Source organism: Phascolarctos cinereus, unplaced genomic scaffold (genome assembly GCF_003287225.1).
Source record: "Phascolarctos cinereus isolate Bilbo 61053 unplaced genomic scaffold, phaCin_HiC Scaffold_4;HRSCAF=312, whole genome shotgun sequence".
Lineage (NCBI taxonomy): Eukaryota > Metazoa > Chordata > Mammalia > Diprotodontia > Phascolarctidae > Phascolarctos > Phascolarctos cinereus.
In genome coordinates this window covers 256,966,947-257,039,035 of record NW_027555847.1, presented here as the reverse complement: position 1 = coordinate 257,039,035, position 72,089 = coordinate 256,966,947, and the positions used below count along the sequence as shown (strand labels likewise).

Genomic DNA, 72,089 nt, shown 5'->3' with positions numbered 1-72,089 from the left:
ACAATAAAATCTCTTTGGAAATAAAGAATGTTGTTAGTTGAATATGAAGCAGATAAAATATGATTTCCAACATTCTTTTGTCTCTGATTTTTTTAAAGAGTTCTCTGTTCCAAAAAGTCTCAGAATTGGCAATTTTAAATAGAAACTATGTGCCCCAGCAACAGGAACACATACAACTTGCTAATTTGTTGTAGTTACATTTCATTAAAATATTTGCATAAGTGAGAACAGGACACCCCTTGCCAACATTGCTATGTGTTTCCCCATGTGTACATCATTATTAAAGAATGTTAAACAACAGAGCTACTTCAGGAGAAATACTTTTAAAATTGGATGAAGTTCTCCTAGAAGGAACCATCAATTATGCAGAGAACATTCTTTACTTTTAGTTTCTTTCTCTAAAACCATACTAATTATTGAAACACAAGGAATTGTGTTTACACCTTCAAAAGCACCATGGTTCGATAGATTATTACTCCAGGGGAAGTCTAAGTAGGCTTTATGTTCAACTTTTAGGATTTTGCTTATAAGATTTATAGAGTCATTCATAGAACTAAATTGTGACATGACAGCACCCAGGAAGTTTTGAATTTCTCAGGCTAGACTTGCAGGGTCCTAGTTAGATACTTTGAGAAATACAAGAACCCTCAGGAACATCCTTCCATTGAAAACTTTAATGTAAAGTATTGACATGCACACTGAAAATGGCTTTGAAATAATTTACAAAGAAAATCAAACTTACAAAACAATAGAAGTTTGGATTACAAAATAGGATATAGTTGGAGTACTTTTTGGGGGAGAGGATCAGTCTTTTTTCTCTACTTATCCTAAAAAGACAGAGAAAGAAGAAGGAAGGTGAAAGATCATGTTTCATATTCACTCTGCTTCACAGTCAAGCATAAGAAACCACTGCCAATCAGGCCTTTCTTCTAATCATGCTACTATAATACTATCTGTCTACTGTGGAAAATCATACAGACCACAGCATGAGGTGCCTAGTTATATTCCATTGCACTAAAAATTTTCTGCCCTGTTTTTCAGGCTGTCTGGCAATTGTCATAATCCCTCTTAACTGCAAGTTTTATCCTCAATTCTTTTTTTCCATAACATATTTTGTTAGCCATTTCCCAATAACATGTAAAAAATAGTTGCAACATTATTTTATTTTTAATTTTGAGTTCCAAATTGTCTCTTTCCCAGAAAACAAGCAAGATAATGTAATTGATACTTGTGAAGTCATCCAAAACATATTTCCACATTAACCATGTTACAAAAGAAAGTGAATACACACACATATTCACACACACCCCCCAAGAAAAGTAAAAGTAAAAAAAAAAAGGTGATTCAATGGCAGAGAGAATCCATCAGTTCTTTCTCTGAAGGCAGATAAAATTCATCATTTTTTTAGTTGTCTTGGATGATTATCTTGATTAAAATAACTATTTTTCCCCAGTTGATCATCCTTACAATGTTTATTTTTGCTTGATAAAATTTATTTATGTTAAATATAAATTTATTTATTTTTCAGTTTTCAACATTTACTTCCACAAGGTTTTGAGTTCCAAATTTTCACACCATCTTACCCCTCCCCCTACCCCAAGATGGCATGCATTCTGAATACCCCTTCCCTTGGTCTGCCCTCTCTTCTATCTCTCTCCCTTTCACTTATCCCTTTCCCCTACTATTTTCCTGTAGGGAAGGATAGACTTCTGTACCCCATTTCCTGTATTTCTTATTTCCCAGTTGCATGTGAAAACATTTTTTTAGATATGTGTTTTTAAAACTTTGGGCTCCAAATTTTCTCCCTTCCTCCCTCCCCACCCACCCTCATTGAAAAGGCAAGCAACTCAATATAGGTTATACATGTGCAGTTATGCAAAACACTTCCATAGTAGACATGTTGTGAAAAACTAACTCTATTTCCCTTAATCCTCTCCTCCCCCCCATTTATTCTATTCTTTCTTTTGACCCTCTACCTCCTCAGAACTGTTTGCTTCCGATCACCCCCTTTCCCAATGTGCCCACCTCTCTATCGTCCCCCTGCTCTGTTCTTCCCTTACCCTCCTATTATCCCATAGGGTAAGACAGACTTCCATACCCAATTGAATGTGTATGTTATTCCCTCCTCAAGTCAAATCCTATGAGAATAAGATTCAATCATTCCCTCTTACCTTCCCTTGTTTCCCCTCCACTGTCAGAGCTTTATTTTTTCTGTTTTTTTGTGAGATAATTTAACCCATTCTACCTTTCCCTTTCTTCTTCTCCTAGTATAATCCTCTCTAATCTCTTAATTTTATTCTCCAGATATGACCCCTTCATCTTCAACTCACCCTGTGCCACCTATCTATCTATCTATCTATCTATCTATCTATATCTATCCATCTATCTATCTATCCATACATATAATTTTTCCCCCTCCACCTACCCTAATACTGACAAAGGTCTTATAAGTTATAAATACCATCTTTCCATGCAGGAATGTAAACAGTTCAACCTTAAGTCTCTTATGATTTCTGTTTCCTGTTTACCTCTTCATGTTCCACTTGAGTCTTGTATTTGAATGTCAAATTTTCTATTCAGCTCTGGTCTTTTCATCAAGAGTGCTTGAAAGTCCTCTATTTCACTGAATGACCATTTTTCCCCCTGAAGGATTATACTCACTTTTGCTGGGTAGGTGATTCTTGCCTGTAATCCTATATTCTTTGACCTCTGGAATATTATATTACATGCCCTGCAGTCTCTTAATGTAGAAGCTGCTAAATCTTGTGTTATCATGATTGTGTTTCCACAATACTTGAATTGCTTCTTTCTGGCAGTTTGTAATATTTTCTCCTTGACCTGAGAATTCTGGAATTTGGCTACAATATTCCTAGGAGTTTTCCTTTGGGAATCTCTTTCAGAAGGTTTCTTTAAATATTTGGATTCTTTAAATATGTATTTGCCCTCTGGTTCTAGAATATCAGAGCAGTTTTCCATGACAAATTCTTGAAAGATGATGTCTAGGGTCTTTTCTTATCATGGCTTTCAGATAGTCCAATAATTTTTAAATTATCTCCCTCGGATTTATTTCCCAGGTCAGCTGTTTGTTGTTGTTGTTGCTGTTGTTGTTGTTGTTTTTTAATGAGATAGTCCACATTGTCTTCTCTTTTTTTCATTCTTTTGGTTTTGTTTTGCAATATCTTAATTTCTTATGAAGTCACTAGCTTCCATTTGCTCCATTCTAATGTTTAAGGAAGTATTGTCTTCAGTGAGCTTTTGGACTTCCTTTCCCATTTGACCAATTCTGCTTTTGAAGGCATTCTTCTCCTCATTGGCTTTTTGGACCTCCTGCTTCTCAAAATCCTTTTTGAAGTCTTTAATGGCCTGGGAGCGGTTCAAATTTTTCTTGGAGATGTTGAATGCAGTATCTTTGACTTTATTGTCTTCTTCTGGTTGTATCTTTTGATCTTCATTGCCATCAAAGAAAGATTCTATGGTCTGACTTTTTTTTATGCAGTTTGCTCATGTTCCCAGCCAACTACTTCAGTTTTAAACTCTTTGTTAAGGTAGGGGTCTGCTTCCAGTGTGGAGAATGTACTGTCAAAAGCTTTGGGGGTTTTGTGCAGCTGTTTTTAGAGATACTTCTAGGGATCTGTAAATTTTCAGTGTTTCCACGATGTTATGATCAAGGACAAGGTGTTTATTCCTTTCCTGCCCTGTGCTCTTGTCTGTGAGTGAACACAAGCACTCTTTTCTGTGTTGGTTCTAAAATATCAGGGCAGTTTTCCTTGATAATTTCTTGAAATGTGATGTCTAGGCTCTTTTTTTGATCATGCCTTTCAGATAGTCCAATAATTTTTAAATTCTCTCTCCTGGATCTATTTTCCAGGTCATTTGTTTTTCCAATGAGATATTTCACATTGTCTTCTATTTTTTTTTCATTCTTTTGCATTTGTTTTACAGTGTCTTGATTTCTCATAAAGCTTCCAATTGCTCCATTCTAATTTTTAAGGAAGCATTTTCTTCAGTAATCTTCTGGACTTCCTTTTCCATTTGGCCAATTTTTCCTTTTTAGGGCATTCTTCTCCTCATTGGCTGTTTGGACCTACTTTTCCATTTGGGTTAGGCTCTTTTTCAAGGTGTTATTTTATTCAGAATTTTTCTGGGTCTCCTTCAGCAAGGTGTTGAGTTGTTTTTCATGATTTTCTTGCATCACTCTCATTTTTCTTCCCAGTTTTTCCTCTACTTCTCTTACTTGCTTCTCAAAATCCGTTTTGAGCTCTTCCAAGGCCTGGGACTAATTTGTATTTTTTTTGGAGGCTTTGGATGTAGGAACTTTGACTTTGTTGTCTTCTTCTGGTTGTATATTTTGATCTTCTTTGTCACCAAAGTAAAATTATATAGTATGACTCTTTTTGTGCTGCTTGCTCATGATCCCAGCCAATTACTTGAGATTTAAACTCTTTGTTAAAGTAAGAGTCTGCTTCCAATGTGGAGAACATACTGTCCCAAGCTTCGGGGGTTTATATAGCTGTTTTCAGAGATACTTGTAGGGACCTGTAAATTTTCAGTTCTTGCAGGGTGGTATGATAAGGGGGTAGGTGTTTACTCCTCTCCTGGCCTGTGCTGCGGTCTATTAGTGACCACAAGCACTCCTTTCTGTACTGGAACTGTGAGGAAGGTTTTCTCTCCACAGCCACTACAAGCTCCACCATGCCAGCACTCCTCCTTGCCCCAGGACTGCTGTCCAGAACTGTGACCCAGATCCAAGCAAGGGCAAAGCAAGACATTCCTGCCTCAGTACTGGCAAAGAGATCCCTGCAATCCCCGTCTGATCAGCCACTTGATTCCCCCTCAATCTGTGGGCCAGAAGCTCCGGACTCAGCCCTGGTGCCTGAGCTCTGCACTCTGCGCTCTGCGCTTTGTGCTCTGGAACTGGCTTTGAGACCTAGCTCCTCTGTCACAGCAGAAACAGACTTTTCCCACTGACCTTCTAAGTTGTCTTTGGTGTTCATGGGTTGAGAGGTCTGGAATTCTCCACAGCTGCCCGTGATTCAGTCCTCTGAGGCCTGCTCCAGGTTTGCTGTGGCCTGGGCGCCCATGCCGCCCTGCACTCCTCTACCAGCCCTACACGATATACCTTTCTGATCAATCATCCAGATTGTCTTGGGCTGGAAATTTACTTCACTCTGTCTTTTTGTGGGTTCTGCTGCTTTAGAATTTGTTTAGAGCCATTTTTATAGGTATTTGGAGGGATTTGGGGGAGAGCTCAAGCAAATCACTGCTTTCACTCTGCCATCTTGGCTCCGCCTCTGTCCTTACAATCTTAATGGTACTATATACAATGTTCTAGTGGCTCTCCTCAGTTCACTTTACATTAGTTCATGTGAGATTTTCCAGTTTGTTTGTTTTTCTGAAGCCATCCTGCTAGGAATTTCTTGCAGCACAATAGCATTCCATCACAATTACATGCCAAGTCTTGTTCAGCCATTCCACAAATGATGGTCATCCTTTCAATTTTCAATTTTTTGCCACCACAAAAAAGCTGTATATTTTTGTACAAGCAAATCCTTTTCTCTTTTCTTTGATCTCTTTTAGGATATAGACCTAATAGGGTGGTTGCTGGGTCAAAAGGTATGCACAATTTTATAGCCCTTTGGGCATGGATCCAAATTGTTCTCCATAATGGTTGGACTAGCTCACAACCCCACCCATGTTGCATTAGTGTTCCTATTTTTCCACATACACTCCAGCATTTGCCATTTTCCTTTTGTCATGTTAGCCATTCTAATAAGTGTGTGAATAGCACTTTGGAGTTGTCTAAATTTGCATTTCTCTAATTAGTAGTGATTTAGAGCTTTTGAGAGTATGTGTGTGTGTGTGTGTGTGTGTGTGTGTGTATGAATACTGATAGTTTTGCTTTCTTCTGCTAAAAATTGCCTGTTCATATTCTTTGACCATTTATCAACTATGGAATAGCAATTTTTAAAAATATAAATTTGGTTCAGTACCCTATGTATTTGAGAAATGAGACCTTTACCAGAGAATCTTTCTCTAAAATTCTCCCTCCCCCGGTTTCTTGTTTTCCTGTTAATTTTGGCTACAGAAATTTTCTTCATGAAAAAGTTTTTTTAATATCATGTAATCAAAATTATCCATTTTGCTTGTGGCGATCCTCTCTATCTCTTGTTTAGTCATAAAACCTTCCCTTATTCAAAGATCTAAAAAGTACATGTTTCCATAGTCACCTAGTTTACTTATGAAATCACCCTTTATGTGTAATCATTTATCCATTTTGATCTAATCTCGGTATATGGTATGAGATGTTTCTGTTGAACTGCTTTCCAGTTTTCCCAGCAATTTTTGCCAAATATTGAGCTCTTGCCCCAGGAACTTCAACCTTTGGGTTTAACAAACATGAGACTAATATAGTCGTTTACTATTGTGTATTGTGTACTTAATTTATTCCACTGATCCACCACTTTATGTCTTAGCTAGTACCAGGTTACTTTCATGAAGTAGCAGGCTTTCTAATAATGTGAAATTAGATACTGTTAAACCATATTCCTTCATGATTTTTTAATTGAAGCTTTCGATATTCTTGATCTTTTGTTCTTCCACTTTTGTTTTATTATATTTTCTACCTTTATAAAATAATTCTTTAGAAGTAGATTCATGTGGCACTGATGATGTATTTTTTTAAATACCTCTTCCCCTAGTGTGCCCTCCATTCTATCCCCTCCACACCCTCCCACTTCTCTTATTCCCTTCCTCTTCTATTTTCCTATACAGCAGGACAGAATTCTATACCTCATTGCTGTATATCTTATTTCCCAGTTACATGTGAAAATAATTTTTAACATTTGTTTTTAAAACATTAGGTTGCAAATTTTCTCCCTTCTTCCCTCCCCACCCACCCTCATTGAGAAAGCAACCAACTCAATACAGGATGTACATGTGTAGTCATGCAAAACACTTCCATAGAAGTTATGTTGTAAAAAACTATGTTTCCCTCCATCCTATCCCACCTCCCATTTATTTTATTCTCTCTTTTGACCCTGTCCCTCCTCAGAAGTGTTTGCTTCTGATTACCCCCACTCCTAATCTGTCCTCCACTCTATCATTCCCCTGCTGACTTATCCCTTTCCCTACTCCCATTTTTTCTATAGGGTAAGACAGATTTTCATACCCAATTGAGTGTATATGTTATTCCTTCCTTAAGCAAAATCCAATGAGAACAAGATTCACTTATTCCCTCTCACCTTCCTCTATTTCCCCTCCACTATAAAGGCCTTTTCTTTTCTGTTTTATGTGACATAATTTACTGCATTCTACCTCTCCCTTCCTGCCACCCCTTAATTTTATTTTCCAGATATCACCCCTTCATCTTCAACTCACACTGTGCCCTCTATCTATCTACCTATCTGCCTATCTATCATCTATCTATCTATCTATCTATCTATCTATCTATCTATCTATCTATCTATATACATACATATAATTTGTCCCTCCAACTACCCTAATACTGACAAAAGTCTCATGAGTTACAAATATCATCTTTCCATGTAGGAATGTAAATAGTTCAATTTTAATGAGTGCCTTATGAATTTTCTTTCCTGTTTACCTCTTCATGTTTCTAAAGTCTCGGATTTGAAAGTCAAATATTCTGTTCAGCTCTGGTCTTTTCATCAAGAGTACTTGGAAGTCCTTTATTTGACTGGATGTCCATTTTTCCCTCTGAAGAATTACTCTGTTTTGCTGGGTAGGTGATTCTTTGCTGTAATCCTATCTACTTTGACCTCTGGAATTTTCTGAACCCTCTGATCCCTTAAGGTAGAAGCTTCTAAATCTTGTGTTATCCTGATTGTGTTTTCACAATATTTGAATTGTTTCTTTCTGGCTGCTTGCAATATTTTCTCCTTGACCTGGAAAATTTGAAATTTGGCTACAATATTCTTAGGAGGTTTCTTTTGGGGATGTCTTTCAGGAGGTGATCTGTGGATTCTTTAAATATGTATTTACCCTCTGGTTCTAGAATATCAGGGCAGTTTTCCATGATAAATTCTTGAAAGATGGTGTCTAGGGTCTTTTTTTATCATGGCTTTTAGATAGTCCAATAATTTTTAAATTATCTCCCTTGGATCTCATTTTCCAGGTCAGCTGCTTTTTGTTGTTGTTTTTGTTGGGGGTTTTTTAATGAGATAGTTCACATTGTCTTCTCTTTTTTTCATGCTTTTGGTTTTGTTTTACAATGTCTTGATTTCTCATGAAGTCATTAGCTTCCATTTGCTCCATTCTAGTGTTTAAGGAAGTATTGTCTTCAGTGACCTTTTGGACTTCCTTTTCCATTTGACTAATTCTGCCTTTGAAGGAATTCTTCTCTTCATTGGCTGTTTGGACCTCCTTTTCCATTTGGGTTAGGCTATCTTTCAAGGTGTTATTTTCTTCAGAATTTTTCTGGGTCTCCTTTAGCAAGCTGTTGATTTATTTTTCATGATTTTCTTGCATCACTCTCATTTCTCTCCCCAGTTTTTCCTCTACTTCTTTCACTTGCTTCTCAAAAGCCTTTCTGAACTCTTTTGTGGCCTGGGACTGGTTCATATTTTTCTTGGAAACATTGAATGTAGAATCTTTGACTTTATTGTCTTCTAGTTATATGTTTTGATCTTCTTTGTCATCAAAGAAAGATTCTATGGTCTGACTTTTTTTTTTTAATGCAGTTTGCTCATGTTCCCAGCCAACTACTTGAGTTTTAAACTCTTTGTTGGGGTAGGGGTCTGCTTCCAGTGTGGAGAATGTAGTGTCAAAAGCTGTGAGGGTTTTGTGTAGCTGTTTTCAGAGATACTTCTAGGGATCTGTAAATTTTCATTTTTTCCATGGTGCTATGATCAAGGACGAGGTGTTTATTCCTTTCTTGGTCTGTGCTATGGTCTGTGAGTGAACACAAACTTTTTTTCTGTGTGGAACTATGAGAAGGATTCCTTCTCTTCCACCACTACAAGTTCCACCAAGCCAGCACACCTCCTTTCTCTAGGATCAGCACCCAGAACTGTGACCCAGATCCAAGGACAGGCAAAGCAAGACATTCCTGCCTCGGCACCATCAAAGAGATCCCTACAATCCTCTCATCTGGTCAGCCACTGGATTCCCCCTCAGTCTGTGGGCCAGAAGCTCCAAAAGAGGCTGCTACCCTGCAGCTGCACTAGGACTGGGGCTGGGCCCAAGATTCTCTCTCACTGCTGTCACAGACTTTTCCTACTTACCTTCTAAGTTGTCTTTGCCATTTGTAGATTGAGGTGTCTGGAAACCACCACAGCTAACCATGATTCACTCTCCTGAGGCCTGCACCAGTTTTACTGAGGCCTGGTCTTTGCTTGAATGCACACACTGAACTGTACTCCTCTTCCAGTCCAGCACAATAGACCTTTCTAATCAACTATCCATCTTGGGCTGGAAATTTGTTTCACTCTATCTTCTTGTGGGTTTCTCTATCTTCTTGTGGGTTCCTCTACTCTAGAATTTGTTTAGATCCATTTTTACAGGTATTTGGAGGAGTTTGGGGGAGAGTTCAAGCAAGTCACAGCTTTTACTCCACTATCTTGGCTCCACCCCACACTAATGATGTAAATTAACTTAAGTTGAATTGTTACTTTTACTAGATTTGATCAGCCAACCCATGGGTAAATATTTCTCCAGTTTTTTAGATCTGTCTTTATTTGTGTCAAAAGAGTTATGTAATGTGTTCATATAGTCCCTAGATTTGTCTTAGCAGATAGATTCTCAAGTATTTTAATTTTTTTGCAGTTATTTTAAGTGACGTTTCTCTTTCTACCTCTTCCTTCCATGTTTTGCTGGTAATACATATAAATGCTGATGGTTTTTTCTGGGAACATTTCATACCTTAAAACTTTTTTACAAATTTAACTACTTTTTAGTTGATTCTCTATGATACTCTATATATACAATCATACTGTCTTCAAAGAGTGGTAGTTTTATTTCCTCATTGCCAATTTTTGTTTTCTTCATCTTTTCCTTTTCTTATTGCTATAATTAGTATTTCCTTTTTTTAATGTATTTTATTCTGAACTTACGAAATAAAACAAGCGTTTCCATAACATACTACATTAGAAAAAAAAAGATGATTATACATGAAACTCCTAATCTGTCACATACAACTTGCTATTCCTTTAAATTATATAATAAAATTGTCATAAAACTTCCTCTATTTTTTCCTTTTTTTTGTCCTCCTTCCCTCGAGGTGGCTACCATATGACATAAATGTGTGTGTGTGTGTATGTATGTATATATATACATATATATGTAAAAGCACTCTATACACACTTCTTTTTATCAGTTCTTTCTCTGAATAAGGATAGCATTTTCCTTCATATGTCCTTTGTAGTTAATTTGGGTGCTTATAATAGTTGTTCAGAGTTGTTCTTAAAAAATGTTATCGTTATTATATACAATATTCTCTTCGTTCTGATCATTTTGCTCTTTATTTTGTGCAAGTCTATGAATGTTTTTTCTAAGATCATCTAGCTAGTATTTCTAATAAAGTATTGAATAGTAGTGGTCATAATAGATACCCTTGCTTTACCCTGGATCTTATTGGGAAGGCTTCAAGATTATTCCTGCAGCAAATAATGTTTGCTCTTAGTTTTATTTATCTACAACTTATCATTTTAAGTAAATCTCTCAGATTAATATCTGTGCTGTCTGGTGTTTTTATTCAGAATGGGTGTTACGTTCATTCAAAAGCTTTTTCTGCACCTTTTACGATAATCATATATATATACACACACATACACACACACACACACACATATACATATATACATACACACACATACATATGTGTGTGTATGTATATATGTATGTATGTATGTATGTATGTATGTATAATAGTTTTCCTAATATTGAACCAGCTCTGCATTTCTGGTATAAGTCCCCTCTGGTCATAGTAAATGATTTTTTCTGCCATATTGCTGTAATTTTGTTGCTAGAATTTTACTTATTTTTGGCTTTGATATTCATTAAGGAAATTGGTCTACAGTTTTCATTCTGTTTTCTTATCCTCGGTTTAAGTATCAAAATAACATTTGTGTCATAAAAGGAATTTAGTAGGACTCCCTTTTTAGCTAATTTTCAAATAGTGCATAGACTATTGGTATTAATTCTTCCTTAAATATTTGATAGAATGTATTTGCAAATCTTCTTTTTTTCTGGGAATTTTTCTCATAGAGGATTCACTGATGACTTTAATTTCTCTTTCTAAGATAGGGTTATTTAAGTGTTCTATTTTCTCTTCTGTTAATCTGGCTAGTTTATGATTTTTATAAGTATTTTTCCATTTTACTTAGATTATTAGTTGTACTGGCATCTAGTTGTGCAAAATAACTCCTAATAACTATTTTAATTTTATCTTCATTGGTGGGGCATTCACCCTTTATTTTTGATATTTTTGGTATTTTTTGTAATCTAATGAACTAATAAGCCATCTTTTTCATTTTCCCCCCCTAAAACCAGTCCCAGCTTTATTTATTGGTTTGATGATCTGTTTTGTTATTGCTGTGGGGTTGTTGTTGTTGTTATATTTTCAATGTCATTATCAGGATTTCTATTTAGGTATGTTTATTTGAGGACATTTAATTTATTATTTTCTATTTTTTTCATACTTCATAACTAACTCATTAATTTTCACTTTCTCCCTTTTATTAATGCATGCTTTTAGAGATATAAAATTTCCCCAAAGTACTATTTTTTACTGTATCCCACAAATTTAGGTACGTTGTCTCATTTTTGTCATCATTAATAAAATTGCTGATTTGGTTTTTTGAGTTGTTCTTTGATCCATTTGTTCTTTACGATTAGATTATTTAGTTTCCAATTAATTATTGATTTATTATTATGTCACCCCTAGTCAGTGTAATTTTTACTGCATTATATCCTGAAAAGGGAAAATTTAATATTTCCTTTTTTCTGTATTTGGTTATAAGGGTTTTTGCAGCAATACGTGATCATTTTTTTGTGTGTGAAAGTACCATATACACCTGAGAAAAAAGTATATTCCTTTGTATTCTCATTCAGTTTTCTACAGAAGGCTATCATATCTAACTTTTGTGAGAATCTATTTATCTTCTTAGCTTCTTTTAACTTTTTTTATAATTAGATTTATTTAGCTCTGAGAGAAGAAACGTGAGGTCCTGTAGTATATTTTATAGTTGCCAAATAGCATCCAGTCCCTGTATCCAGAGCTAATGGAGGGGTCTCCTTTATTCTCTTTCTGAGCAGTTGCTTGGTCATTTCAGTCATGTCTGAATCTTTGTGACCCCATTTAGAGTTTTCTTGCCAGAGATACTGGAGTAGTCTGCCATTTCCTCATGAGGAACTGAAGTAAACAGGGTTAAGAGACTTGACCAGGGTCACATAACTAGTGTCTGAGTCTGGATTTGAATTCAAGAAGGTGAGTCTTTCTGATTCAAACCTAGCACTGTATCCACTATATCACCTAGCTGCCTACATTATCATAACAGTGCTAAATCATAGGTAATCATTATTGTGGCACCTTGGTATCTTAACTCTTTGGCTTCTTGGTGTATTTTTTTTTTTGTCTTTGACTTAAGAGCTTGATATTTGCACTATAATTTTCCTAGAAGTTTCCATCTGAGGGTTTCTTTTTGGTGGTAGCCAGTAGATTTTTTTTTTACATTTTATTTTACTTCTATTGTAATAATTTTAGACAATTTTAATTTAAGAGTTCCATAAACATGTCATCCAGAGTTTTTTTTTTTTGTCCTGATCATAATCTTTTGATTGTGTGATACTTTGAAGATTATCTTTCCTTGATCTGTTTTCTGGGTCACTTCTATTTCATAACGTGCCTCTTAATTTTTTCTTCTGTTGTTTAAAAAAAATTATTGATCATGTATCTGTGATGTTGAACTCAAGAATAAAAATGTGACATGGTGAGTAGGGTGGCAAGGTGGAAGGTGGAGAGGCCTAGGCTTCACGGATTGGCCATAAGACAAGGTTGGGCTGTTGTGGTAAGGACAAGTACATGGGTTATGATAGGGATGTTCTGATCATGACTGATGGAAGAATAGTCCCCTGCATTGCTAATTAGGTTTAAATTAGGAAGAGAAAAAGGAAGGCAGGAAGTAAGGCAGGAAGGCAGGAAGGCAGGCAGGCAGGCAGGAAGGAAGGAGGGAGGGAGGGAAGGAAGGAAGGAAGGAAGGAAGGAAGGAAGGAAGGAAGGAAGGAAGGAAGGAAGGGAGGGAGAGAAGGAAGGAAAGAAGGGAGGGAGGGAAGGAAGGAGAAAAGGAGGGAAGGAAGGAGTAAAGGTGGGAATGTGGAGAGAAGGAAGGAAATAAAGAAGGAAATATCAGGGATAGAGCAAGTAAAGAGAGAGGAGGAAGAGAAGGAAATGGGGAGGAAAGGAATAAAAGGAAGAAAGGAAAGAAAGAAGGAAGGAAGGAGAAAGAAGAGGGAAATAGCCCCGGGGGGGCAATGGAAGGCTTCAGCCCAGTTAAATATTCCTTCTTTCTCTTTCTTTGTCCACACAGGGAGAAACAGATTTATCCACTGCTCTACATTCTTTAACATCCTATTTTCTTTCTCTTGTCCTCTAATGAGGCTGGAGAAGAATACAACAGATGGTAGCCAAGTTTCTCTTCTATAGAGGTTCTAGCTGATGCCAGAATTTTTAGGATCTTTGTTACACACAGCACAAATATTCCAACACAGGATACAGACTCCAAGTCCAGAGCACCATCACTCACTGTACCATTAATACATTCAGTGTCACACAGAAAAAGAAATATAACAGCAAAAATAACCCAAAATGGAAACAGTTATGTTCTCCCTTCAATCTTCTTTTGATATGGCCCTAGAGACATGGTAAAGAAAAGGCTAGCATTGGAGTCAGGAAGATCCCCACACACTTACTAGTTGTGTGACCGTGGGTTACCTATAAAACCAGAAAAAATAACATCTACCTAGAAAGGGGAGGTCAGTTGTAAGGATAAAATGAGTTAACATATGCAAACTTAGAAGTGTTATATAAATGTTATCTATTGCTATTATTATTTATTTAAGGATTTCATTTTCATACTCTGTTGTAGTTATTTTTATTATTACTTAAGGGTTCCATTTTCATGCCCTATTATCTAAAAATTTTACATAAATTTTAACAAGCTTCTGCTTGGTCATGGTAAAAGTAATTTGAAAGAGAGAGAAGGGATTTTTCCTAATAAAAATGGTTGAAGCTTGGCTCGGGACTGGGATTCTTTCAGTAAGCCTTGGAGGCACCCATGTACCCTGAAGATATAATGAAAATGGGAGGAGCAGCCACAAAGTGAGAGAGCTTAGGCATCAGGGCATGCTAAGATTAGTCTCGCCTTGTGGTTTACCCTCTGACTGTTTATTGATGAGAAGCCCTGGAAAGGATGGAGCAAGCTCTCATACCAGAAGTTCAGATGGACATCCCATTCACCATGGTGTCAAAGGGGCACCTAAGTGGCTCAGGGGATAGTGAGCTGGGTCTGGAATCAGGAAGAGTTGACTTAAAAATCTGGTCTCATACTCTTGCTAGCTGTGTAATACTGACAAGTCACCTAATCTCTGTTTGCCTTATCTATTGCAAAAGAAAATGGCAAATAAAAAATATATTAATACCCTCAGGGAAATGTGTCATTAGAAAGAAAGTGGACTGGCAAGGTAGGAAAAATAAATACTGACAGATGACATAGTATGATATATACACTGTTATTTTAGCAGAGGTGGTAAACTCCTGTCCAAGGGTTGTAAGCCATACAACTAACGAGTATAGCCTGAATTAAATTAAAATACAATTTATAATTATTTAAGGAAATAATTAAAATTACACCACAACATTGAAAATGTTAATTTGTGGTTTTCTAAGTCAACATGCGGCTTCAAGAATTCTGATGTTACTGGTCTAGGCCTTATTTGTAGCAATTCATTTTTAACATTGATGTTTATAATTAAATAAATATATATATATATATATATATATATATATATATATATATATATATATATATATATATATATATATAGTATCACCTACTACTTCCTCCTCTTTGCCTCAAAGCTCTTCATTGCAACCAAATTAATTAAGCACTGGTTTACATTTAGTTTACATGTTTAATTTGTCGATTGATTCAATATAGCTATTTAGGTCTTCCACAATTATGTTAATTGGGAATTGGGATGAAAACCTTCATTTTTAAACTATATCCATCTTTGGCAAATCCTGACTATGCCCTGAATTAACTATATTTCAAGGAGTCATAGTTAAATAATCTTGGAATGTCTGAGTTGCTAACCAAAGAATCAGAAACATGTTTAATTTCATATAACATTAATTCTTTTCAGAAAGTAAATTTAATTTTTTTTAAAGTGTATGATAAAACATGTACTGAGCAGTTTCATGGTTCCTATTTTTCCAAAATGACAGCAGCTATGCTACTAAGACAGTGCATATGCTGCTCTAAATCCAGGTATTCTAGAAATAACAGTCTGATTTTCTGTAGTTCCAGATCACATTACTCCTATAAGTAAGCTAGAGAAAGTAGATTATACAAAGAAACACTATTTCTACTCAGAGTTTAACACTTTCTTTCATTTGTATCATTTATTAAATAAAAAATTTAAGCACTCTCAATCAAAGACACCATCCAGCATGGGGACATGGATTCAGGATCATCTTCGGAAGATTTAAGCCCCCACTCCTTGCACTTTTCCTGGTATCATGTTAACCATCATTGGTAGAGGCTTATGACTTCTTTTAACTTCAGTTACTTTATCTTTTCTAAAGACCACCCTGGAATAAAAATGCCTGATCCCTCCATGATATTCTGCTATTTTAATTCCACTGAGGTCTGAACTTCACCATCACACCTCTGGGCTGCTACTCTCTCTTCACTTCTTGTGGATTTTAGCTTTTCTACCAAAAGACTCACTACAACATTGTGTAAGAAGGGATGATACAAATGAATATATTGTTAAAGTATACTATTGAGTCGTGATATTTTTCTTTGTTGCCATACTCTAAGAAACCATAAATACCAGACCAGTTACTGACTAGCTTAGTTACTGAGCCACTGACAATATATATTTCATTGAAATTGAATTTTTAGATAAGGATTTGATCTATACATATTTTTACTGTAGGAAAGCAAATGAGAGAAGAATTTATCTTTTGAAGTGGCTTTCATTTTATGTCAAAATACTAAATCTCTGTGTAAATTGAACATCAAGAAGCCATGTTTATCTGTATAAAACACATTGCCCTCATATAGCCATTATTCTATATCTCATGACTTCATTCTTGTTTACAAAGGAGCCTGGTTGCTTGTTTCTCTCTATTAAGAGAAAATATTAAGAACTTAAATACTTCATTGAATTTTGAGACAGAGATTTTGGGCTAAAATTCCAGTTTTTCCATGTAATATCTCTGTGACCTTGGTTAATTCACTTCATTTCTTTATTGCAGGTTCCATCTCTGTAGCTTTTAGTATCCTTTTCATTTTGAATATTATCTTGTATATTTCCAATGATGGAGCCAAGATGGTAAAATAAAGGAACTATTCAGGTAAGCTCTCTCAGTGTTCCTCTCCAAATAACTTTAAAATAATGCATCATTTCAAATTCTGGAGAGGCAGAGACAGCAAACAGTAAGAGTGAGACATTCTTCCAGTCCAAGAAGACAAAGTAGGTTGAAAAGGGAGATTTGTGACATAATGGTGGAGGCTGGCCCAGAGACTGTGTGGACGAAACACCAGTGGCAGATTAGGTTGTAGCAAAAGAAGCAGTACCAGATTCAGGATATTTCAGGACAGAGGTAGTCAAAGTACCTGGCAACTAGTCAAAAAGAGATTATACAGGTCCTTTGTGCTAGCAATAGAGAAAGAAATGTATATATCAATTTGTTTAATAAATAGCAACGCACAACTTTAAAAAAAAATACTTGCAAGTAGATTATGGTAAAAAATATTACAAAGGTAATACACTGTGAAGAGTTGGGATTTAAATACAGGGCCTGATAATTTGTAAGTTGACTGAAAATATTGGAAGTGAAATAAAACATTTTATAGAGCTTTTTAGTTGAACTGAGAGAAAAACTAGTCAGAAAGTATTATTGAAAAACTGCATGATAAAAGTTTGGTCTCATTTGCAGAGGTTAGAGTCCACATTTATGTATATGATTTTTTAATATTCTTTGACATTTACATTTACCTAGCATCTAAAAATATTTAAAGATGGGTAAAAAGTATGGTAGCTTACATATCTGTAGCGGGACGGCTCTGGAGAGTTGGAGGGCTTATGCCAGCCTGGGTCTTACCCGTAGATTGTACTAAGCCCAACAGCTGTGAAACTCAGGATGTCGGCTCACCACCCCCCATGTTCTGTTTCTTGAGACCAGGGTGCAGGAAGGGAGGAAAAAGAAAGGGTACAGGACAAGATGCAGGAAAGTAACAGGCAAGGTGCAAGGAAATTAGGAAATCACTTAATTAGGTTTGTGCTTTTCATGGAAAATAATGTTACTATTGTTTGATCCAGTGCTATATAAGCCTGAGCCCTCAGATCAGTCAACAGAGTTTGTTCTTCACTGCTCCCACCTGGCCCGTAATTCTTTCCCTCTTCACAATCTGCCCGCATCAGACCACTGCCAAGGACACAGGCACTCGGGGCAGTTGACACCCAAAACAGGGACCTGAAAGGAAGGCTTCCCCCGCAGAGTGGCCCTGGACAAGGTGGGCTGTTTGGCCAACAGCCCTAGAAACGGAGCTCCAGTGGTCAAGAGAAGAGGGCTAAACAAGGTAGGGTGATAATTTTCCTATATAGTTTTTTATTTTAACCAGGTTAAGCCAGGATTAAAAAGAAACGAAACTGCCGCTTTTTGGCATCTCTAAACTTAAGAATCAGACTGCCACTTTTTGGTGTCTCCGATTTAAAGTGAAAGCAAACCGTGCAGGTGGAGAAAGTGAAAGCAAACCTCACAGGCAGGTAAAGTGAAAGTCAACTGTACAGGCGGCTAAAGTGAAAGTAAACCACAGAGGCAGACAAACTAGACTGTGGCTTTTCGGCCTCTCCAAAAGTGAAAGTAAACTTAAGAACTAGACTGCCGCTTTTCAGGCGTCTCCAATTTAAAGTGAAAGTAAACCACACCGGCTAAGTAGTGTCCTATAAGATAGTTAGCTAATATGGGGCAAAGCTTGTGGGCAGCACAGAGAGACAGAGAATATTATTTGAAAGTGTCTGAATACAGGGGACACAACTAGAATTTCAGCATGCAAATAACAACATCGTCATTCTTTAAATTGTCATTTCTATTGAGAACAAACCAAGTGCCATTCTGCTACTGAAATCTCTGCATAAGATACTTGTACTGTCCAACCACTGCATTTCAAGTCAGAGCTGAAATCAGTCCAGTGTATCACCAAGATTCAATCTGCTGACTATTTTGCTGGCCTATTCCAAGACTGTACTAATACCAACATTAATTACACTAGGAAATGGCAGTGCTCAGTCTTTGTGGTGTTGATATCTTGGAATTATTTTGTATAGAAAATATACTTAGAAAAGTGGTTACCATGCCACTGTCCTGTTCTTGTTAAAAAGTCCCACGCGTACAAGTAGAGTTTCCTCATGTACAAGAGTCCTTTTTTCAGGTGAATGTTAATTTTTCTTCAGATAACATTAAAACACAGCATGATTCTAGTAATTTTTAGTTGTTTAAATAGAATCTACCACTAGCTCTGGAAAGCCTTTTTTGATTTCCTGGGTGCAATTTTATGCAATATATATAAAAACTAAAGGGAGATTCACAAATATTCAGGATATTGGCAGCTGATCACATTTACAAAGTCAGTGTGTAAGTGAAGTTATTACTCCCTCCTTAATGCCTTATGGAGAAGAAGGAGCTGTGATGTGAAGCTACATTGTATTTCCCATTTCATATATGTCTCCCTATTTGATTTTATTCAAATTATAGTGCATTTTTTAAAAGTTGGCCTTAGGTGTGTGTCATTGTGGTATGCAAAGAGTTATGATGAATTCACATTAAATGTTAGAATTTGTAGTTGTTATGACATTAGAAATTTTTGTAGTTTTCAAGAGTCTCAAACAAAATTATATATTAACATTTTTTGTCAGCTGTCACATTTCCAAAAGATATTTTTTTTAAAAACAAAGATAAATGTGATATGGCAGATGAGCAGACTAACCAAAATCAGTGGTTAAGGGGATTTCATTTTAGATCCTTTTTAATAATCAAAGAAAATGGGACATTTGCCATATATAATGTATGTATGTATGTATGTGTGTATATATATGTGTATGTATGTATGTGTAATATATATATATGATTTATTGAAGTTAGAGCTAAAATAGCATACTTAATTTTTATAGCTTTTGTTAATACATGTCCTTTGCAACCTTCCATTCATTTCAGATCAGTTTGTAAGTCAAGAGTTCTATCCTATTCTACAAAAACAAAGCTTATATCATTTCATCTACAACCACCATCTAGGTAACTTAAAAATTACATTGGTATTCAAAAAAGAGTAAAATTACTTAAAAGACTAAGTTATATCAATAATTAGAAAACAAATTAACTTGTTTTCTTAATCAGGTGGGGAGGAAACTTCAGGGATAGGAGTAAATAAACTCTCTGCTTTAGAAATTTGACATGAGCAGTTTGTGTGTTAAACACAGTCTAATACACTGTATGTATACTAAAATTTCCATTAAAACATAGCTTGTAAATTTTCTGAATCAGCTCCTTAGTACCAGTAATAATATAGCTAAAATATTAATATATTTTACAGCATATAAAAGGCTATAACTTCTTAAGTCCTTTTTAATATATCTTTGATAGAACTTTTTGATTTAAAAAATTATTCATTCCTACTTTGTTAGAATATTAATAGCAACATTTTTAGGCTTTCATTTGTCCAGTGGTTCTTTGGGAGGATTTGCAAGCAAATTAAACAAGCGAAGTGGGAAAGGGAACATTTATTTCTCTTTGAATATTTAGAAATAGATTTTTACCCTTCCCCAACAAAACCCTCTTGAATTCAGTAAAATAACTAAAGAAATTCTTTTGCCTTGCTGCAGAGTTCTGCTGCCTAACTCCCCTCTTGTATTAGAAAATCCAGTATAAATTTGTCTTACCTTGGTCAGTAGTTAAAACAACATGTCAGAGTTGAAAATAATTTTTATTAACTAAACCATTATGGAATCTTTTTATTAACTACAGATAGGACATTTGATTATTTCTGTATTTTCTGCCAAGAAGTGTAGCCTTAAACACATTTTTATACATACCTGATTTCTCAGCTACTTAAACTTATGCTGTTCTAAACATTACTTAATCATATTTAGTTGGCTATTTTTCTACTGAACAATTACACAATGTGAGGGAGAATCTTATTCTAAAATTCCTTTATTTCATATCAATGTGTGATTCATGTTTTTTTAAGTGTAATTACAATGTATCTATCAGGGTATGTGCAAAAAAAAGGGGGGGAAAGATGAATATGATATGAAGACAAGCAGATATTTTGGATTAGTTACATATTTTAAGAAGGACATAAGTGATATCATCTATTGTTTTGCTTTAGTATCCCTGGCATTCCAAGACAGCTCAAGACTGAAAATGGTCCCACCTATACTAGCAGGAATTTTGCACAATTTTGTCTCACCTATAATATCACTCACTCTACTGGCATCCCATACAATCCTACTGGCCAAGTTGTTGTTGAAAGGTGCAACAAGGATATTAAAATCCTTCTTGATAAACAGAAAAAAGAGGGAATAGAAAATAGGGTAAGAAGGAGATTGGATCAGGTAATATATACCATAAATTTAAAAAGGAGATTGGATCAGGTAATATATACGATAAATTTTTTGACACTAGATGATCAGGGACATACTCCTGCACAAAAACATTTTGCATGATAAAAGAACAGGTTGTTAGAGGAGCAACCAGATGTCACAGGAATGTGAAAGGATCCAAAGATGGGTAATTGGATGGTCCAGTAAAATTACTAACCTGGGGTCAAGTAGGTTATGCTTCTGATTTTCCAGAACATGAAGTAGAACCGGTATGGTATCTGAGAGGAACATTCACACCTGTCAGCATACTGAATAGAGGGATGGAGACCCTGAGCATCAGAGGAAAAACCGGTTGGAGAGACAAGCGGAGGAGGAAGGCAAGACCGAGAAGACAAAGAGCCAATAATAAGATGTTGACTGTCCTTTTTGCAATGATGACTGTCGCAGGTGGCTCCAGGATGGAGTTATGATTACATTGGACTTACATGGGCTAAACCTGTAACTTGAAATGTGATTACCACTATACTTTTGTTTGTGTAACTCCTTATTTGCTTTCTCTTTCTTGACTTTGAAGATTCCTGATCAAGTATTGAATAAGCTCCAGGGTGCTTGGCATTCCGAAAATATAACATGTATGATATTGATCCTCAAGATATTGCTAATAAGCAACTTAACACTTTCCAGAATATTTCAAGTTTGCTGTTGCATTTCGTACCCTGGATAGTATTCTTGTTACTCTTGAGTTTTCTCCTGAGGCTCATCCCACATTCTCAAGCTAGAACAGGAAAAAGGGGGGAGATATGGAGGGCCAGCTCTGGGGAGTTGGAGGGCTTAGGCCAGCCCGGGTCTTACCTGTAGTTTGTACTAAGCCCAACAGCTGTGAAGCTCAGGATATCGGCTCACCACCACCCCTGTTCTGTCTCTTGAGAACAGAATGCAGGAAGGGAGGAAACGGAAAGGGGACAGGACAGGAAGCAGGAAAGAAAGTAACAGACAAGGTACAAGGAAGTAAGGAAATCACTTAGCTAGGTTTGTGCTTTTTATGGAAAATAATGTCACTATTGCTTGATCCAGTGCTATATAAGCCTGAGCCCTCAGATCAATAAACGGAGTTTGTCCTTCACTGCTCCCACCTGGCCCATGATTCTTTCCCTATTCACACTCTGCCAGCATCAGACCACGGCCATGGATGCAGGCGCTCATGGCACATGTGGACCAAAAAATGTTCACATTATTTTTAGGTAGGAATTTAATTTGAAGATTTCATATTAAACCATTACAAATTATGTCTGCCAACAAATATCCTTAAGCATAATATACACATTTAATCTCAAATTAATTTTCTATTCATCAATTAAGGAAACAAGCATAGAGAAATTAGATCACTTATTAAAGATCATATTGCAAATTGATGATCAGGAATTACTAATGTCTGGGAATGTCTAAGTAGAATTTGAACCACATTTTTTTTTCATGGCTACATGTAACCTTATTCAATGAGGACATCTATGCCACTTTTTAATTTAAAGTTCCTTAATGGAGTGGTGGATCAGTGGAATAGGTTAGGTATACAAGACGTAGTAGTCAATGACTTTGGTAACCTACTTTTTTGATAAATCCAAAGACTACAGCTTCTGGGATAAAAAAAAAACTCACTATTTGACAAAAAACTTCTGGGAAAACTGGAAAAGAGTGTGGTAGAAACTAGACATAGTTCAATATGTTATATCATATACCAAGATAAAGTCAAAATGGGTACATTATTTAGACATAAAGGGTGATACTATAAACAAATTAGGAGAGCAAGGAATAGTTTACCTGTTGTGTCTGTGGAGAATGGAAGAATTCATAACCAAACAAGAGATAGAGAACATTGTGAAATACAAGATGGATAATTTTGATTACATCCAATGAAAAACAAATTGCACAAGCAAAGCTAATGCAACCAAGATTAGAAGGGAAGCAGAACACTGGGAGACCAATTTTACAGCCAGTGTCTCTGATAAAGGCCTCATTTCTAAAACATATAGAGAACTGAGAAAATTTTTTTAAGAATACAAGCCATTCCCCAATTGATAAATGGTCAAAGGATACAAACAGGCTATTTTCAGAACAAGAAATTAAAGCAATCTGTAATCATAAGAAAAAATGCTCTAAATGACTATTGGTTAGAGAAATGCAAATCAAAACAACTCTGAGGTACCACATCACACCTATCAGATTGGCTAACATGACAAAATAAGAAAATGATAAATGTTGGAAAAGATATGGGAAAATTGGGAGACTAATGCACTGTTGGTGGAGTTGTGAATTAATCCAACCATTCTGGAAAGCAATCTGGAACTATGCCCAAAGTAGTATAAAACTGTGCATACCCTTTGACCCAGCAATATCACAACTAGGTCAGTATCCCAAAGAGATCATAAAAATGGGAAAAGAACCCACATGTACAAAAACATTTATAGGAGTTCTTTTTGTTATGGCCAAGAATTGGAAATTGAGATGATGTCCATCAATTAGGGAATGGCTGAGCAAGTTGTGGTATATCAATGTATTAGAATAGTATTGTTCCATAAGAAATGATGAGCAAGTGGACTTTAGAAAAACCTGGAAACACCTGCATGAACTGATGCTGAGGGAAGTGAGAATGTTGTATACTGCAATATTATCATTGTGTCATGATCAACTTTGATAGACTTATCTCTTCTGACCAATGTAAGAATATAAGACAATTCCAAAACACTCATGATGGAAAATGCTTTCCACATCCAGAGAAAGAACTATGAAGTTTGAGTGTAGATTGAAACACAGTATTTCCTCTTCTTTTTTTTTTGTTTCTTCTCTTTCGTGGTTTTTCCCTTTGGTTCCAATTCTTCTTTACAACATTAATAATCTGGAAATATGCTTAAATAAAACAAATATGTGAATGTAAAGACTTTTTGATAAAAAATAGAAAATATGAGCATTTCACATAAGCAAAATGTGGACATTTCAATATGTAAAGGACAAAAATAGAACTACATATTAAACTTTGAACTTAGGTAGTTTTTAATATTTATATTAATTATTATAAAATAGTAATATAACTGGCCTACTTTTCAATCCCATTCTAGAATTTTTTTTCTCTTTTCTCCCATCAGTTAAAAAAAATTTCATGAATGGTATTTTTTTTCCTTTTCTTGCAACACAATCACTACCCACCAATTCTACTCCAATACACCTTTCTCCCAAATCATAGAAAATTCCTGTGTAACAAATACATAGAGTGAAACAACACAAAGCCACATCCTAGTAGTAGTAGTACTCAAAAATGTACACCATTTTTTACTTTTAGCCCATTTCATCTCTGCCAAAAGTAGAGAATCATGGTTCATCATCTGTTTTCTGAAATCATGATGAGCAATTACATTGATTTCAGTACTCAAACCTTTTAAGTTTTCTTCCTTTGCTGACTTCTTTTCACTTAACATCATTTCATAGAGGCCTTTCCAGATTTTGCTTGCCTCTTGCTATAGGCAGTTAGGTGGTGCAGTGAACAGAGTATTGGGCCTGAAACCCAAAGATTTGAGTTGAAATATGACCTCAGACTTATCCTTTATGATGTAGGGCAAGTCACTTAACCTCTGTTTACATCAGTTTCCTCAACTGTAAAATAAAGATAGTAATAAGATTTCTTGTGAGGAACACATGAAACAGTATTTGTAAAAAAAATATTTAGTGTAATTCCTGGCAAAGATTAGAAGCTATGTAAATGCTTATTCCTTTCCCTTTTGTCCTTTTTTCACTTCTTATGATACAACAATATTCCATTACATTTATATAGCATAATTTAGTGTCATTTCTTTAGAATCTTGGTCCCTGCCCTGGGATTCTGGGCTATGATAAGTGAGTTTTTGTCTTATCTTTCCAGGACACAGGGTTTCGTATCTTTTCCATACTACACTCTGACCAACATCTTCATGTCTTTACTGACAGATTCTTAAGGTTTGCCCTAAGGAATTCAAGCACAAATAACTCAACTTCCCCCCCAACCTTGTTCCAAATAAGATAAGAACTACACTTCCCTTTCTCCTTTATATGCTGCCTTCCTCCATTTTAACATATGCTCCTTTACATTAGAGAACGTCTTGCTTTCTTTTATTTTCATCTCCAGATTACCTGGCACATGGTAAGTACTTAATAAATGCTGTATTTATCTAAATACTTATCATCTCATCATCATCACCATCATCATCATCATCATCTTCATCAATTATCTATTGATCTCCAGTATTTCCCTATGCTAGCTCTTAATTTTTTTAAAGATATCATTTGTTATATGAAGGAAAGATCCATTTATTTCTATGTTTTCTTAAAGTTTTTTTTACACAAAAGTACAATGCATTGTCATATTGTTATATTCTTTCAACATCTACTAATATAATCATGTGATTTTATTGGTGTTGTTATTAATGTGATCTCATATTGCTTTTAGTTTTCCTAATAATGAAACAACCCTGCATTTCAGTATAAATTCAAGCTGGGGTAGATTATGTAAAAAAGTGATTTTGTGGTTTATATTTTTTCTAAGATTTTTCATATCCATTATCATTTAAGATGTTCATGAAAATATTTCAAAGTAAGAAGGCAGGAATAATCCCTATTTTGCAGATAAGGAAATAGCAATGTAGCAATATTAAATGAGTAATTCACAATTGTCTAGTAACACAGTTATCGCTTTTGACTCAATTCACTGTTCTTCCTCTTAAACCATCTGACACGGGCTGGTATGGTGAGGGAAACTAAATTAGACATTATCATATATCTTTTAAATTAATAGACTCTATCTTAAGGATTAATTGTCTTTTTCCCACTATCATTCTTTTCCAAGAAGTCATCTTAATAGGAGTTTGGCAAAGTTCTTCATCTCTAGACCACATCAGGGCAAGAAAATAATCTGCACAGCAGGAGTAACAAGTCACAAAGACTTTGCATGAGTGCATTGGCACAGCTATGTTTTACAAATAAAATTCCAATTACTTTTATATTCTTTTCAGACAATATGCTTCCTCATATATGTATTCAGTTCACATTGGGACTGTGCTTTTAACTAGTCATAATTATTTAGTTTAAGTTATACTATTAAACTCAAAGATAAAACAGTATTTTAGTAGCATCTGCTGTCAACACTCTAGTTAAGGATCTGTCAGCAGGGGGTTATAATTGTAAAAAATTCCCTCTCTGTTGAAACAGCATACAAGGTAATTGCCCAGGAGCAATTTTCTTCTACTAAATAAATTTTGCTTATATCTATTTGGCCACTTTTACGGCACTTTTTGTTTGTTATTCCCTAACTCCAAAACAGGTTTAATATATAAAAAGAAAAATGCTTCCTACTGTTCACCTATGTGAGTATCGAGCAACTTGTTTTTGAAGTTTGATAGTTAGGATGGAAGAGGTAATAAAGAATAGTTACTTTTGACAGCCAGTTATTAGGACTCAGAATATGTATCCTTTTGCCATGTGGATAATGTAAAATATTCCATGATATTGTAAAAGTTATTTTAATTAGTAAAATTTCCATTGGCACAATGGAACTTTAACATCTGTCTTATAGATGACTGAAGACACCAAAAAGCATTCTAAAATAGAATACTTCTGGTATTTCTAAGCAATGGTTTTTATTATGCTATACATCTGAAGCTGTAAAAAAACATATTTAATTTTAATTATGGATCCATGCTTTTATGATAAAACAAAGAGATGATTGGAATCTGTAAAGTTTCCAAAAACACTTTCCTTCTAAGAAGTTTGCTTTGCTCCTTTCAGGATGTGAAGGCCTTAGCAGTAAAACCTTATGAAAGAAAAATTTGCCTAGTTGAAAAAATACTGAATTTAGAGCTAAGTGCCCTGAGTTTGCATTCTGGCCTCAAGATAAAAGAAGAAAAATATTCTAAGCAGCCCACAAGAAAGAACTTAAGTAGCAAGGAGCCATAATAGTGATTGAACCAAACATAGTAGTTGTCATTATGGAGGAGAGGGAGAATGGAATATGATACTTCAAGAGGCAAGAGATAAAGGTTTACAGCCAAGGATAATTTTTTCAAAAAAAAAATTAAGAAAAATTTTACAGGGGAAAAATGCACCTTTAATGGAATAGGTGGACTTATAAGTATTCCTGGTGAAAATGCCAAAATTGAGTAAACAGGTTGAAATAGAAATGTAAGCATCAAGAAAAATATAGAAAGGTGCACACATTTATTTAAAAGAGAATACATGAGGATGAATTTTTTTATACGTTAATGGAAAATACAAAACACTTTTCTTTTAGAATCCTAATATTTTTAAGAATAATAGTGAAAGGTGAAAATGACAGCTTGCGGAAATTTTGTTCTTTTTGAATGATCTTAGAAGTAATAAAAAAACAAGAAGGGAGAAAAAGGGAGACTGTATTGGGGGAGAAAGAATAAAAAGGGTAAGGAATCACTATTGTATAAGACACACACACATAGTCATGGAGGAAGGTGTGGGATTTCTGTCTCACGTGAATGTAGTAAATGAAAATTGAACACAATTACAATCCACAAATTCCCCCTCCCTTCCAACAAATTCAAGGATTTTTATCATATAAATACATTAAACTCAAAAGGGAAATAGAAGGAGGCAGGAGCAAGGGAGGTGAAAGAGAGACACCTAAGAGATGGGACAAAATAGGAAGATGATAGTCATAAGAAAAACTAGGGGGCAGCTAGGTGGTGCAGTGGATAGAGCATCAGCCCTGAAGTCAGGAGGACCTGAGTTCAAATCCGGCCTGAGACCAAACACTTGACATTTACTGGCTGTGTGACCCTGGGCAAGTCATTTAACCCCAATTGCCTAAAAGAAAAAAATACTAACAAATCTTGGAGGGAGAAATATGAAGAATCAGACAAAATAAAAGTTAAAAAAAAATAGGGGTCAGAGCCAGTAAAAGGGCAAAGGCAAGAGAACACCTACAGCAGAGAGAAAAGAAAGTATTTCACATAAATAATCACATTAGGCAAACTCTCTTTTTTTAAAGTTTCATTTATTTATGTTTTAAGATTCATTAATTTATGTATTTTTAGTTTTCAATATTCACTTCCACCAGATTTTGAGTCCCAAATTTTCTTCCCATCTCATCCCTCCCTCAAACCCAAGAGACCATGCATTCTGAATATCCTTTCCCCTAATCTGCCGTCCCTTCTATCTCCCCACCCCTTCTCTAATCCCCTTCGTCTTTATTTTCTTGTAGAGCAGGATAGATTTCTGTACACTATTGTCTGTGTATCTTATTTCCCAGTTAGATGTGAAAAAAAATTCAACATATGTTTTTAAAACTTTGGGTTCCAAATTTTCTCCCTTCTTCCCTTCCCACCCACCTTCATTGAAAAGGGAAGCAACTCAATACAGGTTATACTTCTGTGTAGTCATGCAAAACACTTCCATAGTAGTCATGTTGTGGAAAACTATATTCCCCTTCATACTATCTATAGGGCAAGTTAGATTTATCTACCTAACTGATTATGTTATTAGCTTTTTGAGCCAAATCTGATGAGAGCAAGGTTCAAACAAGGCTCATCTCCCTCCCTTCTTTCCCTCTGCTGTAATAGGTTTTTGTGTTGTTTCCTATAATGTAATTTACCCCTGTCTGCCTCCTCCTTTCTCAGTACATTTTCTTAGATCAGATTAATCCACTTATTTGGAGCCATTTAAGTCACTTGATTAGATTTTTTTTTATCATTATATCAAAGTCAATTTATATCCACCCCCTCTATGTATACTTCTTTAACATGATGCAATAACAATACAGTTCTCAAGAGTTACAAATGTCATTTCCCCTTGTAAGGATGTAAATAGTTTGCTCTTATTAACCACATATTGTATCTTTCTGTCCCATTTACCTTTTTATGTCTCTCTTGAGTCTTGTATTTGAAGATCAAATTTTCTTTTCAGCTCTGGTCTTCTTATCAGGGAGGTTTGGAAGTCCCCTATTTCATTGAATATCCATCTTTTCTCCTGAAAAATCATGCTCATTTTTCTCTGGGCAGTTGATCTTTGGTCATAATCCAAGCTCCTTTGACTTATAAAATATCATGCTGTGTGCCCTACGGTCTTTCAGTGTAAAAGCTGCAAGGTCCTGTGTAATCCTGACTGTGGTTCCACGATATTTATATTGTTTCTTTCTGGCTGCTTGCAATATTTTCTCTTTGATCTGGTAATTTTGGAATCTGGCTACTTTATTCCTTGGTGTTTTCAATTTTGGATCTCTTTCAGGAGGTGATTAGTGGATTCTTTCTATGGCTATTTTACCCTCTGGTTCTAGGACCTCAGGGCAGTTTTCCATCATGATTTCCTAAAAGATACTGTCCAGGCTCTTTTTTTCATCATGATTTTCAGGTAGAGCAATAATTTTTAATCTGTCTCTTCTGGATCGATTTTTCAGGTCAGTTGTTTTACTAATGAGGTATTTTTACGTTTTCATTTTTTTTAACTGATTCTTGCTCTCTCATAGAGTCATTAACTTCCAATTGCCCGATTCTAATTTTTAACAAATTGTTTCCTTCTATTAGATTTTGTATCTCCTTCCTCATTTGGCCAATTGTATTTTTTAGAATTTGTTTTCTTCAGTGTACTTTTTTTCCAGCTGGCCAATTGTATTTTTTAAGGACTCTTCTACCTCTCTCATTTGACTTTTAAAATCCTTCTTGAGCTCTTCTAAGAAGGCTTTTTCAGCTTCAAACCCGTTCATATTCCCTTTTAAGGTTCCAGATATGGGTTTGTTGGCAATGTTGTCCTTTTCAGAATTTCTGCCTTGATCTTCACTGTTCTCATAATATGAATCTATGGTACATTACTTTTTGCTCATGGTGTTTGACTATTCCCTGGCCTTTAAAGAGATTGAGCTCTCCTGCTGGGGAGTAGAGGGCACTGACTCAAGCTTCTTGTGTTAGGAGCCTAGGTCTTGGTCACTGGCTTTGTGTGCTGGGGCCTCCAATGCTGGCAATTGGAGGCTATAGGGTTCTGGCAGCTTACCTGGTGTTGGACTGGAATCAGCAAGGGTGGAACTCTAGGGCAGCTCTAAGTTGCCTGCTTTTCCTTTGCATTTGTTTTCTTCAGCTCCTTTCTGTTGGATGTTGTAGGTTGCTTATCCACCTGGGGCCTTTTGTAGCGCTGCTTCCTTTATTTTTGCTGAAGCACTGGGAGACACAATTGCTGTAGAATGCTGGGGCACCTGGTGGTTTTCTGAGCTGGTTTCCACCAGTTCCAGCACCCACACTGAGGCATTCAAAGGTCCAGGTGTTGGTTTTTGTCTGCTCCACCACCTGGGTTTCAGGATCTCCTCCTGGTGGGCCAAACTGGGGCTTTCCAGGGCAGAGCCAAAATGGCAGAGTAAAAGCAGTGAATTGCTTGAGCTCTCCCCCAAAGCCCTCCAAATACCTGTAAAAAATAATTCTAAACAAATTCTAAAGCAGCAGAACCCACAAAAAGACAGAGTGAAATAAATTTCCAGCCCAAGACAACCTGGATGGTTGAATGGAAAGGTATATTGCACCAAGGCTGGGAGAGGAATGCAGTTTGGCATGGGCATGCAGGCCTTAGTGAACCTGAAGCAGACCTCAGAAGACTGAATCATTGGCAACTGTGGTGGATTCCAGAATTCTCAACCCATGAATGCTAAACTCAACTTAGAAGGTCAGTAGGAAAAGTCTCTGTCTGCAGTGAGAGAGAGTGCAGGATCCCAGCCTTATTGTCCAGGTGTGACCCTGGGTTGGCGGTTGCCTTCTGAACTTCCGGCCCACAGACTGAGGGGGAATCAAGTGGCTGATCAGAGGGGGATTGCAAGGATCTCTTTGCTGGTGCAGGATTCTCTGGCTTTGCCTGTGCTTGCATCTGGGTCACAGTTTTGGGTGGTGGTCCTGGGGCAAGGAGGAATGCTGGCTTGGTGGAGTTTATAGTAGCTGTAGAGAGAAAATCCTCCTCACAATTCCAAGACAGAAAAGAGTGCTTGTAGTCACTCAAAGATGAGAGCACAGGCCAGGAAAGGAGTAAACATCTCGCTCTTGATCATAGCACCTTGGAAGAACTGAAAATTTTCAGGTCCCTAGAAGTATCTCTGAAAACAGCTGCACAAAACCCCTGAAGCATGGAACAGTACATTCTCCACCCAGGAAGCAGACCACTATCTTAACAAAGAGTTTATAACTCAAATAATTGGTTGGAATCATGAGAAAACAGTGCAAAAAGAATCAGACCATAGAATCTTTCTTTGGTAACAAAGATCAAAACATACAACCCGAAGAACACAACACAGTCAAAGTTCTTACATCCAAAGCCTCCAAGAAAAATATGAATTGGTCCCAGGCCATGGAACAGCTCAAAAAGGATTTTAAGAAGCAAGTAAGAAAAGTAGAGGAAAAACAGAGTGATGCAAGAAAATCATGAAGAACAAGTCAACAGATTGCTAAAGGAGACCCAAAAAAATACTGAAGAAAATAACACCTTAGAAAATATCTTAACTCAAATGACAAAAGAGGTCCAAAAAGCCAATGGGGAGAAGAATGCTTTCAAAAGCAAAATTGGCCAAATGGAAAAGGAAGTCCAAAAGCTTGCTGAAGAAAATACATCCTTAAAAGTTATAATGGGGCAGTTGGAAGCTAGTGACTCTATGAGAAATCAAGACACTGTAAAACAAATTCAAAAGAATGAAAAAATAGAAAAGAATGTGAAATATCTCATTTAAAAAACAAATGACCTGGAAAAGAGATCCAGGAGAGAGAATTTAAAAATTATTGGACTATCTGAAAGCCATGATCAAAAAAAGAGCCTAGAAATCTTCTTTCAAGAAATTATCAAGGAAAACTGCCCTGATATTTTAGAAGTAGAGGGCAAATTAGAAATTGAGAGAACCAATGATCACCTCCTGAAAGAGATCCCCAAAGGAAAACTCCTAGGAGTATTATAGCCAAATTCCAGAGTTCTCAGGTCACAGAGAAAATATTGCAAGCAACCAGAAAGAAAAAATTCAAGCACTGTGGAAACACAATCAGGATAAGATAAGATTTAGCAGCCTCTACATTAAGGGACCACAGGGCTTGGAATATAATATTCTGGAGTTCAGAGGAAATAGGATTGTAACCAACACCACGTGCCCAGAAAAACCGAGCACAATCCTTCGGGGGAAAAATGGACATTCAGTGAACTAGTGGACTTTCAAACATTCTTGATGAAAAGACCAGAGCTGAACAGAAAATTTGATTTTCAGATACAAAACTCAGGAGAAACATGAAGAGGTAAACAGGAAAGAGAAATCATAAAAGACTTATTAAGGTTGAACTGTTTACATTCTGCGTGGAAAGATGATATTTGTACCTCATGAGTCCTTTGGCAGTATTAGAATAGTTGGAAAGGAAAAATTATATGTATGGATAGATAGATAGGTAGATAGATAGATAGATAGATAGATAGATAGATAGATAGATAGATAGACAGACAGATAAATGGAAGGTGAAAGGTGAGTTGAAGGTGAAGGGGTGGTATCTGGAGAATAAAAGTAAGGGGTGAGAGAGGATGATACTGGGAGAAGGAGAAAGGGAAAAGTAGAATGGGGTAATTTATCTCACATAAAACAGATAAGAAAAGGCTTTTACAGTGGAGAAGAGATGGGGGGAAAGTGAGGGGGAATGTGTGAATCTTATTCTCATCAGATTTGTCTTAAGGAGAGAATACCATACACACTCAATTAGGTATGGAAATCTATCTTACCCTACAGAAAATGGAGGGGAGGAGGGGAAGGAGAAAAGGGAACAGGAAGATGATAGAGGGGAGGGCAGATTGGGGGAAGGAATAATCAGAAGCAAACACTTCTGAGGAGGGACAGTCAAAAGAGAAAACTAGAATAAATGGAGGGTGGGATAGAATGAAGGGAAATTTACTTAGTTTTTCACAACATGACTGCTACGGAAGTGTTTTGCATGACTACATGCGTATAACCTGTATTGAGTTACTTGCCTTCTCAATGAGGGTGGGTGGGGAGGAAAGAAGGGAGAAAATTTGGAATCCAAAATTTTAAAAATGAAAGTTAAAAAAAATTTGTTTTCACATGCAACTGGGAAATAAGATATAAAGGAAATGGGATGTAGAAATCTATCCTGCCCTACAGGAAAATTGAAGGGGAAAGGTATAAGACAAAGGGGTAGAGATAGAAGGGAGGGTAGATTAGGGGTATTCAGAATGCATGCCATCTTGGGATGGTGAGAGGGATGAGATGAAGAGAAAATTTGGAACTCAATCTTGTGGATGTGAATGTTGAATACTAAAAACAAATTAATTAGTTTTTTTAAAAAATTAAAATAAATGAAGTCGGGCTTTCTGCTAGCTTGTTGGGATGCCTCCTGTTCTGTACTGCTCCCCTTCCCCCAGGCCAAAAGGAACCTTTCCCATTAGTCCCTCAATCTACTTGGGCTACTGGACTGTCTTTTTTTGGATCCTCATTCAGATATTGTTTACAAACAAAATAGTATATCACTTAGACTCTATATGAAAATATACATATATTAGTAGTACCTTCAAATGTGAGCAGGGTAAGAAGAATCAATGGATGACACAAGTCACTTAAAAGGCCATCCAGGACAAATTCCCTCCTTCTAGAGGCTGCATACTTTTTTTTTTTTAGTTTGGGTCAGTGACCCTGTGCCATGTGATCAAGCTATGGGTTACTAAAAAGACAAAATTTAACATAAAATAAGCCCTAAATGTAACCAGGGACAATTCCAGAAGAAAACTGTGTTTTGCCTGGTCCTGTCCATGAAACTTATTGAGTTTTATAAATACTCTAGGATTCAGAGATTGGAAGTTGAGTTGGGGAAATCTATTACAAAAACCTAGATTCATAGTTGTTGGTTTTTTTATCAGATTGATTTATTTTAGGTTTTTTTTTTTTTGGTCTCTAGTGTCCCATGAGTCCCCTTGTTGTGGTTACAGTACTGGCACAGGGGTAATGAAGAAATGGAAGAGAAAGAGGTGCAGCAGTCCACAAGGCACTAGATCAATTTATAGCTCAATTTCTATCTCAACAGAATCCATGTATCCTAAATATAGCCTCATTAATTTCTGGGACATTATCCATAACATTTTTAAATGAAAGTATTAAAAAGTGCCATTGATTATGCTCCTACTCAAAGTCTATGGATTAATTAAACAAATATTTAATGTGCATCTACTCTATGAAATGGTATGTGAGGCACTATATCCAGAATACTGTAACTGAGTGGCACTCTATCAATATGTACCCTCAATTATAGCTTAGATTCAATTTATATAGAATTAATTAATCAAGAATAAATCATGCTAAATGTTTTGACATAGGCAACAACTGGAAAGATTTTGGTCTCTGAGATGCAAATATCAAATGAAAATTTCTACTGAGATATGCAGCCAAGAAGCTAGAAAGCTAATTTGTACTCCATAGATGGGTAAACCACATCATGGTTTTGCCCTCTTTTACTGAGACTGTACTTACAGTGTAGTTTGGGGCAGTGAATATGCCCATTGCCCAAATTAAATCATATTATTTAGAGCCATGGCAAAGGTAATTAGTGAGATAAGATTTAGATAACTAAATATGTGCTATTTTACCAACCAAGGGCAACTGTGATCATCCTTAAAATATGTGAAGGGCATCAAAATCAAGAAGAAAAAATAATTATGTAGCAAATAGTATATAATAATTACCTAATACAGAGGAATATGCTAGAAGTAATGGGAAGTAATTAAAATGGAGAAAAATATAAGGTGATTATCAAGACAACATTACTAGCACCAAGGTGAGGGAAGTGATATCATTAAGGATACTTTAAAAATAGCATACAAAAAAAATGGAGCAATTTCTCACTGGAAGGAAGATGGATAAAATGATCTACTAGGGCTTGTCCATCTACAATTTTTAATTTCCCTCTGTTTCCCCAAGTTCACAGGCACTTATTAAGCAACACATTCATCTTCACTTAATTAACAAAGTCAGCTGCAGTTGATCATGGACATTCTTATAAATTTTTATTTCTAGTATACTAAAAGGGAAGTAATGAGAGACAGTTAAAGAAAAATGAGATAAACAACTCTAAGTACTGCTTATTATACAGTTGGATTTTGTAAAAAATAAAACATACTCACATAAGAAAGCCAAATTAATAGTATAAAATTGGAAAACAGTTAAAACTAATTTAAGATTATGCTTGAAATTAGCCACCTACTGTAGTACAGTAAGAGCTACAATAGTAATGCAATAGGAAACAAATTCCATTTTATCAATAGCTAAGGATATACATAGTTAGTAGATACATGGTTAACAAATATCATCAACACACCAAAAATAATTTGGAAGAAGGATACTTTTTTTTCTTCTTTTGAGAGACAACATAGTATAGAGTATAAGGAGTTGGCCTCCCAGCCATGAACCTGGATTCAAATCTCTCTTCTCAAATATACTAACAGTGTAATACTGAGCAAATTTTTTTTTAAATTATTAACATTCTAGGCAACCCTAAGAAGGTACTGACCTCCACTGATATAGAAAATTTCCTCTGCTGGGAGTTACCCGTACAAATTAAACCAATGAGAAAAAGCAGGGGGCAGAGGTATCAAGGCAGACAACATCTTAGGAATCATTAGGAGGACTGATAGCAGAACAACTCCAATATCATGTCATTGTCTTTTGAGAGTACTCAGCTCCTCACCAGGGAAAAAAGCTACCTCCAGTCAATCACCGCAAAGAGAAAAAGAAAGAGATGGGGTCAAGTAGATCCGAAATCCATTTTGGACTACCAGATGATAGAAGCGTAAGTCAGGGATTGTTGCAGGGGATTTGAATAAAATGCAACAGGAACTTATGTTAAAAACATTTAAAAAACATAAGAATAAATGGGCTCTTCCTTAATAACATTAATTGTATCAATCTAAAGCCAAGACCTAGCATTATTTCATGAGCTATGTTAGAAATCTCTCCAAAAGGATGAGTTGTAAACCAAGGACATGCACTGTCACCACTTTTATTTGGTATAGTTCTAATATGGCTAGCTAAAGCAGAAACACAAGATAAAGAAATGTAAGGGACAATCAAAGGGAAGAGGACACAAATTTTTTTTTCACATAATTAAACAGTTTTGAAAATCCTAGAATTTTTTGCACGGAGCCAAGATGGCAGAGTGAAAGCAGTAACTTGCTTGAGCTCTCCCCCAAACCCCTCCAAATACTCATAAAAAAATGGCTCTAAACAAATTCTGAAGCAGCAGAACCCACAAAAGGACAGAGTGAAACAAATTTCCAGCCCAAGACAACCTGGATGATTGATCAGAAAGTTGTAACGTGCCGGGCTGGAAGCACAGCGCAGTGCAGCGCAGCGTGGGTGTGCAGGCTGCAGCAAACCTGGAGCAGGCCTCAGAGGACTGAATTGCAGGCAGCTGTGGAGGTTTCCAGACTCCTCAATTCACAAATGCCAAAGACAACTTAGAAGGTCAGTGGGAAAAGTCTGTTTCTGTCGGTGGTCAGAAAGGAAAGCGGAGTCTCAGCCCCATTCTCCAAGAGCCTGGTGCGGGGGGGGGGGCAGCTGCTTCCTGAGTTTCCTGCCCACAGACTGAGGGGAAATCCAGTGGCTGATCAGAGAGGGACTGCAGGGATCTCTTTGCCAGTGCTGAGGAAGGAATCTCTTGCTTTGCCTGTGCATGGATCTGGGTCACAGTTCTGAGAGGCAGTGTTGGGGTGAGGAGGAGTGCTGGCATGGTGGAGCTTGTAGTGGCTGTGGAGAGAAACCCCTCTTCACAGTTACAGAATAGAAAGGAATACTTGTGGTCACAGGCCAGGAAAGGAGTAAACACCTCGCCCCTTATTATACCACCTTGGAAGAACTGAAAATTTACAGGTCCCTACAAGTATCTCTGAAAACAGCTACAAAACCCCTGAAGCTTGGGACAGTACACTCTCCACATTGGAAGCAGACTCTTACCTTAACAAAGAGTTTAAAACTCAAGTAATTGGCTGGGATCATGAGCAAGCAGGCAAAAAGAGTCAGACTATATTATCTTACTTTGGTGAAAAAAGATCAAAATATACAACCAGAAGAAGACAACAAAAGCAAAGCTCCTACATCCAAAGCCTCCAAGAAAAATATGAATCAGTCCCAGGCCTTGGAAGAGCTCAAAAGGGATTTTGAGAAGCAAGTAAGGGAAGTAGAGGAAAAACTGGGAAGAGAAATGAGAGTGATGCAAGAAAATCATGAAAAACAAGTCAACAGCTTGCTAAAGGAGACCCAAAAAAATACTGAAGAAAATAACACCTTAAAAAATAGCCTAACCCAAATGGCAAAAGAGATCCAAAAAGCCAATGAGAAGAAATGCCCTAAAAAGAAAAATTGGCCAAATGGAAAAGGAAGTCCAAAAGATTACTGAAGAAAATACTTCCTTAAAAATTAGAATAGAGCAATTGGAAGTGACTTTATGAGAAATCAAGACATTGTAAAACAAATCCAAAAGAATGAAAAATTAGAAAACAATGTGAAATATCTCATTGGAAAAACAACTGACCTGGAAAATAGATCCAGGAGAGAGAATTTAAAAATTATTGGACTATCTGAAAGCCATGATCAAAAAAAGAGCCTAGACATCATCTTTCAAGAAATTATCAAGGAAAACTGCCCTGATATTTTAGAACCAGAGGGCAAAATAGAAATTGAAAGAATCCACAGATCTCCTCCTGAAAGAGATCCCCAAAGGAAAACTCCTAGGAATATTGTAGCCAAATTCCAGAGTTCCCAGGTCAAGGAGAAAATATTACAAGCTGCCAGAAGGAAACAATTCAAGTACTGTGGAAACACAATCAGGATAACACAAGATTTAGCAGCTTCTACATTAAAGGACTGCAGGGCATGGAATATAATATTCTGGAGGGCAAAGGAGATAGGATTACAACCAAGAATCACCTACCCAGCAAAACTGAGTATAATCCTTCAGGGGAAAAAATGGTCATTCAGTGAAATAGAGGACTTTCAAGCATTCCTGATGAAAAGACCAGAGCTAAACAGAAAATTTGACTTTCAAATACAGGACTCCAGTGGAACATGAAGAGGTAAACAGGAAAGAGAAATCATAAGAGACTTATTAAGATTGAACTGTTTACATTCCTGCATGGAAAGATGATATTTGTAACTCATGAGAACTTTGTCAGTATTAGGGTAGTTGAAGGAAAAAAATATATATGTATGTATATATAGATAGATAGAGGGCACAGGGTGAGTTGAAGATTAAGGGGTCATATCTGGAGAATAAAATTAAGGGATGAGAGAGGATGATACTCAGAGAAGAAAGGGAGAGGTAGAATGGGGTAAATTATCTCACAAAAAAAAAAACAGAAAAGTCTCTCACAGTGGAGGGGAAACAGGGGAAGGTGAGAGGGAATGAGAATCTTATTCTCATAGGATTTGGCTTAAGGAGAGAATAACATACACATTCAATTGGGTATGGAAATCTGTCTTACCCTACAGGAAAATAGGGGGAGAAGGGGACAAGAGAGCAGGGGGGGTGATAGAGAGGAGGGCAGATTGGGAAAGAGGGTAATCAGAAGCAAATACTTCTGAGGAGGGACAGGGTCAAAAGAAAGAATAGAATAAATGGGAGGGCAGGATAGGATTAAGGGAAATAGAGTTAATTTTTTACAACATGTCTACTAAGGAAGTGTTTTGCATAACTGCACATGTATAACTTATATTGAGTTGCTTGCCTTTTCAATGAGGGTGGGGGGGAGGGAGGAAGGGAGAAAATTTGGAACTCAAAGTTTTAAAAACACATGTTTTAAAAAAATGTTTTCACATGCAACTGGGAAATAAGAAATACAGGAAATGGGGTACAGAAGTCTATCCTGCTCTACAGGAAAATAGAAGGGGAAGGGATAAGGAGGGAGGGGAGAGATAGAAGAGAAGACAGACCAGGGGAAGGGTATTCAGAATGCACCATCTTGGGGTGGGGGGAGGGGTGAGAAATTTGGAACTCAAAAACTTGTGGAAGTGAATATTGAAAAGTAAAAATAAATAAATTTATATTAAAAAAAAAGAAAATCCTAGAATTTTAATAAACATGGGTGAAATATTAAAAACTTTAGTAAAATAAATTATGTAAAATAAATCTACAAGATGACCAGCCAACAGAACCAAACAGAAGGAGATAAAATAATATTCCATTAAAATAGTTGCAGAATATATATCTGGGAGCCTAATATACTAAGATACACATGAGACTTAATTTTTTTAAGTTTGAAACAATTTTTGTGTACATAAATGAATATTTACATTATTGTAGATCTATTTAATGGAACAGTTTAAGTAGATAAGACCCTGAAGAAACTAAACACAGTAACATAGTATTTGATAAAATCAAAGACATGTGGTACAAGAGTAAAGACTTATTATTTAAGAAAAACAATTAAAAATGAAAAGAAATCTTACTATATCTATATCTATATCTATATCTATATCTATATCTATATCTATATCTATATATCTATATCTATATCTATATCTATCTATCTAATCTATATATATATATATATTATATATATATATATCACTCTGTAGTCCACAATTAAAGTCATATGGAAATATGACCTAAACATACAGTCATAAACAAATTAGAAAAGAAAGAGAAAAGATAGTTTTCACATCCATGATTAGAATGAAAGTTTCTGACTGGAACATAAAGATTATTATGAGAGATAAAACTGATAATTCATATATAATCAAAAACTTTCATTACCACAAAGTCAATTTAGTTAGAATTTTGAAGAAGACAAGTCAACTAGGACTAAAATATTTGTAGCAAATTTCTCTGTTAAATGATATTTTAGATATATGAGGGACTTTTTCAAATAATTCAGAAATCATTCCTGATAGATAAATGATAAAATAAATTCATAATTTTCAAAAGAATAAATTAAGTTCATCAATATCCATATTAAAAACCTGTGAAAAATCACTAATAATAAAAACAATATGAATTAAATTAGCCTTCATATTCTATCTCATACCCACAACTTTTGCAAATATGAAAATAACTGGAAATGACAGTTGGTAGGGCTGTGGGAGGTGCAGCATATAAATTTACTATTTGTGTCTGAGAATCTATCCATTCATTTTGGAAAGCAATTAGTACCAGACCCCTAAACACTCTAAATTGTACGTTGCCTTTACCTCAGTGATACTGCTATGTGTAAATGCCTCAAAGAAGTCAAATACATTAGGAGAGAATTCATATGTACGTGGATATTTACAGCAATACTTTGGTTGTTGTTGTTATGAAAAGAACAAAGTGTATGCCCATCACTTGGGAAGTGACTATACAAATTATTATATGTGAAATAATTGAATATATTACACCATAAAAAAATTCAGAGAATCTTAGATGATTTGTATGCATTGATTGAGGGAGAATAAAGTAATCAGAATGAGATTTATATAACATAACAAAATAAAATAACTTTGAAAGACTTAAGTGCTCAATTCAGTGAGCAATTATTACTTTGTTAGTGATGTAGAAATATGCTTCCCACTTCTAAGCAGAGCAGTGATGGACTAGCAGTGCAAAATTAAGCATACATTTTCAGACATGCCCAATATATAGATGTATTCTATTTGACTCACTTCATTTGTTACAAGGTGAGGCTTCTCTTTGAGGAAAGGGGATAAATGCTGGAGGAGTCATTAGGTAATGACAATGATACATATAAAAGAAGAAAAAGGAGAGACAAGAAGAGCCCCACCAGCTTGAAGCAGCAACTGAATCCATCCTCTGATGAGGGATATTGGGATTGTAGTGTCTGTACCTTTTGAAGCAGCACTGAGGCTTTCAAATGCATGATGTGTGATGTGAGGAAGGGCACTTCCACTAGGAGGCTCTGCAGTGTTCTGGGGCTTGATGTAATCAGCACAGTGTCATCCACAAACAGGAACATCTGGAGGACCTCACTATCTACAGATCCACATATTTTGAAGTTTTTGTGAATACCTCGAGGACCATGGAACCATTGAAGGGGATAGCCATCAAGAAGATTCTGATGCTGTACACATTGGTGAGACAGTGTGGATCTGTGAGGAAAAAGACCCAATAGAATAGCTCAAGTTGCTGTTTTAGGTTTCATGTAGCCCTGGGTAGAATCTGTCTTTATTTGGGGTTGGGTTTCCTGCATTCATCTGAAGACTTCTATACACACTCTTCTTCCAAGCCACTGAACGACCTCATGGATATAATTGCTGAACTGTCTGATCTTTGAAAGGTTATGAATTATGGAGAGGTCCTTTAATTCAGGAGATGGGCAAATGTCCCTACTTTCAAAAAGGGAAGAAGGAAACCTTGACCTGTCTCCCAGTTGGTTGCACAGCAAGTTACCCAGCAATTTGTGCTCCTCTGCCCACAATCAAAGAAAGAGAAAAAAAGATCAATTAGCAAAGGGAAAAAGAGAAAAAGAAACAACTAGCAAAAAGAACAGTCATAAGAAAATCAGGCTAGGATTGAAAAATGTGGATCAGAGTAGCACTCAGCATTTGGAAATGACCACTGGAGATCTGACAGTCATTATTACAGACTTTAAGGAGAAAACCAAGTCATCACCTATATCTGATGCTGCTACTGCAGATCATCATAATCAGACTGGTTCTAGCTCTGATAATACAGAGATAGGAATATCCAGGTTATCTTCACCCAGAGGAGAAACCTCATCATTAAATGGAGAGTCTCATCAAAGTTTACTTTTTTTTTCCAATTTCTTTAGTCACTTCTCTGTAAAATGCAAATACAAATATTTTAGCCAACACATGCCACATTTTCATGACAAACATTTATGCTCAGCCTACAACACGTTTTACATAAAATGTAAGTGCATTAGGATTAATAATTTTGTTGCAATCCACACTAAAGACCATATTTCCAGAATTAGCATTTTGATATCCAAAGTTAAAAGTGCCATGAAAATGTGGTAGAGCATTCGTTATGCAGCGTTATTGGCAATCTTTTTCACTTTTAGTGAATTCTAACACTGAAAACTTGATTTCAATACTATTGGCATCTCCTGAATTAAAATTTTTGTAACATAGTTAAAAAGAAGAAGAAAATAAAGAAAGAAATACAAAATATACCCAAGCATTTGGAATTAGAAACTGCAGTAAGGAATTTATGAATGATCATGGATATTTTTATATTAAAGTACAATCAGGAAATTGAAACATCTTAAAGAAATAGAAAAAATAACCATATAGAATCACCAGTAAACTAAGTCATAGAGTAAGTTAAGAGAGGTTTAAATTCACTTTTCCTCATTTCTTAAAGGTATAGTCATTCAGAAGTCACAGTCTCAGTTATCTGTTCCATAAAATGGAGGCTTGGTCCAGAAATTCAGTTGCTGTTCTTAATTCCCAGTCCCAAGTACATTTGTACACTGCAAGTCTTCTTCAGGAACCTGATTGTCATTGTCTGTCACTGTTTCTCCTCTCCAACTGTCTTCATCTTTGCCTCGGTAACTACTTCTCAACTCTATCACATATTGGCACAAAAGATCTCACTGTCAAAGCTAACACCCATCCTCCCACCTATCTCTACCCTCAGCTCAGACCTTGCTATAGAGTCAGAGCAAGAAGTGAATGTCCCTTAGGAATACAAGTCTCATAATTAATTTGGGATTTCAGATCTTTATGCTGTGGAGAATTCTCAGTCTATCTATATACACAATTACATATAAAATAAGTGAATTCTACTAATTCACTTCCATGTATCCTTCCAATTTTAAAAACCATGATCCAATTATCCTATAAGAAAAAAAAATTAAACATGTCAAACATCTAGTTAATGGTAAAACCAACATTAGATTTGAATTCTTGTTTGCCAAATTACATTGTTAAGTACTTTGCCTATCATGATTTTCTCTAACAAACTCAAAAGGAAAAAAAAAATTAATTACTGTTGGGACTCATATTATTCTTGTCTCCTTACCCACCCAACCTCCTGCCACATTTTTTTCACCTTGAGAGTATATGATGATTCAATAGAAATATGTTCCCTGACTTCCCCTGTTGTTCAGCCCATGACAATTCTCATGGTTACTCTGCTTCCAAATTTTCCACTTTTTAGGACCTAGAGATGCTTTAATAAAATGTTTGATATAAATTAAGAAGCTTTTTCCTCGACCTCTGCTTCTATTTAAAAAAAGTCAAAATCCTTTTGAAAACTACACCCAAGCTGAAGGGACTCTTTTTGGTCAGCATCTATTCAAATCCACAGTTTATGAGGCTCTGTTTACTTTGTCCTTTTACCAGCATAAACCAGATCATATGTTATTTCAAAACAAAATTTATTTCTTTAAGCATAATAGCAAGATAAATACTGAAATGATGTTCCCACCATAAGTACAAGGACACAGTTTCAAGACTGTTATACCGCCAGTGGGAAAGGGAGCACTTCTCTTCCTACAATTCAGGTATTTTAAGAAGAATCCCATCTAGCACATCTCACTAAGGCTTCCCTTTGCTGCTCCACTACAGGGATACTGAATTTTTCTCATTTGTCAGATATATCTACTTTTATTTTTTCTATTTCCTTATTCTTGGCTGAATTGTTTCTACTAGGTTGTCCTCCCCTGAACTCCTCATGTCATTCCCACCTAAAAACATCCATAGCTCATTGGGGAGATATTTTATGACTGGGGTTGTCATTCTAGTTCTTTTGGAAATCTTACCATCAACCTCATTTATTGGGCACAACAGAGGTGTTGTAATGCAGGGATGGGGAACTTATGGCCCCAAGGTCATATGTGGTCCCTAAGTGTGGCTCTTTGACTGAATCCAAACCTCACAGAATAAATCCCTTTAATAAAAAGATTTGTTCCATAAAACTTGGACCAGTCAATAGGCAGCACCCAAGGACCTAGAAGACAACATGTGGCTTCAAGGCCACATGTTTCCCACCCTTGTTTTGAGATCTGTTGTTTTGACAAAATCTTTCCTCTTCATTATGAGCTCTCTCAAATCTGCTTGATATTTAGGTTAGGGCAAAATAATGTATTTTAGTTCCCACTATGCCCTTAAAAGTTAGTGCCAAAGAAATATAAATTATCTTGGAGATAGAATGCTCTCCCTCCTCCACTCTGACTACGGATTTCCTGGCTTTCTTTAAGTCCCAACTGCAGACCAAAAAATTTCTAAGACTATTTCTCTTAAACATAATATATTTTGAATGCATCAGATGTTTTAAGCCCCATGATGGAAGTGTTTTCCTTTTTTTTTTACCATCTCTATTTGCATCATTACACTCTTTTTTTCATTGGTTTTATATCGGCTATTGCTTGTCCTTACTGTCTCCAACTTTGATATAATGTTAATAACCTCAATAATTGCAGCTGAAGTGAGGGATATCTTTCTAGATGGAGGACTTGATTATCTTTTTTTTTATCAAAAAGCAAATTAAAGTGTAATGAAAGCTGATATCAATACAAAAAAAATTCCTAGATTAGAATGCAAAAGCCACAGCTTCTAGTTCCCATTCTGATACTACTATGCTGTTTGACCCTGGGAAAGTTACATAATATCACTTCTAAATGAAAAATTTAGATTATATCTAAGGACTCTTATAATACTATTGTTCTATTACTTTTCTTGAAATATAGCAAGAAATTGGAACAGGAAAGAAAATATCATAAACGTTTGACAAGAAATTAAAGTTTGGTACCCTTAAAATCCTCAACATTGGGAAGGTAGGTGGCCACAGCGGATAGAATGCTAAGCCTAGAGTCAGGAAGACTCATCTTCCTGAGTTCAAATCTGGCCTCAGATCCTTATTAGCTGTGTGACCCAAGGCAAGTCACTTAACCTTCTTTGCCTCAGTTCCTCATCTCTAAAATGAGCTGGAGAAAGAAATGGCAAACCACTCCAATATCTCTACCAAGAAAACTCCAAATGTAGTCACAAAGAGTTGTACTTGACATAATCATTTGGATTTCTATATATTACTAACAAAGCCCAACAGCAAGAGATAGAAAGAGAAATCCCATTTAAAGTTACTGTAGACATTATAAAGTATTTAGGAGTCTACCTAAGGAAACAAACCCAGAAAGTATATGAACAAAATTACAAAACACTTTTCACACAAATAAAGTCAGATCTAAATAATTGGAAAAACATCAATTGCTCATGGGTAGGCCAAGCTAATATGATAAAAATGACAATTCTACCTAAGCTAATTCACTTATTCAGTGCCATACCAATCAAGCTACCAAAATATTACTTTATAGAGCTAGAAAACATAATAACAAGATTCATTTGGAAGAACAAAAGGTCCAGGATATTAAGGGAACTAATGAAAAGAAACGCAGGGAAGGTGGTCTAGCCACACCAGATCTTAAATTGTATTATAAGGCAGCAATTATCAAAACTACTTGGTACCGGCTAAGAAATAGAGTGGTGGATCAGTAGAATAGCTTAGGTATGCAAGACACAGTAGTCACTGACTATAGTAATCTACCATTTGATAAACCCAAAGACCCCAGCTTTTGGGATAAGAACTCACTATTTGACAAAAACTGCTGAGAAAACTGGGAAAGAGTATGGCAGAAACTAGGCATAGACCAAAATCTTACACCATATACCAAAATGAAGGCAAAATAGGTTCATAATTTTGATATAAAGGATGATACTATAAGCAAACTGGGAGAGCAATGAATGGTTTTTTTATCTGTCAGATTTATGGAGAACAGAAGAATTCATGACCAAACAGAAGATAGAGAACACTACAAAATACAAAACGGATAATTTTGATTACATTAAATTGAAAAGGTTTTGCACAAACAAAGCCAATGCAACCAAGATTAGGAGAGAAGTAAAAAACTGGTAAAGAATTTTTACAACCAGTGTCTCTGATAAGGGCCTCACTTCTAAAATATATATAGAATTAAGTCAAATTTATAAGAGTACAAGTCATTCTCCAACTGATAAATGGTCAAAGGATATGAACAGGAAATTCTCAGATGAAGAAATTAAAGCCATCTATAGTCATATGAAAATAATGCTCTAAATCACTATTGATTAGAGAAATGGTAATCAAGACAACTGTGAGGTACCACATCACGCCTATCATATTGACCAACATGACCAAATGGAAAAATGATAACTTTTGGAGATGTGGGAAAATTGGGACACTAATGCATTGTTGGTGGAATTGTGAAATGATCCAACCATTTTGGAAAGCAATTTGGAACTATGACCAAAGGGCTATAAAAATGTGCATACCCTTTGACTCAGCAATATCACTTCTAGGTCTGTATCCCAAAGACATCATACAAATGGAAAAAGGACCCACATGTACAAAAATATTTATAGCAGCTCTTTTTGTGGTGGCAAAGAATTTGAAATTGAGGGGATGCCCATCAATTGGGGAACAGCTAAACAAGTTGTGGTGTGAATGTGATGGAATACTATCATGCTATAATAAATGATGAGCAGGCAGACTTCAGAAAAACCTGAAAAGACTTGTATGGACTGATGCTGAGTGAAGTGAGTAGAACCAGAACATTGCAGATAGTAACAGCCATGCTGTGATATGACTAACTTTGACAGATTCAGCCTTTCTCAGCAATGCAAGGATCTAAGATATCCCCAAGTGCCTCATGATGGCAAATGCTATCCACATCCAAAGAAAGAGCTGTGGAGTTTGAATGTAGATCGAAGCATACTACTTGCTATTTTTTTCTTCTGTTTTGTTTTGTTTCCTCTTTCTGGTGGTTCTTCCAATTGGTTCTAATTCTTCCTTACAATATCACTAATGTGAAAGTATGTTTAGTAAGAACGTATATTTATAGCCTATATCAGATTGCACCATTCAAAGAAAAGAAGAGTTGTATATGACCAAAATGACTGAACAACAACAATAAATACTTTATCTATCTCTAACCTATCTTAATAGGTTTATTGACTATTTTTATCCTTCATAAACCCTACATTCAGCTAAATTAGCACTCTTTCTGTCATTTATACATAATATTTCATTTTTTACCTCCATGACTTTTCACGGATACCCCTTGCCCAAAACAACATACCACTTCACAGCTACTCTGTAGAATCTTTAGAATCAAAATTTAGCTAAAACCCTGTTTGAATAGGAAATATATCCTGATCAGCCCTTACCCAGATACTAATGACCTTCTTACCCAAATGTTTCTTCCAGAATGCTTTGTATCTAAAATTTATGTATTTTGTGCTTGTGTTCATGATTGTGTCATTGACAGAATTTAACCTCATTGATGACAAGGACTATTTTTGTCATTGTTATCTCCAGTGCCTTGGAAGTTCCCTGGAATGATGGAAATAATTATTAAATGTGTGTTGTTGAATGATTTAATCTCACCTATTGTGACCTGATTTCCTAAGTTCTTCATATGAAAAAAAAATGTCATTGGAAGACTGAGGAAAGTATTAAGTTATTCATCCAAAGGTTTTTTTTTAAAGCAGTAGATTTCATCTTTTGTGAACATCCTAAAATATGAAGTACAAAATGCAATAAAAACTTTAAGAGACACATTTTTACAAGAAAGGCACTAAATCACAATGTTGTTATTCACAAAGTTAGATCTTATTATAACTTCTTATATAATACCCCAAAGCTATGCTTTATTTCCAATTAATGATTGCTGTCTTTGATTCACACCTCATTTTTATGATTATGATTATGTATAAAAATTGTCTGGTAATTTTTACTACATTGCCAAGAAAAAAAGTCTTAATTACATTAAAACCAATAATTTTAAAAATACTCAATCATTTTCTGCTAGTTTTTCCAGGGCATTTTAAACTACAATATCTTACTAAGAGAGAGGTATGTAGTATTATGTGATCATTTTACGTGGCTCGTATGTAAGTTAAATACATTACATAACTGTTACGGAACTTAATAGACAATTGTCCAGAGGACATTAATAAAAGCACTCTGCAAGGACAGTTTTCCAAATGGTTTTCAGCGCAGTTTTCATCTTTCAAGTAAAAATTAACATGAGTACATGAACCTACTCCCTATTTGCCTCAGGTATTCTCTGCAAGATTCTAGCTCCAGCTAAGAACTGAGAAAAGACAAGGAGAATGCAAAAGTTCTAAGCTTATTTAGAACAATGAAATAAAAACTGACTCCAGATATGGTGAGGGAGATCTATAAAGTTACCATCTACATTTGCAGAGACCAGTTTCTGCATTGAGAATTTCCCACATGAAAACATTTCCCAAATCAAAAGTCTGGTCAGATAGTAAGAGTAGGAGGAGTAGTAGTAGTAGTGGTAGTAATAGTAGTAGTAGTAGTAGTGGTAGTAGTAGTAGTAGTAGCAGCAGTAGTACTGGTAGTAGTAGCAGCAGCAGTAGTAATAGTAGTGGCAGCAGCAGCAGCAGCTTAATGCTTTAAGGTTTGCAAAGCACACTACACATAATATCTCATTTGATATTTACAACTATGAGAGATAGGTGCTATTATTATTCCTACTTAACAGATGAGGAAAACTGAAGTTTATGGAAACCAAGTGCCTTGTCCAGGTTACAAATCTAAATAAGTGTCTGAGGAAACATTTGAAATAAATACAAATATGAAGAACCAAAACAACTATATAGTAATGAAGATAAGGCCATTGGACAGCTTTTCTAGACTTTCTATAGAAAGTGCCTCTCCAAATATACTTAATTTTATTTGAAAAATTTAATTTTCTCTATAAAAAATCATAACCTTTAACATTTATGGCAAATAAATTTTTATTTCAAAATCAGTCCCTGAAGCTAATTGAAAATAAAAAGAGTCAATGAATAAAATGGAAGAACTATCATATTGCTGGGGGAGTTCAACAAAATTTTGACATAGTATGCCAACATATTCCACACAGTTTACAAAAATATGTGAAATCCTCTGGATTGGGCTGATTGATAGGGATTTTTCTTCAGAGACTTTGTTTTCAAACCTCCTTGCCCTTTATTTATTTATTTATTTATTTATTTTGCATTTCAAGGCCTTAAGAGTAGCTGCCAGGTTATACTTAGACTAACCACTGTGGACACTAAGTGAAAAGGTCCACTAAGAAGAATAGTTACAGAACAGTACCTTTGCCTTGAAGGTCTTCTATCTCTGACCTCTCTCTCCCTCCCACATCCACACAGCTGGACATATGTGGATGCCTCTTTCCTATCAAGCATTCCTTACATCACCCACAATCAAATGCGAGAGTATTACAGATTACCCCCCAGTTGACATTCCCCAGGTAGCCCTTTTCACTTTCTAAATACTAAAAGAATATACTCAAATACATCTGCAAACAGTTTCAGAGATACAGAACACAACCTTTCCATGTCTACCTATGCTAAGCATCTCTCATCCATATCCTCCCCAAACATTAGCCAAAATGGGCCTACACAATGTACACTTCCTTCATTTTTTCCAACATACCATGGGTATCAGCAGAACATTTTGGCTGTTGACCTTTCATCTTCTGATCTCACCAGACCAATCCATCTTCTCCTTCTGTCAGAAAATTCCTTGATAACATGCTTATTCCATTGTTTCTTTGGTGTTCCTCATTGGGTATACATTGCCATCCAAGTAAGCCCGTAAAGCTACAAAAAAAAAATTACATTAATAAACCAATAAGTATAGTGAGATCTCAGAATCTTTATATCTTTCAGTCAATTGTGAGATGGTTGATTCTTGAATTTTATTTACAAAAACCTGCTTGTTTCTTATATTGTCAATTTGTGTATAGATGACCCTCATTAAATTCAGATAGAAAGGTTAAAATGCCTTTAGATTAATTGTTCTTGATAGTTTACCAGTCATGTTGTTATTTGCATTTTTGTTATTAGTAACATTTGAGTTTTTCACATCAATTATCTTCTCCTTCTTCAGATAACTTGCACATTAATCCTTTCATTCCTTCACTGTTGAAGGCTTGCACTGATGAGTTTGAGGATATGGGTCATGTTGGGATGTTCCTGTTCCTGTCCATTATCTAAGAGCTGTCTAGGTCAGAACATAGGCTCTCCGACCTCTTCCAGGCACTGTCTGTCCCTTGAGAGGATGAAGGATTTTCAGTAAACCTTGAAAGATAATCAGAAAGTGAGGAGATGACTCCGGGGGGAAAACCCCTCCAGTTACTGTTACGATGAGAAAAATTAATTGTTGATACTTGGCTTTTTCCACTCTGGGTTCTGTTCTGTTCCCATGAATGGGGTATAACAACCCTAACCCTCAGATCAATAACAGACCTTGTTCATAACTTGTTACCCCTGGTCCACATGATTTCTCTCTCTCTCTCTCTCTCTCTCTCTCTCTCTCTCTCTCTCTCTCTCTCTCTCTCTCTCTTTCTCTCTCTCTCCCCTCTTTCTTCCTTTCACTTTTTCCTCTCTTTTTAGCCTCACCGGAGATTAAACATCATAGTGGATGCAGGAGTCATCTACACTTCACAATTGTATTGCCTTCAGTACAGATGTCCTCTCTATATCATCCAGTTGTTTTTCAGCCATGTCTCTCTAGAGCTTCATGACCCCATTTTGGTTTTCCTTGGCAAATTTTAGAATATTTTGTCATTTCCTTCTCTGGTGATTCTACAGATGGGAAAACAGTTAAGTTGCTTGCTCAGAGTCACACATCTAGTAAGTATCTTAGGTCATATTTGAATTTAATAAAATGAATCTCCAGGCCTAGTACTCTATCCACTGTACCACCTAGATTGTCTATAGACAATACAATCCAGCTGCTTTTCCTGTCTTTATTTTCTTAACATCATGTCGACCTTCTCAGTAAGCACCTCAAAGACTGTGATGCTAAGTCCAAAAGTGAAGATTGCATTATCCTTGAGGGGAGAAAACACTTTTTGAAAATGTGTTTCACTAATCTTTTCCACTTTACTCTGTAGTCTTCCCTCTATTGTGATTCTTTTGGATTGCTTTGCTTAATTTAAAGTTGGTCAAACTTTCTTTAGACTGAATTAACCTCCAGTGATTTATGAGATGATACTGTTCATAATTTTCCATCAACTTTCTTAATAAGATTTTATAAATGAGTTTGTATTATAATAACTTTTGTCATTAACAGTTATCTCTGTTAGCTAAGAAAGTAAAACATTTACTAACTTTAGTGCTTTCTGGCCCCTTTTGGTCTCATTTTTATAGCAAGTAATTTACACTTGGTTTAGCTTCTGAATGAAATTATTACAATCGGTGTGATTATCATTCCTGTTGTCAACTAAAGTAGTGTTTTGTAGAAGCTTTATGTCTTTTGGAAGCTGTATGAAAAAATTATTCTGAATTTCTGGTTATACAAGAGATTTTCCAAAATAAAAAGTATATTCCCTCTTTCAAGTAACAGATAAGACTAAGTTGTATAATTATGATATGAAAATCAATACATTCCAATGGATGAGGTCAGCACTTAATGAGACTAGTTCCTGATGAGTTATATGGAAATAAAACAAAATAAAACCCCAGGGTCATAACACGTTATTAACTAAACAAAATTCCACACCTTCACTATCAGTTTCCAAATTGTTGAAACACAACTCTGGCAAGCATTCTTCAAAGAACATATGATCTTAGATGTTCATGCTTTCTCCAATATTGTAGTTTATAATCCATTTTTGCCTTCATATTTTATGTAGATTTTCATGTCTTCCCACAAATCCACAAATAGTCTATTCAACATACTGAGGGCCTTTCTCTAGGCCTCTTGATAATATGGGGATGCCAGTGGAGCAATGGATTGTCTGCAGTTTATCCTTCACTCTCACTATATAATTGACCCACCTTATTTTCTCGTCATACTTCTCTTTGATGATGTCATAAAAGCATAAAGGCTAGCTCTCTTGTACAGTTTATCCATCATAATATATAGGGACAGCTATGTGATAGAGTGGGTAGAACACTAGTCCTAAAGTCAGAAAGACCAGAATTCAAATATGATCTCAGACATTCCTAGCTGTATGACCCTGAGCAAGTCATTTAACTCCTGCTTTCATAAAACTGGAGAAGGAAATGGCAAACTCCAGTATCTTTGCTAAGAAAAACTTGTGTACAACTGGTTCCAACATTGCTGGACAACAAATATATTAAAACCAACCCATACCCACCATATGTCTTTCCACTGAGTTTTATGTGACCTATAACTTTAATTCTCCCAAAAGTGGGTCATATTGTGACTTATAACCATATAATATCATCAGAAGAATATATAATCACAAAAAGCACTGTAAGATTTCCAAAACAATAATATGTGCTCCCCTTCTACCCTTCGATCCAGGGCCTATTTCATTTCTAACTCCCAAGGAATCCTATAATTCTTACATATATGTTAGACATCTTGTAGGAGAGCTATTGGGGAAGACTTTTGATCCACCAAATCAAATGCCTTTCTAAAAAAATCAACAAGCAATAAGAATAATAACAATAAGGTTTTATATTCTCTACACTTCTCAATAAGCTATATGCAAAGACCTTGAATGCTAAGCCTATAATGTAGGAAAGTATATGAAGATTATTTAAAAAATCATTTTTCTGGAGATGGGACAGTAGACAGATAGGTCATTATTCATATTCCCTCACACACTTTTTAAATAACAAACTCTTGTTTTTGCCCAAACCTTTGACATCTTTTCTTTTTGCAGACAATTGGAAAATTGGAATTCCTAAACACCTTAATTTTTTTTTTTTGCTTCCACTCAGATCTTTTCAGTTGCACTGGTATTGGTTGTTTCTGGTCTACCAGTAATTTCATAATATTCCTTAACATGTTCTTCACTTTCTCTCTCTTTCTGAATATATATGTGTCTGTACACACATCTATCTATCTATCTATCTATCTATCTATCTATCTATCTATCTATACATAGACATGTGTGCATATGTTGTAATTATATTTATATGCAATTACAAATATGTGTGTGTGTGTATACACACACACACACACACACACACATATATATATATATATATATATATATATATATAAAGACCTTTCATGTTTAAGAACCTTTTCACTCTCTGATGTAATATATCTATAATAACATAGTGTAAATTGCATTCCCTAACCTCTAGAGACTTCTTCACTTGAGACAAGATGTGTTTTGATCTCTACATCTATTCCTTACTAAGAAAAATATAAATTTGTTGAGTTGCTATAGAAAGAGGGAGTGTTGCATCTTTATTAATCTTTCTAAAGATAAAGTTCATGAGGTTGGGTCAACAGGATGACTAATGCTTGATCTCTATTCCTCCTTTACAAATCCCCTGTTTCTGTTCCATTATTGTTACCCTGATTTCAGAATATTTTTCAAATATCCTTCCATTGGGTAGTTCCTATGCAGTTGTCCTTTGAGCATATTAGTGTGCTTCTCTATTGGCTAGGTCACATCAACTTCATAATAATAATGCACAGTGGATAGAGTACAGGCCTGAAGTCAGGAAGACTCATCTTCTCGAATTTAAATCTGGCCTCAAACTCTTACTAGTTAGATGACTCTGGGGAAGTCATTTAGTCTATTTCCCTCAGTTCCCTCATGTATAAATTAAGCTGGAAAAGTAAATGGCAAACCATGACAGTATATCTGTCAAATGAGATTACAAAGAGTTGGACATGACTGAAAAATGACAGAACAACTACCATTCTGATAACTAACTGGTAATACCAAAATTTCTTTATAATTCTGTGACACTTTTAAGAAGAGCAGACTGTTATTCAGTACATATAAGAGAAGATGAAGTAGAGAAAAAGACTGCGACACTTGTAAGAATTAAGCTTTATCTTAACCACATAATTTTGAAGGGCAGCAAAAGTAATTAAAACTGTATTAACCAAGAGTATATGTAAAACTGTGCTAGGTTACAAATAATTTTGACTACTCTTTCTCCAGTTGCTTATTAATTCACTCATAAATGTCTTCTTATCTCAGAGATTTCAGCACCAAGGAATTTGGCATGCATCAAGCAGTGTATTGTGGTTATAATTAAAATTTGTTTCCTGACACAGAAAATGAAGTTTCTTAAAGCAAGTTTGAAAAAAAAAGCTGTCAGAGATGAAATAAGAAAATACTCAAGATCAGAAAATCTTCAATTAAGATGCAAGCTTTGCAGCCTTAGGAAGATCAAACCATAGCCAATCTACTTTAAGATAAATGACTTATCATGAGAATCCATTCGTTTTTCACAGCAGTGTAACTTAATTATAGCAAATTTGTTTGTGAATGGGTAACAATATAGACGTTAATTTATAATGAGTGCACAAATGAGTGTTCCCAGAACAGAATAAAAAAAAATGGAACAAGATATGTTCTTCTCTTCCTTTGCCATTTGTATTTCAACTGACTTTTATTTCACTTGCTGCCAGGATCTGGGTAGAATATTAAAAATCCAATCCAATAAACATTTATGTACCAGGCACCATGCTAAGCACAGAGGATAAAATTAATAAAAAGAAAACAATCTGTACCTTCAATAAGCTTATAATCTAAAAGAGGAGACAACACACAAAAGGAGACAGGAAAATCAGGATACTCACTTGGGGGCATCTTGTTCCATGGAGTTCAAACCAGGCAGGGCAGCAGAAACAAAGTAGAATGCATCGAGTACAGTTTCTGCACTCTGTAAAGGAAGGCATTGGGAAGAGTTTGGTGTTCCTTCCTGTAGTCCTTAAATAAGGAGAGAATAGAGACTGAGAAAAGAACTGTCAATCAAGATGAATTAGAAGCATGGTGATGAGTTTAGAAGTGAAAGTCGACATAAGATTGGAGTTTAGTGATTACTGAATGGGAATGTTAATGACTTTACACATTTTTCTGCAACATACAACATGTTTAAAAACTTGATTTCACACTAAGGCATTAAATATTCATAAATAAATGTGGAAATACAGAAATACTAAATTTATCATGTAGATCAGAATTCAATTATGATAGAGGGAACCATGAATAAAGAAGGCAGATCTTAATTGAGACTAAATAATTTTATCCTGAATCATTAGTGGGTCAAAGAAAAAGTCATACAAAATAAAGAAAATGAGTCAATTTGTCAAATTTTCTTGGATGTAGTTAAAACAAAGCTTAGAAAAATATATTTTTCAGCTGGATTAGAAAATTTCACAACTCATACAGCAATTTTAATGGTTATAACATTGAAAGCTCAAAGACTGATTGGTGGCTGCATTCTATTTTCTTGCTACCCTGTTGCTGCCAATTTAAATAGTATATTCTGTGCCACAAGTGCAGTGTCTCTTCAGATGCACTGTCAACTTTACCTGAAATCATGCCTGATTCTTAAGATCTGGGAACTCAATGGGAAATGTAGTTCCTACTTGGACAGTCTTCCATTTCATAGGTAGGCAAGGCTTTTCAAATCCTTTGTCTACACTGTGGCAGGTGGTTGAATCTTTTGAGTCCGTACAACAATGCATATATTTGAGATAAACACTGAAGGAAAAGGGGTTGGACAGAATTGAATAGGAGGAAGAAAGTGGGCTAGATTATGTTTACAAAACTATACAGTGCATTTAATGACACAGTCTAAAGATATCTTTTTATTCAACACAAATGATGCTCTATTTTTGATGATCTTAAACCATTATAATATTTAAGCATTGAATGTTGTGGTTGACCCAAAGAGAAAATGAGAAATGTACCTTGAATGTTAGTAAGCTACAATATATACACAATGACCTATGCTCAAGAATTGACATCAAGAATGCCACTGAGGAAAAATATTGTTAGAGAAGAGGTTGTGTTTGTTATGTAAGCCAATTGAAAAATTGCAGATAGACAGACTGAGTATTCTACTGGTCGCATAAAAATGGAAAAGGGGTATAGAGAAAGTTTCCAGCCTGGTATATGAATTTTTTTGAACACATAAGGAGAGACATGAACAAAGAATAGCACATGCTAAGAAAGAATAGATGGTTGTGATCTGTACCTATAAGAGGATTATCTCCATTGCTGAGATCACAGGTCCATTGAAATATTGATCAGAAGATATAGATATAGATATACACATACACAAACACACACACATGCACATGCACACACACATACACACAGAGAAATTTTCCCAAATCAGACTAACATATCTGTTTTTAATTACACTGATTAGGGTTGCTGGAAAGATCATTAAAGTGAGCAACAGCCTTTGTTTAACTAATTGGAATAAACACACATAAAAAAGGAAAAAAAAATTTAAAACCACATCATGCTCTTTTTGGATTATTCTTGTCATATGTGTCAAATGATAAACATATTTTATTCATTAAGAATATGATTAAGCTGTAATCATTTATGCGAAGGTGGTGAGAAGTGAGTATTGCACTACTGAAATCCAATCTTCACTCTCTCATTTTTAAAAAAGATCATTAGACTAATGAAGCTGTCCAATAATAACTATTGCATATGAATCATTGTTAAGCTTTCTTTGCTTCCATTAGAATATTTAATTCTTACAGTGTAGAAATAATAGAAAGCTTTCATAACCAAAGGAGAATTCCAAGTGTCTATTAAAAATCCTACCCAATTATGGCTAGCAGTTAAGCATCACTGAGAAAAGAAAGGAAAGATTTTATTTTTAAAACTGTAAGCAATCAAGCAAACAAATTTTAAGTGTGAATATTTACTGTCTTCTCTCAAAAACGGTGTTTTGATTTCTCTGGCCAATCTACATCTCTTCTTTGGAAATCAATTTAAAATACTGTGCAGAAAGAGAAGGAGGGGAAAGGGCCTTAAGGTACATGTCTCCATTTTAGGACGGTTTTAGGTAGATGAGCAGGCAAACCATGCATGAGGTTTTATGTCAAGTTAATGCAAACCTGGCAGCTGCACTTTGGGTTCTGCAACTTGTGGAAAATCAAGTTTTTAACTTAGCAGTGAGGGGAAAGGAAATTTTAAAAAAAAGTAAAGAAATCACTTTAACTTTACTAAACAAAGAAAAAGAATCTATGATAAAAAATGTCTGCAAAGTTTCAAGCAAGCTCAACTCTTACATTCTTTTTGTTATCAGAGTATATCCACCATATCCTGTTCCTATGTTAAATTCATGTTTCTGTACAACTCTAGCCAATTAGGGTGTAAGTGAAATAATATTGCTGGAAAATTCTTTTTAAAAAGTATCTTGTATTAACAAGAAGTGAAGATATTTGAAAGTCATCTAAAATTTGCTAGAGGTAATTAAATGAAAATTGTGCATGCCTTGATACAAATATTCAGTCTATATTTTAATCAAATAAGTTGATTGATTTGTAAGGGACTTGTCTATCAAGTATACTGTTCCATAGGGATGCTAAGATAGAACAGTTTCTTATTGGCTCCATTGCCAGCAAGGTCTATATTTATGAGATTGTGGATGTTTTATCATGTGAGGAATAAGTGTCAGAAGTTTAAAGATGAAAGGCAAAGGTAGAGTCAACAAAATTTTGGGGCTGACATATATACATATCTATTTTGCTTCTTATGTTGCCTTAAATGTGGGGTAGTTAGGCAGGAACTCAACAGTCTTAAACTCTGTGGCATTTGACATGTACTCATTTTCAGTGCTGGAATTTCCAGGATAGACAGATGTGTGTAGCATGCCCTAGAGTGGACTCCCAGGATCCTGGATATACCAATGCCCTTGTACTGTTCAGATCTACTTAAAGTTCTGCCCCATTCTCCATTAATGGCATAAACAAGTTGTCAGAAGTTGACTTCTTGTGTCCTATTCCCACTTTTCTGAGACAAGAGGTTCATCTGAAATTTCAGGCTGTCACTCACAGCTAACAGATCAGAGAGAATGGAAACAAACTCCAACCTGAAAAAAAAAACATGAGATATATTAGCAATTGACAATTAAAATTGACAGTTATGTCGAATATTGAGCTGAATATGTGTCTATTGCTTTCTTGGTTGTATCTTGTTTCCACTAATCTAATTAACCATGACCTTGAGGAAAGTGACTGAAATCACAATGAATCTAGATGCAAAGGAAATGATTGTAGGTGAGGGTGGAACTATGAATAACATGTCATAATGGTAGATACCCCTAGATTTATAAGGCTAGAACATGGAACTGAGTGACTGATGGTCTGCCTGTGACATACACATCCTTCCATCTGTCCTAAGTTTCTATTACAGGAATAAGTCTTCATGCTCCTGACTTTGAGGCAGGATCACCCCAATAAAACATTAAAAAATTATGTGCTGATTACAAAACTTTTGAGAAGCAGCATGTTTAGACATGTGAAAGATTAAAAGATATAGAGTACATCACCTTAACTCTTAGAAAAGAGTAGAAGTTCCAGATTCACATGTAACCTAAATTTATCTTAGAGGACTAAATCCAAAGAGAGACAGGTTCTTACTCCTTGATTATGCCCTCACCAGAATTTCTCCAGTGGAACTTCTAAAATTTAGTTACAATCCATGTTGATGATGATGAGGTTCCCCAAATCCTTCACACTCAACATGCAATATATTGGTTATGGACAGTCTTTATTTCCTCCACCCAACAAAATGCACTAGAGAAAAAGAAGTGCATGAATGAATACAGAAAACATAAAACTCTCAAATGATCAATTACCTTCATTAAAGGTAAATAATAACAATAACCAACATTTGTATAGCACGTAGTATATGACAGACACTGTTGTAAGAGCTTTACAATCATCTCATTTGATTTTTTAGAAATTGTGTTTATTTGTTTTTAGTTTTCAATATTAACTTCTATGATTTTGAGTTCTAAATTCTCCCCTCCTGCCACTTCCCCCTCTGCAAGACAGCGTGCAATATGATATAGGCTATACATGCACAAACATATTAAACACATTTCCACAATAGCTATGCTGTAAAGAAGAATTAGAAACAAATGGAAAAACCATGAGAAAGAAGAAACTGAGAGAGAGAGAGACAGACAGACAGAGACAGAGAGACAGAGAGACAGAGACAGAGGATAGTATAGAATAGTATGCTTCAATCTGTTTTCAGACTCCATAGTTCTTTTTCTGGATGTAGATAGTATTTTCCATCATAGGTCTTTTGGAATTATCTCATATCCTTGTAGTGCTGAGAAGAGTTAAGTCTATCAAAGTTGGTCATACACAGTTTTGCTGTTACTGTGTACAATGTTCTCCTGGTTCTATTCACTTCGCTCAGCATCAGTTCACATTAGTCTTTCCAGGTTTTTCTGAACTCCACCTACTCATCATTTCTTAAGCAAAAATAGTATTCCATTATGTTTATATACCACAACTTCTTTAGCCATTCCCCAGTTGATGACCATCCCCTCAATTTCTAATTCTCTGCTACAACAAAAAGAGGGATTATAAATATTTTAGTACGTGTGGGTCTTTTATCCATTTTTATGATCTCTTTGGGATACAGAACTAGAAATGGTATTGCTGGGTCAAAGGGTATGCACAGTTTTGTAGCCCTTTGGGCATAGTTCCAAATTGCTCTTCAGAATGGTTGGATCAGTTCACAACTTTACCAACAATTCATTAGTGTTCCAAATTTTCCACATCTTTTCCAATATTTACTATTTTCCTGTTTTGTCATGTTAGTCAATCTGATAGGTGTGATGTCGCACTCCAGAGTTGTTTTGATTTGCATTTCTCTAATCAATAATGAAAACAGCATTTTTTCATATGACTACAGACAGCTTTAATTTGTTCATCTGAAAACAGCCTGTTCATACCCTTTCACTATTTATCAATTGAGGAATGACTTATATTCTCATAAATTTGACTCAGTTCTCTATATATTTTGGAAATTAGGCTTTTATCAGAGCCATTAGCTGCAAAAATTATTTCCCAGCTTTCTGCTTCCCTTCTAATCTTAGTTGTATTGGCTTTGTTTGTGCAAAAAACTTTTTAATTTAATGTAACCAAAATTATCTGTTTTATGTTTCAAAATGTTCTCTATCTCTTGTTTGGTCATAAATTGTTCCCTTCTCCATAGATCTGGCAGGTAAACTATTTTTTGCTCTCTTAGTTTGCTTATAGTCTCACCCTTTGTTTCTTAAATCTTATGTACCTATTTTGATCTTATCTTGGCATCAGGAATAAAGTGTTGATCTATACTGCCTAGTTTCTGCCATACTATTTTCCTGTTTTCCCCGTAGTTTTTGTTAAATACTAAGTTCTCATCCCAGAAGCTGGAGTTTTTGGGTTTATCAAACAATAGAATATTGTAGTCATTGACTACTGTGTCTTGTGTAACTAACCTATTTCACTCATCTACCACTGTTTTTCTTAGACAGTACCAATTAGTTTTGATGATTGAGGCTTGGTAGTATAGTTTTAGATCTGGGCCAGCTAGGCCATGTTACCTTGCATTTCTTTTCATTATTTCCCTCCATATTCTGAACCTTTTGCTCTTCCATATGAATTTTATTATTTTTTCTAGCTCTATTAAATAATTTTTTGGTTGTCTGATTGACATGGCAGTAAATAAGCAAATTAGTTTAGGTAGAATTGTCATTTTTATTACATTAGTCTGGCCTATCCAAGAGCAACTAATATTTTTCCCAATTATTTAGATCTGACTTTATTTCTGTGAAAATTGTTTTGTAACTGTGTTCATATAGTTCCTGGGTTCTTCTTGGCAAGTAGACTCCAAAATACTTTATGTTGTCTACAGATACTTTAAATAGAATTTCTCTTTCTATCTCTTGCTGCTGGACTTTGTTGGTAATATATAGAAATGCCAGTGGTTTATGTGGATTTATTTTGTATCCTGCAACTTTGCTGAAGTTGTTAATTATTTCAAGTAGTTTTTTTAGTTGATTCTTTAGGATTCTCTAAGTATACCATTGCATCATCTGCAACGAGTTTTAATGTTGTTTCTTCATTGAGTATTCTAATTCCTTCTATTTCTGTTTCTTCTCTTATTGTTAAAGCTAACATTTCGAGTACAATATTGAATAACAATGGTAATAATGGACATCTTTGTTTCGCCCCTGATCTTATTGGAAATACTTCTAGCTTATCCCTGTTACATAAAATGTTTGCTGATGGTTTAGGTTGATGCTACTTGTCATTTTAAGGAAGACTCCATTTATTAGTATGCTTTCTACTGTTTTAATAGTAATAGGCACTATATTTTGTCAAAAACTTTTTCCGCATCAATTGAGAAAATCATGTGATTTCTTTTAATTTTGTTATTGGTATGGTCAATTATGCTGGTAGTTTTCCTAATATTGAGCAAGTCCTGCATTCCTGGTATAAATCCCACCTAGTCATAGTGTATTATCCTCCTGATAAGTTGTTGTAATATCTTTACTAATACTTTATCTGAAAAATTTAGATCTGTATTCATTAGGGAAATTGATTTTAATTTTCTTTCTCTGTTTTGGCTTTTCCCACTTAAGATATCAGTAGCAGATTTGTATCATAGAAAGAATTTGATAGAACTCCTTCACCTATTTTTCCAAATACTTTCTATACTATTGCTATTATTATTCTTTAAATGTTTGGTAGAATTTACTTGTTAGTATATCGGGCCCTGGAGATTCATTCCTAGGAAGTTGATTGATAACTTGTTTAATTTCTTTTTTCTGAAATGGGGTAATTTAAGTATTTTATTTTCTCTTCTGTCAATTTGGGCAGTTTTTATGTTTGTAAATATTCACTCATTTCGCTAAGATTGTCAAATTAATTAGTATACAGTTGGACAAAATAGCTCCTAATTGTTGTTTTAATTTCTCTTTCATAGGTGGTGAATTCACCCTTTTCATTTTTTGATACCAGTAATTTGCTTTTCTTCTTCCTTTTTTTAAATCAAATTAACCAAAAGTTTATATATTTTATTGTTTTTTCCATAAAATCAGCACTTATTTTATTTATTAGTTCAATAGTTTTTTTTTAATTTTCATTTTATTAATCTATCCTTTGATTTTCAGAATTTCTAATTTGATACTTAATTAATGATTTTTAATTTGTTCCTTTTCTAGTTTTTTTAGTTGCATGCCAATTCACTGGTTTCCTCTTTCTCTGTTCAATTCACATAAGCATTTAGAGATATAAAATTTCTCATAAGAACTGCTTAGACTGCATCTCATAAATTTTGGTATGTCTCATTATTATCATTCTCTTAGATGAAGTTATTGATCATTGCTGTGATTTGTGGTTTGTTCCACTCTTTCTTTAGGATTAAATTGTTTCGTTTCCAATTAATTATTAGTCTAGAGTTCCGTGTCCCTCTATTACCTGTAATTTTATTGAATCAGGATCTGAAAAGAGTGTCTGCCTTTCTATATTGGATTGTGAGATTGTTATGCCCTAGCACATGGCCAAAATTTTGTGTAGGTGCCATGTACCATTGATTTTCCATTCCCATTAGATTTTCTCCAGAGGTCCACCATATCTAACTTTTCTAAAATTCTATTTATCGCTTTAACTTTTCTTGTTTATTTTGTAGTTAGACTTATCTAGTTCAGAGGTGGGTGGGTTTAAGGTCTCCCACTAGCATAGCTTTGCTCTCTATTTTTTCCTGTAACTCACTTAATTTCTCTTCTAAGAATTTGGATGCTGTACCACTTGGTGCATATATGTTTAGTATTGATATTATTTCATTGTCTATGGTATCTTTTAGCAGGATGTAGTTTCCTTCTTTATTTTTTTTAAATTAGGTCTGGTTTTGCTTTTGCTTTCTCTGAGATCAGGATTGCTACCCCTGCTTCTCTGTTTTTTGTTGTTTTTTAACTTCTGCTGAAGTATAATATATTTTGCTCCATCCCTTTACTTTTACTCTGTGTGTATCTCTCTCTTCAGATGTGTTTCTCATAAACAACATCTTGTAGGATTATGGTTTTTTAATCCATTCCTATCCACTTCTGTTTTATGGCAGAGTTCATCCCCATTCATATTCACAGTTATAATTACTATCTGTCTTTCTGTCCATCCTATTTTCCCCTATTGTTGCTTTTCTCTTTCCTTTTGCCCTTTCTCTCCTCACAGGGATTTTGCTTCTGATCACTACCTTCCTCAATCTGACTCCTTCTATCAGCCTTCTCCCCTTTACCCTTTCCCTTACTACTTCTTCCCTCCTTTCTGCCATCTTTTCTATTCAGCCCCACTCTTTTCTTTCCCTTTTCCCCTCCTATTTCCTATAGGGTAAGATAGATTTCTATACCCAAGTGAGTGTGTATGTTATTCCTCTTTGAGCCAAATCTGATGGGAGTAATATTAAAAGAATGCTCACATCCTTCCCTTCTTTCCCTGTACTGTAATGGTCTTTGTGAGATCTCATTTGATTTTTACAACAACCCTGAGAGGGAGATGCTATTAGTATCTCTCTTTTATAGATGAGAAAACTGTGGCAAACAGAGTTAAAGTGACTTTTCCCATCTCATATATCAAGGAAGTATATGAGGCTGGATTTGAACTCATGTTTTCATATCCCGAAGTCATTCACTCTATTCAATGTGCCACCTAACTTGCCCTTTTGGTAAAAGTCATACGTGGATGAAGGTCCTGTGTGGGATCACTGAATTGATATATTTCATCTACCTTGGACTAAATGGTCTAAGCAATTCTCAAGGGCATATCTCCTAACCAGTTAGGGTAATTATTTCTCCAGATCTTTAGCTACAAAATGATCCTCCTGGTAGTCATCTCCTCTGATAAATGTGCTCTTAAGGAAATCTTATGCTGGAACACTGGTATTTGACTCATATATCCAGGAATTCTTGAACTTTCAAAACTATCACCAAGGCCAAAAAATATCAGATTCTCAGGATCATTAATCACTGTCCTGTGCTCAGAAAAGGAAACAAAAAAGTAGAAGAGCAAGAGGCTCAAGGTCAACCTCAGGCCTGCCAACTGTAATTGTTCTCATTGTCATATAGCTGTGCTGCAAACCACTATTGTTATTTGGAGTGGGTGGGGCAGGAGTGCACATTTCTCTGGAAATCATGGCAAGAAAGAAAGCGCTTTTTGGAGAAAATGCTCAAAAAAAGGTCACTTAATTCCACAACGCTTGTAGAATTAAGTAGGAGGGGGGTTCATCTAACAAGAGATAATTCCTGTCCCTCACAGCTGATACTCAGTTGGCAATCATCTTTGATGCAACACTACTCACTGGGAAAAAATTTGGAGTTCTTCATGTCATTCCAGGAAGGTACATGGCCCTCAGCAAAGAGCCAGAGAATTTTTCTAGCTCTGGGGGAGATAATACAGTCAAGAAAATCAAGGATTCCCTGATCAATTCTAAGAAAGATCTAACAAAAACACCAGGAAGAAAAACTCAGCTATGTTCAGATAATAAGTTCTGAGTGGGCCAGGAGGACTATGAGGTAGATTTTTTTTTTTAAATTAGTGACAATTAATAAATAAGCTCCCCAGAGACAAGAATGTGAAATTAGGTATTAAGTACAAATAACTAGAGTTTAAAGCAATATTGCATAGTATTTTATAACTGTTATTACCTAAGAGCTAAAGCCTCCTTTTCCTAGCAAGATCACTGAGGTGGGATGTTATTAATTTAGTTAAGTCTTAGAGGAGCCTGGATCCAGAGGCTTTTCTCTGGCTCATTGCCCTTGCCTAAGTATTGTAGGATATATCTCTTAAAACCTAGGTATGTGCTGTGTCTAGCCTTGTCTTTAAAAAGGCTTAACAGGTTTCTTTCTAGAGAAGGCATACAATGTATTAAGTTGCTATCTGATATAGGGTAGTTATTTATTTCCTCCACCACAAAATAAACACTAAAAATGCAAATGATTCATAATGGCTCATTAGAAAATACTTTCTGTTAAACATAAAACATAACCCCATCACTGGCTAACTATAGATTATAATTAAAGTAATGTAAGCATATAAATAACATGTTAAGTTTTTCAAGGCACTTCACATATATTCTTATTTGATCTTTTATTTTACATCTGATTTCATCTTGAGAATCACCTTTTGAAGCAGATAGTGGAAGAAATATTTCCCGTATTTTACAGATGAGAGCTGAGGCTCAGTTAGCTTTTGTGAGTTTCCCAAAAGACAGGGTTAGGGAAGGCAACAAATAATTCTTGAGTGATAACTATGTGACAGGCACTGTGCTAAAGGCTTTAAAAATATTCTCTAATTGATTCTCACAGCAACCATGGGGGATAGGTATGATCATGATCCCCACTGACAAAACTGAGACAGAAATAAAATGACTTGCCCAGAATCACACAGCTAGTAAGTATCTGAGACTGGGTTGAACTTGGGTCTTCCCAACTCCAGGCAGCACTTTATCCACTGCAACATCCCTAGTTATCTCAACATATAAATTATAAGCCACAGACCTGGAACTGAAACACATGTATTTGAATAGGTATCCAATTACAACATGTTGCCTCCCTATCTATAACTTTAAACATCTCAACCTTCCATTGCTTTCAATAACCCTCTACTTAAATGACAGCACAGCAACAGCAAAAAAAAAAAATTCAGAGTATATATGGAATGGTTTTGAGGATCATCTGAATGAGATAAGGAATATGAAAACCATTCTATCTGCCAGTCTAATTACCAAGTTGTTAACATGCCTGAATGCTCTTCATGGTTGAAATTACCCACAATTCATTTGTATTCACAGTAGCCAAAGAAACAAAATGAATCTCCTACTAGTTAGGCCTGCATTAGATGTTATAATAAATTCAATACTGTATTTAGTATAAAAGTAAACCATTTCTGATGTGTGAATAACACTTTTGTCACTGAAAATAGAACAGTTAAAGTACTGTAGGAAACAAACACCAAGTCTGCTACAGAGAACAATGGCAAGTGCTAATGGATTTAGATGAACTAAGTGTTTTTGTACTGATATTTACATTTTAAAGTTATTTTCAGCTTGTACAAGACTAATGCTGTAAACAGAGAAATTACATGTTGTAACTTCATTTCTCTGCTTTCTCAGTCATTTCTTTATTATCTGAGCTGGCAAGAAGTTTGTGTGTGTGTGTGTGTTTTGTTTTTATACTTCAGTTTCCAAATTGGTAAAACAAGAGACATAAAGTACTTGGAGAGATATAGAGACATACAATTTAAGAAGAAAGGGTTATTATTCATTGTGCATATTGTGCTGCTTCTGTAGAGTATCAGAGAAAAAGTAGCTTATACAGAATATGGTCAGGAATTGCTAGCAAATATTCAACGACCAGCTCTCTGAAAAAAAAAAAATTGCACATGACACATTTCTAAGTTTAATCTGCAACCTTAACATTTTCTCCATAGATTTCTTAATTCTAGAATCAACAAGACAATAATTCAGCCCCGATTTGCCCAAATCTGAGGTATAAATGCTCACATTGAAAATTTAATGATTGGCTCTCAAAAGTCTAGCACGTCATTAAATTTTTTGTCTCAGAGAAACACACTTTGGCATGACTATCAAGTTATCAAACTGAAACAGTCAGGAAAAATTAATAATTACATAACTAGTAATGAAAAGAAAGATTAATGAAAATAAAAAAATCTTAAGAGGAACAGTTGCCATACTCTAAGCACCTAACTATGCTATAAAAATGTAAATAATTGAACTATTTAAAGTAAACATATGACATGTTATAGTATTTTGTTCTACAAAATTTAATTAAACTTAATCCTCAAAACACTATCCAAATGAAAATAATTAGCAAAGCTCTATATTGCATCACATTAAATATGAAGCTAGACCATTGTTTTCATTTCATCAAACAATGAAAGAGAAAAATAGTATTTATAGTTTTGGGGGGATTTATTTTGTACAGTTCAGGAATATGCTGGAGTCAATTCTCACTTGTTTGAAAGAGTTGAATGTAAAATTTTCAGTGTGAGCACTTACAACTCAGAAATTGGTAGCTGCTGTAAATAATGGCTTGATATATTGTTTTGTTGATTGTCTAGGATTAACAGAGGGATAACAATTTAATAATGTAGATTAAGCATAATCTGTGCATTTCTTTTGAGAAATACTTGTGAAACATTTACCAAGATATGGATCTACAATATAACAATAAACTGCCACTGGGCCCAAGACAAGGTCACTTCACTTACTCCCTCTTCAGTAAGGGACCCCCTCATAGCTCTATTCTCGTGAGTGGAGACCATGCTCAAATTTGGGGCAGCCTGACCTCCAAAGAGAGGGATCAGGTTTTTTTTTTTCTCTCCTCAAGTTCTTTGGATTCTCACTATGGAGCCCCAGGGAAGAATATACAAAGTTTAAATTTTGATTCATGTCTTGAGTCTCCTCTCATAAGGGGAGAATAGAAAAGGATGTAATGTAAAAAATTGATAAATCCTAGGATAACTATTTATTTTCTCTATACAAAGGAAAAGCTTAGGATGTGCAAAGACTCCTATATGCACAGTGACAGGAATGGGGGGAAGGAGAACTTTAAAAACAAGTTATAATACCCGTGGCTATTGTTATACTCTCCTGAGAAGTTAATAGTTAAAACACCAAGACATGATACAATTAAAAGGAATGCTAAATAGGCATTTCATATTTCATATTTCACCTTGATTCTACGCTGTCCAAAAAATTCTCTCTAGGACCTGTCTTCTGAAAATCCATGTAAAAGTTTAAGCTCTTTCTCCTGTCAGTGGTCCTTTTTTTCCCTAAGGGAAGTATCATAGTGCAGGAAAAGAATATACCTCTTCCACTGACTGAGGACTCAGGATTCTTCAAAACTTTCAAATCTCAAGGTGACTTCTGAAAATGTCTGGGATAATGGCAATACTACTAACAAAGGTAAGGAAGCCAAAAAGAGAAACTGATTTGGATAAGTGTGGAGGTAAGGTTATTTCTTAGTCACCTATAGTCAGTCAAAGAGACACAGAACTTAAAGGACTCGTTTGTCTAGCTGTGCATCCTTTTGCTGGCACTCTTTGCTAACATTAGTCAGACCAACCTTTCCCTATCCCTCAGTGGAAATCCTAGAACTATCCAATGCTACTTGGACAAGGAAAAAAAAGTGACCAAGGGATGAGTTATGTTTTATTAAATATTTACTGAGAGGACAATCCTCACCTTCTTTTTCCTTCCCACCCTAACCCCTCAGTAATCAAGGGGTGAATGAACAAAAGTCCTCTTATGATTTCCTTCCAGAAGTCTTCCAGAGGTAAAGACACAATATTTTCCCAGGAGTGACCAGATCATGTTTCATGGGGGTGCAGCCCTAATAGCATTTTCATTTATGGAGTCATATTTTTAATCAGGAATTTTGTAACATTTGAGAAATGAGAATTTATATAGTCCTTCATAAAGCAAAGCTTCTTTTCTATTAAACCTATCTTGAAGCAAGTAGATGTCATTCTACACTAACAATTATCTATTACTTTCTGTCAGGAGAGATTGGTTTAAAACAAAAACTCTTTGCATCATTAAAAGAAAAACCACCACAGTATTTCACTGGAAAAAAGTAAAAATACCACTCATTCTTTTTAATGATGAATAATAAGGGATTTACATGATATTAGATAGAACACAGATGGGCAACATTTAAACCTGTTTCACTCTTCAGTGGATAACAATTGACTGTTCCAGTTTGCCAAACTATATAGAGCTGTTATTCAGTAAGATTTCATGAGGAAAGCAATTGGTTTTGCCCCTCTTGCTCAGAAACCATAGCAGGGTTTTGATTTTTTTTTTAAGTATTCCCTCAATTCACATGAATATGAATAAGTCACGTGCTCCTCCAGGACTCACAGGTGGCCTTTCCAAATGAAATAAGGAGAGTACAAATGCCAGCACCTGCCATTTCTTAATAAAGACTGATTGAAATTGCTGTTGCTCATGGAAGTCACATTAACAGCTGACTGTGGCATCTCATCTCTGCTTATTCTATGCAGGGAGAATATTTCAGACTTGCAAGAAGCCTGCTGCCTTGATAAATCATCACTTCTGTCATGTGACAAATTGTAATCCTAACAACATACAGATGACTTTCATCCCTAGCAGTGTCTCCTAAATTACTGACAGTTTGTCAAGTAATTATCTAAAACTTAGACATTTAGAGCTGTTTGCAAAGTTTCTGTAATAGATGAGTATATTATTTTTCTGAGCACATTTTGCATTGAATAAAGTCAAAAAGGATTACTAAACATGCTTTATGTGCAAGACATAGGAGATACCACAAAAAAGCAAGGATTTTTGAAAAGTCTCTGGCTTCAAGGAGCTTACATTCCCATGGAATGATTTAGCAGAAAATTTCTATGACACATTCCTTCTGTTTTTGAGCTCACTCTATCTTGATTCTAAAAGAAGTGTAAAAGATCCAATTAAGCATAAGAAAAATGACTATAAAAGCACACCAATACAATATATTTAACATCTAAATAAGAGTCATTCTGTGATAAAGGCAATATAGTGACATGATTACTAAGCTGGCCAGGAAGACCTGTGTTCAAGCTTTGCCTTTGAAACATATTGACTGCATGACTATGGCCAAATTACTTTTCCTCTAAGATTTTTAATAATAATGATAATAACCCCAATCGATAGATGTTATTGATATCCCCATGTTATAGCTGAGGAAACTGAGACATAGAGAGGTTAATTAACTTGCCCAGAGTTACTCCATAAATACTCAGGAATAATGTCAACCCAGATACTCCTGACTCGAGGCCCAGGATTTTATGCATTGTGCCACTTAGCACCTATTAATGCAACCATGTTTCAACAAAACTAAAAATATTGGAGAAATGTGTTGATATTTACAAGTACATAAAAGTGCCAACTCAAAGCACATGAAATATATAAGAATCTACAAGTGAAAGGTATATTTAGAAATTATTAGTAAACTCCCACATAAAACAGATACCAATACCACATTTAAAGTGAATATTATCAAATATTTAGTTACAATAGAATAGTTATTATTATTGGAGGCAATCATGATTAAGTAACTTGCCCAGGGTCACAGAGCTAGTAAGTGTTTGAGGCCAGATTTGAACATAATGTCCTCCTCACTCGAAGGCCAGTGCTCTATCCACTGTACCTTTTTACTTATTATTTTCAAGAATGGAGAAAAGTTATTGCTTATCTGGTCTCGACCTGAAGAAAAAAAACTGATAAGGACAAAGTAAAAGGAGATAAATATTGACCTATCTTATTAAGAATATGTATACAAAAATATCAAATAAAGTTTGATAAATAAAATACAATAATATAGCTTTAAAATATGCATTGCAGTCAAATAGGATGCACGGCAGGAATGTAAAGATGGCTATTTAAGTCGTATTCTATTCCTCCTGATCCTATTTGAGGTTTTCTTGGCAAAGACAGTAGAGTGGTTTGCCATTTCCTTCTCGAGCTCATTTTACAGATGAGGAAACTGAGTTAAAATAGGGTTGACTTACCCAGAGTCATATAGTCAGTGTCTGAGGCCAGATTTGAACTTAGGAAGATGAGTCATCCTGATTCCAAGCCAAGTGCTCTATATGCTGCACCACCTAGCTGCCCAAATATTGTATACTGTGACAAAAAAAACTCATATTGATGGTATACCATTATGTTATCATTATTGATATGTTAATTATAAAACCTCATTAGATACATAGATAAAGAAAACTGGTAAATATCCCTCTCATTCATGATGAAAACATGAGTCATGGCATACAGTAGCAGAAAAAGAACTCTAGTAGAGTTCAAGTCTTGGGAGAAATCTTTAAATATACCTCAGATGTGTACTGTTACTATGGGGAAATCTCTTAATCATTTTAAGTCTTGTTTTCTTGTTTTTAAAATGTGAATAATAATAACAAAATTATCCTACAGGACTTTTCTGGCAATTAAATGGGAATGAGTATGTACACTATTCTGCAATCCTTAATGTGCTACATAATTTTAAATATTATTACTAGAAACAGGATTTGATGGATTTTTCCACAATACGATTTTTAAGTACTTGAAATCAAGAATCAATACAATGTGTAATGGAGAAAAATTAGTTTTCCCATTAAATAAAAGAGTAAAATAACATCTACTCTCATACTTATGTCTAATATAGTTTTAGAAAAAAATGAAATAGTAGACCAAGAACTTTTTAAATGATATTACCAAAGTTAAAGTATTTCTTTTGAACAAGAACAAAAAATTGAATTAACAAAATAAATAGTTGTAATAAAATGAAGGAATTGAAAATATACCAACAAAAATCACCAGCATTAAATTCAATAATTTCATAGAAGCATAATATAAAATATTAGTAAATGTATAAAAAGTGTAAATATTAACCTATGATGACATTTAAAAATTCATAATGACAATTATAAAATAACTTTTGAAGCAAAAAAATAATAATTGAACATTTGGTGAGCTACTTATTGAACATTGTCAGAATGAACCAGCCTATTAAATATCATGCTATTATATAAGTTAATAGTATTATCTAAGTAAATATTTAATGAAATTCAAATCAAGATAACAATGAGATACTTCAAAGAATTAGATAAAATAATAGCAAAATGTATGTGGGATAAGAAATGGTCAAAAATATCAAGGGAAATTATTTTAAAATAGAAAGAAAAAGACCTTGCATCACCAGATGTTAAATTATAACATAAAGGTGTAATTATCATAACTATCTGGAACTATCTGGCAAAAATAAAACAAGACAACACCAATGGAATATACTAAATAATTCAGAATTCAAGTTAAAAGCAAACAAGGTACTAGTGTTTCATAAATTTAAGTACACAAATGAATGGGAAGCAAATACTTACTAAAATTTCCTTTGTCCAGGAATAATGTATGTATGCATGCATGCAGGCATGTGTGTATATGTATGTATACATGCATATATGCACATACACACACACACATATAGAGAGAGAGTTTTATATAAGTGTATTCACTTCAGTTTTCCCTATACCTTACAACCTGAATCCTATTATGCCAGTCCAACACCATCATGCTTATTGTATTGTCCTGCCTTTTCAATCTCACCTCCTTGGTGATCAGTTTGACCCTTCACTATTGTCCACATTCAAATCCCTTACCCCTTTGTCTAATCATCAGCCAAAGCTTGCTGCATGATTGCTCCCACCTATTCACATACTCTTTTTTTTAAAGGCAATTGGGGTTAAGTGACTTGCCCAAGGTCACAGAGCTAGTAAGTATCAAATGTTAGGTCTGAGGCCAGATTTGAACTCAGGTCCTCCTGACTTCAGGGCCAGTGCTCTATCCACTGTGCCACCTAACTGCACTCTATTCACATACTCTTAAAAAAGAATCAAAGAAAATCACAAACATAT

At 35.2% G+C, this 72,089-nt stretch overlaps 1 pseudogene; it reads left to right on the top strand.

Annotated features, from left to right (window-relative positions):
- Nucleotides 1-40,544: 40,544 nt before the first annotated feature.
- On the top strand, nucleotides 40,545-47,219 carry LOC110197662 (YY1-associated factor 2 pseudogene; annotated as a pseudogene).
- Nucleotides 47,220-72,089: the final 24,870 nt, after the last annotated feature.